The following is a 53005-nucleotide window of genomic DNA, read 5'->3' as shown; positions in this document are numbered from 1 at the left end:
GGCGTCCTTCCGTCCCACCTCTCGCCAGCTCCTCCCCCTGATCCCTTGGCTCCGAGGTGACAGGAGGACAGCAGGGCCTCCAGATTTGCCCATGAAAGGTCCGTGCCCCAGTGCCTCTGGCTCCAGGGCCTTTTTTTAGTCCTTGGGCACATTCCTGCCCCCAAAGGACCGATGGGCAGATAGTAGGAAGACAGGACCTTCTCGTACCCGCTCCCCTGCCCGGGCCTGCCTGCAGCGCCCTCACCTTGGTTATTTTTAACCTGGAGGGTCACTGGCACCTGCTGGGATGAGGGTCACCTTCTCCCACAGGCCAAATGATCCCCCGGCCTGCAGCACCCCTCTTTTCTACTCTACTCTGTCCTCACCCTGGGCTGGGGAGGGGAGCTGGAGCCCTGGGAGAGAATCTGTCCAGCGTGACTCAGCTGTCCTCCCCCCGGAAAGGGTCTGGGTGCCTCCCCGCATGGGCACCCACTTTCCTTCTGCTCCCCCGCTCCCGGAGCCTGGAGGCTGGTTAGGGGGAGGCCCCTGAGGTCTCAGCCCCAATGCTCCCGATCAGCCTCACTGTGAGGAAGGGGGTCCCCAACAATGCCCTGATTTCCCCCAGACCCACTGCCCAGGACCCTCACCCACCCTGGCCATGCTTAGTGGCAGATGCGCAGATTTGCCATGCACAAGCGACACGCACATACTCGTCACACTTAAGTGCCACAGGCAGACACGCCACATGTACGTGCACGCCACCACAAACCTCCCTACTTGCCGTGCACCCCCACCTTGCTGTCCCCCTGCTCTTTGCTGCTGGCCGGGTGGGGGTGGGGAGAGGCTGAGGTGCTAATCCTGGGGCCCAGAGGGGAGGGGGGCAACTCCCTTCCGCCTGCCCTGCGGGGCTGCCAGGGGTGCAGGTGTGGCTGAGGCTGGCTGGGGAGTCAGGCGGGCCTGGGGATTTACACCAGCTGGGCATGCTTTCTGGGGGCGGGGGCGAGCCTGCAGGCTGCTCCCCGTGCCCAGGTACTGCTGTGGGACTTGACCCTTGGGCCGGCCTCACACGCCCTTCTTGTTGGTGGCTGTCCCCGGGTGCCGTGCGCCCTGACGGCCCCGTCTCCCCCTCACACCACGCGACCTCTCAGAGACCGTGGTCAGGCCTTCCACAGGCTGTGCCTGTTGTGACTAAGTGGACACGGCGTCCGGGAGACAAAGACGGCCCTGCTCTGGCTCTCGCCTGTCCACCCCATCCACAGTCACCTCTCAATATAGCTCCTGTGGGGAGGCGGGGCCGGGGGCGCTGCTGGAGGGCGGTTTCCCATCCGACATCACCCCGGAGTCGACCCCTCCCTCCCCGTGCAGCCCCCTCCTGATGTTGCTTCTCTCATGCAGAGCACCTGGGGGGACCCGAGTCACCCAATGCACCCGCTCCCGCAGGTGCCCAGGCCAGAGCGTGACCCCAGGATCCGGGCCACCTGTCTGTGCCCGCTCCAGGTCACTCGAGGCCCCGCTAGGCCCGATGACGCCTGTAGCTCAGTGCGTCACCTCTTGGTTCCCATTGACCCCGGGGACATGATAAGGGCCTGAGGACACCAGGGGCTGGGTTAGGTCCTGGTGACAAGACCCAGCTCTGTCCTCAGGGCACCCCCAGCTCTGAGCGGCCAGGAGCTGTCTCCTAGGGCAGGAGGAGGAGGGAGGCGGCCCACATGCTCGCAGGGCTCTGCCGCACCCCCCCCCCCGCCCCTACCCATGACCTGCTCTGTCCTCCTCTTCCTCTCCTCGGCCCCCCACCTCTCCCTAGGGGGCTGGGCCGGCGTGGGGGCACCAGGGCCGCAGGGGAGGGCACTGTGAGGCTGAGCTCCCCTCTTTAGCACCAGCCTCTGCTTGCCACCGCGTCTGACTCCCCTTTCCCTCCCCAGGTCCCCTCCTGGCACCCCATCTGCACCCCTCTCGGCCTGGCCTCTGCCCACTCTGCCGCTCTCGTCTCGGCCCGGGGCCTTCCTGCTCCAGGGACCTGCCTGCCGCTCTGGACCCTTTCCTCATTGGGATTCCTGGTTTTCCTGTAAAAAGGTGACTGGGGCGTCTTCGCTGGGCCTACCGCCCCCCCACCCGGCTCACCCCCCTTTCTTCCTCTCCCACAGGGCTTGTCGCCTCCTCTCAGCGTCCAGAGCGGCCTCTCTCTGCCTTTCGGAGCGTGAACGCCTCTCCTCACCGTCCTCCCAGTCTGCCCCTCGGGAGAGGAGCGCTAGGCCCGGAGAATGGACAAGGGTGAGGAGGACGGGGTGGGGGTGGGTCTCTTTCTCGCATCTTCTCTCTGTTGGTTGTCCTGGACGCCCTCCCCATCCTCATTCCTCCCCCCAGGGTCATGCTCTTTCTCCAGGCCCCCTCTCAGGCCTTCCTGCTCCCCCTTTCCTGCTGCCTACCCTCTCTCCCAGTCTCCACACTGCCCCCCTCCTCCCTGGAGGGGTCTCCCTCTGGCTGCTGCATTGCGGGGTTTGGAGCTCAGAGGGGCAGGGGAAGTTCTGTTTAGGCTGGAACTGGGGCGTCTGCACTCCCAGAGGGAGGCTGACTCAACGGGGCTCTCATTGCTGTCCCTACCCCAACTGGGGCCCCTCGGCCCAGCCCTCCCTGGGCACCCCCGGGGGGCATCAGAGACTGGGGGTGCTTCTTCCTTCCTCGCTGCTGGGTCCTCCAGAGACCTGGCCCTGGCCTTCTCAACACCCCCCCGTTCTGCTCATGTGTGAACTGACTGCCTGACCCCCATCGCCTGCCCCCCACCACCACCCAGAAATGGCCATCATGGTGGGCCAAAGGACACTTCTTGTCCAGCAAGTCCAACCAGGGGCATCTGGAAATAGAGTTTACTGGAGGGAGGAGGAAGGAATCCAGACCTAAGGCCCTGAAAGGAGAGGAGGAGCAGAGTGGACCCATGGAAGGGGTGCCAGGGGGTGGGGTGCTGGGTCTGGAGGAACAGTGGGTGTCCTTCCAGATACCTGTCTCCGTCCAACTGCCCAGGTGGGTCACTGCTCAGGGGCCACCAATCAGCATCCCTCTGCTCTACCCCTTTCGCCTGTTGTAACGAGGGGTCCACGTTGGGGTGCAGGTCCACACAGAGGGTCTTCCATGTGCTTAGTGGGACCCTAAGGGCTTCCTGGATCCCTGTGACCCGGGATCTGCAGGAGGGTGGGAGGGCAGCTGTCTCCTGGCCGGGAGGAAGGAAGGGAGGAGGGGGCTCCAGAGCCTCACGGGGTGCCAGGGAGTCCTCCCAGCTCTGCCCTTTGAAGCGGCCCCCACTGCCCTGTGTCCCACACTCGCGTCCCCGGGCCCGAGGGCTGACAAGCAGCGAAGAAGAGTCTCGAGGCAAACTCTCAGCTTCAAGGCAAATTGCTTTATTCTGCTTCCTCCAAAGGGCGGTGCTGTCGGCTCTGGGGCCCCGGAGCTGTGTGGCCCCGCAAGGGGAGGTGGTTGAATCACTCCTCGTTTAAGCCCTTTGGGAAGGAGACAAGACCCAGGTAAGCTATGCAAGGTGGCTGCTGGGAGGGCACACACAGAAAAGGAGGTGGGAGAGATGCCCCTGAGGTGGGAAGGAGGCCCTGGGGGGGAGGGGGGCTCTTGGGGGTAAGGAGGCATGTGCCGGAGAGGGGCCTCGGGGCTTGGCAGAAGGAAGGCAGCCTCCAGCCACCAGGATGCCCTCCAGGATGTCCTTGTTAGGGCTGGTTACCGGGTGACAGAGGAGTGGGGGCCAACAGATGGGGGAAATGAGACACACGGGGTGTCCATAAATCAAGGTCCTCTAGGACTGTGGACCAGCCCACAGTGGGTTTCCCCAAACTGTTGTGAGCAGGAGCAGGACTGAGTTGTCCCCACCTTGTGGCTCATTTGTGGGGGGGGGGCGTGGAGGAGGCACTGGTGGGGAGAGGGCGATGGAGGCAGGGAGGGCCTGACACGGAGAGGCGGCTGCCAGGGGAAGCCGAGCTCGGCGGGGACCCACCTTGGTGCCAATGTCGCGGCTCTTGGCCCGCAGCTTGTTGACCTGGGACTCGGCGATGTCCGCCCGCTCCTCTGCCTCGTCCAGCTCGTGCTGCACTTTGCGGAACTTGGACAGGTTGGTGTTGGCCTGCTCCTCCTGCGGGGGTCAGGGGTGGGGGCAGACACCAGGGCGTTTCAGGTCCCGGTCTGGAAGACCAGCTCCGTCCCCCGCCGTGTCCTTCCTCTGGGCTTGGCCCCGCTGACCACTCACCGCCTCCTCGGCCTGCCGCTTGTACGCCTTGACCTTGAGCTGCAGCTTGTCCACCAGGTCCTGCAGCCGCAGCAGGTTCTTCCTGTCCTCCTCGGTCTGGGGGGGTGGGAGGGATGGTCAGGGTTAAGGGTGGGGTGGAGCGTGTCAGGGGTGAGAGGTGTGCCCTTGGAGGCATCCCCCTGCTGGTAGTCTTTACCCTGGGTAAGATTCTGCCTCAATTTTATTTATTTGTTTGTTTGTTTGTGGGTTACACCTGGCAATGCTCAAGGGTTACTTCTGGCTCTGCACTCTGGAATTATTCCTGGAGGTGCTTGGGGGACATAAGGGATGCCAGGGATTGAACCCAGGTTGGCCACATACAAGGCAAACACCCTACCCGCTGTACTATTTACTTCAGCCCCTCAATTCTATTTTTTGAGCCTCACCAAACATTTGTGAGTGCTTTATAATTTCCTTTCAATAAAGGATGAATATTTTTCATCATCTATACCAGAAAAGGGTCCAAGAAACTGATGGAGCCGGTTGAAACTGTGCATTAAATTGTACGTGTGTGTGTGTGTGTGTGTGTGTGTGTGTGTGCGCGCGAGTTATTCCAGGGTGCAGGCCCTCAGGGGACCAGGGATCCCTGGAGAATAACTGCCCTTATCCTTAGCACATGCTGGTCTGAACTCTGGGACCTCAGGCCTGAGGGCGTTGCCATGGGGAGATGACTAAGAGTTGGTTCAAGGTCGCCATGTGCTCAGATCAATGAGGGACTTTCTCCAAGGGAGACAAAAATCTAATTGGGTCTTATTCTGGGGGAAAAAAAAAACTCTAGAAAAAGAAAGTCTGCATCTCCCGGATAAACAAGAAGCTCTGAGCCCTGAGCTCTGAGTAGGACTCTGGAGTGATTGGGCGATGTGTCTGTTTTCTAGGGATCTTTGCCAGAAGGGGCTGTGTCTGTGTCACCAGGGGACACACTGAGGGTGAACTGAAGTGCCATTCATAGACCAGGAGGTCTTAGAAATTGATGTTTGTGGCCAGTGGAACTCAGGGTTGGACAGAGCTGGGCAGAAGGAAAGGGGGGCGCCCGAGAGCCACATCCCCACCCTTCTTCCTGGAAGGCACAAACAGAAAATACTTAATTTCTTCAGGCCAGCTGTCAATCACACCAGCTTTAGGTCAGGGGGTGGAAGGCCTGTCCCCAGCAGCTGCCCCGGCGCACCTGGTAGGTCAGCTCCTTGATGCGACGCTCGCTCTTCCTCATGCCCTTCACTGACTCCACGTTGCGCTTCTGCTCCGCCTCCAGCTCATTCTCCAGCTCCCGCACCCGGGCCTCCAGCTTCTGCAGCTGCTTCTTGCCGCCCTTGAGGGCGATCTGCTCGGCCTCGTCCAGCCGGTGCTGCAGGTCCTTGATGGTCTGCTCCATGTTCTTCTTCATGCGTTCCAGGTGCGCGCTGGTGTCCTGCTCCTTCTTCAGCTCCTCTGCCATCATGGCGGCCTGGCCACAGGGGACGGGAGTGAGGAACCCGGGCCACCTCTGGCCCAGCATCTCCCCCCCCACCGCCTATCTCGGTGTTAGGCCCTGTGAGGCCCTGGCACCCAGGCCACTGCAGAGTCAGCCCAGTGCCATCACAGAGGCCTGCTGGCCCCCGGGCCCTGCGCGGTGTCTTTAGGGGACGCGGGAAGCACTGGCGCCCACTCACGTCCGTGATGGCCTTCTTGGCCTTCTCCTCGGCGTTCCTGCACTCCTGCACGGCCTCCTCCACTTCCGACTGCAGCTGGCTCACGTCTGACTCCATCTTCTTCTTCTGGTTGATGAGGCTGGTGTTCTGACGGTCGGGATGGACAGAGCGTGAGCACCCTCCCCGCCCTTCCTTCCAGGGGCACCCCGGGGCTCACCCCCTCACCTGCGAGTGCAGCAGCTGCACCCTCTCGCTGGTCTCGATCAGCTCCTGCTCGGCCAGCTTCCGAGAGCGCTCCGTCTGCTCCACCACGGCCCGCAGCTCCTCCAGCTCGGCCTGCAGCAGCATGTTGCGCCGATCCACGATGGCGCTGTTCTCCTTCAGGTCGTCGTTGGCGTGGACGGCGTCGTCCAGCTGGACCTGGGTGTCCTGGGACCGGGAGCATGGGCATGAGAGGGGAGCCAGACTGGGACCCAGCAGAAAGCTGAGAAGTGCCAGGGGGTTGGGGTGGGGCGTTCTCAGGACTGTGGCCCACAGTGGGGCATGCAAAGGCCAGGAGAGGTGGGAATTTGTGATGAGATGTCAGCAGCCCACCAGCCGCCCAGAGGCACGCTCCTGCTCTGGGGAAGGGGACTCTCTGCCCCCAGGGTCTCCTCCTACCTTTAGCAAGCCCTGGAGGCTCTTGAGTTGCTTCTGGGCCTCTGCAGCTATGCGGTTGGCATGGCTGAGCTGGATCTCCATCTCGTTGAGGTCGCCCTCCATCTTCTTCTTCACCCGCAGGGCCTCGTTGCGGCTGCGCGTCTCCGCGTCCAGGGAGGTCTGCAGCGAGTCCACCATGCGCAGGTGGTTGCGCTTGGCCTGCTCCATCTCCTCGTCCTTCTCTGCCAGCTTGCGCTCGATCTCTGCCTTGATCTGGTTGAACTCCAGCTGGGCCCGCAGGATCTTGCCTTCCTCATGCTCCAGGGAGGCCTGGGAGGGGTAGGGGGGAGGGTTGGGGTGGACGGTCAGGGTGCAGGGCTCTGTCTCCTGAGTCACGGTTACAGAGTAAGTCCAAGAGCAGTCAGTGGTTTGGTCAAAGGAACAGAAGAAGGAAGAAGAAAAGCACATCTAAAAAAAAAATGTCCAAGAAAAGGGGAAGTAGGCCCTCACAGGGGAGAGCCAGCCCAGAAGACAAAGAGGAAAATGAAGGGAAAGGTGTTTCCAAGGAAACAGGCAACCAGGCACAGAATGTAAGAAAGCCCTCCTGGGAAAGCAGAGGTGGAAACAGCAGGAGAAGCAGGAAATCTTAACCTGAAGTGTAAAGTGTTATATAAGGGGGCATGAGAGGACCCCCCCACTTTCCTCTGTTCTCTCACAAATTGCTTCCCCAGGTACCTACTGTGCCAGACACTGTTCTGGGCTCAAAGAGAGAAACAGTGAAAACAAAAAGAGAAAAGGCAGATGAGAACAGGGATGCAGCCTAGAACCGAACAGACCCCCTGCCTGCATCCCGCCCTCCTCCAATACCCCCAATACCCCCCAACACACACACACACACACACACACACACACACACACACACACACACACACACACCTCAGCCTCCTCCAGCGCCGACTGCAGCTCCATCTTCTCCACCTCCAGCTGCTTGCGGACCTTCTCCAGCTCGTGCACGTTCTTGCCGCCCTCCCCCAGCTGCTCCGTCAGGTCAGAGATCTCCTCTGCGGGACACAGGGCCAGAAGCTCACAGCCCCGCCGCCCAGCGCTCTCGGGCCCCAGCCCCCCGCGCCCCGCCAGCGCCCCCCACCCTGCCTGCCCCCCGCGCACCCTGAAGGTTCTTGTTCTCCCGCTTGAAGGTCTCCAGGTGCTCCAGCGACTCCTCGTAGGCGTTCTTGAGCTTGAAGAGCTCGGTGCTGAGCGAGCGAGCCTCCTTCTGCGAGGACTCGAGCTCCGACTGCGACTCCTCGTACTTCTGCTTCCACTCGGCCAGGATCTGGGGGACACCCAGGTTCAGGTGCTGTCAGCAGGCAGGTGGCTCTGGCCCGCCCCTGCCCCCAAGACTCATGATGGGGTGTGGCCTGTGGTGGCCCCGCCCCACGCTGCTCTGACCACACCCATGCCCAACATCCGACCACTCCCACACTGCCATCTGGCCACACTAATCTAATCAAGCCCATTCTAATCATGCCCTTGCCCTGAACAAGGCCACAATCTGGCCACGCCCACATCACCATGGCCACGCCCTGTTACGACCACGCCCCTCCAGCCCACCTTGTCAAAGTTCCTCTGCTTCTTGTCCAGGGCGGCAGCGGCCGCGTTGGAGCGCTCCACATCCACCATGAGGTCCTCGATCTCATTCTGCAGCCGGTGCTTGGTCTTCTCCAGCGAGGAGCACTTGGCATTGACCGCCTCCACGGCCTCCTCTGCATCCTGCAGCCTCTGGGCCAGCTTCTTCCTGCCCGAGGAGGTTGGGGTGAAGGGGATGCCGGTGGAGAGGAAAGAGGGTGTGGATTTAGGAAAGAAGAAAGCGCAGGAATCTTCAGGAAAACGTGCCTTGAAAGCCCGGAAGCGTGGTTGGAGACGGCCCAGCAGGGTTAGGCAGGCAGAGGGTGCAAGAGCGGAAGAGCCCCAACAACAGGAGGGCCTGAGGGCGGTGGCCCCTCTCCACCTGGGCGCCTCCAGGAAGCCGATCCGGAAACACACAGGGACCTTGACAGCCCTCCCTGCTGCAGCACTGCCCCAGGCGGGAGCACTCTGCCCTCAGACAAACCTTTTGTTCGTCTTATATTCGGATGAAAAACATAACGCGAGCAAAAAGCTTCTCTGAGGGAAGACGAGGTCTGCTGGGGCAGGGGAATCCTTGATGTCAAAACCTGGGTAAGTCACATTCCGGTGCAGCCCCTGAGGCGGGCACTGCAGCTGTGAGGGGGCCTAGCAGGAAGAGGCAGCTGCAGACTCACTTGGCCTCCTCCAGCTCCTCCGTCCTCTGGATGGCGTCCGTCTCATACTTGGTCCTCCACTGGGCCACCTCGGAGTTGGCCTTGGACAGGACGCGCTGCAGCTCGGCCTTGGCCTCTGTCTCCTCCTCGTACTGCTCCCGCAGCAGGTCGCAGTCGTGGCGGGCTGACTGCACTGCGTGTGCCAGGGCGTTCTTGGCCTGTAGAGGGGCAGGAAGGGCCGGGCTCAGCTTTCTCCAGCATCCCACCCAGCCCCTGCCCATCTCTAGAACCCATTTTAACCTCCCTCGAATAATCTATCTCAGCCCTCAGCAGGCCTTGAATTGCTTTGGGACCAAGAATGCCCATTGGAGCTCTATGCCATCTGCAAAATGCTCATCGGCATCACCCTGCCCTATCCCCCGCCATGTTCCTCCCTTCAGTTGCATCTTCTTCATCATCATCATCATTATCATCATTGACCAGCTTAAGGGGATAAGAGAGGCTCAGAGAGCTTAGATGATTTGTCCCAGGTCACCGAGCTCTGAGAGGTCTGTTGGGATTTGGACCCTGGGCTGTGACCCTGGGCAGGGCACGCACTGTGATACTCTAGGGATTTGTGATGCCAGGCCCCATTTAGGGCTCCTGTGTACAAGGCTTGTGCTCCAGCCCTCCGAGCCAGCTCCCCATTCATCCTTGGATCCATGTATGTGGTTTCCATGTCCCAGTCAAGGCCACATCACACCTCCTTGATTTATTTCCTCTCGCCCACTGATTTCCTCTGATCTAAGCACTCTTACTCCCTGTTCCTTTGCTGAGACAGAGAGGGAAGCAGGAGGCAGAAAGCTGGGCTTGGGCAGAGAGATAAAGGCATAGCATAGCAGGCTGTGTGCTGGTCTGCCTTGTGGGGGCTGGGGGAATAATGACTAAAAAGCAAGCTCCTCCTTGGGACAAGAAGTGAGGGGAATGCAGGCCAGTAGGGATGCTTCTTGTCAGGGTCAAGTCTCAGCCTCACCTTCACTTCCTCCTCCAGCTGCCTCTTGAGGTCCTCCGTTTGCTGGGTGTAGGTGAGCTTGCCTCGGGTCAGCTGCGAGATCAGCGCCTCCTTCTCGTCCAGCTGCCGGGACAGCTCGCCTGGAAAGGCACACTGGCGTCTGAGAAGTGGGTCCCAGCTCTCTCCCCGACCCCGCCACCAAACCCTTCCCTCATCCCATGGGCCTATTTCTCCGACAGCTGTGTGTGCGTGGAGTGCCTGGATGTGCCTGCTGTCTGCTTGTGTGTTTCTGTAGGCTGCCGTGGCTGGGGAAACCAGGAGAGCCTGGGGTTCGGCCTGTGGAGCCCAGCCCTGGGCTCACCATTCTCAGTTTGCAGCTTGGCCCTCTGGCTGGTGAGGTCATTGACGGAACGCTGGGTCTCCTCCGCCTTGCTCCGATGCTCATTCATTTGGTCTTCCAGCGTTCGGCACATCTTCTCCATGTTAGCCTGAGACAGGAAGGAGCGTCACCATGGAGGGCATGGAAAGAGGGACATGGAAAGAGGTGCAGGAGGTATAATGGAAGGAGAAAGGAAGTGGGAAGGCAAGAGCACTATCTGCACTGTCGCACTGTCGCACTGTCATCCCATTGTTCATCGATTTGCTCGAGTGGTCACCCACCAGTAACGTCTCTATTGTGAGACTTGTTGTTACTGTTTCGGGCATGATCGAATAGCCACAGGGAGCTTGCCAGGCTCTGCCGTGTGGGAGGGATACTCTCGGTAGCTTGCCGGGCTCTCCGAGAGGGATGGAGGAATCGAACCTGGGTCAGTGCATGCAAGGCAAATGCCCTACCCGCTGTGCTAACGCTCTTGTTTGGAAGGCAGGAGAGGTGAGGAAAAACAGGGAGATGGAGAGAGGTGGGAAATCAAGCCTTTTAAGGAGAGAGGAGACTTGGACAGCAGGAAGCCCAAGGGAGGCAGGGTAATTTACAGGAGGTGATGGGGTGGGGACCGCCCACCTTGGCCTTGATGATCTGCTCCATGTTGGAGGTGACATCGTCCAGCTCCAGCTTGAACTCGCTCTTCTCCTTCTCCAGCTTCTGCTTGACGCGCTGCAGGTTGTCGATCTGCTCGCCCAGCTCGGCCACGCTGTCAGCGTGCTTCTTGCGCAGGGCGGCGGCCGTGGCCTCGTGCTGCAGCGTGGCCTCCTCCAGGTCGCGCCTCATCTTCTGGAACTCGGCCTCGCGCTTCTTGTTCATCTCGATCTGCGCGGACGTGGCGCCGCCGGCCTCTTCCAGCCGCTCGCTGATCTCCTCCAGCTCGCGGGACAGGTCGGAGCGCATCTTCTCCACCTTGGCCCTGGCGGTGCGCTCGGCCTCCAGCTCCTCCTCCAGCTCCTCGATGCGTGCCTGGGCCAGGACACCGCGGGGAGGGCTCAGACCCGCAGCCGGGCGCCCCGGGTACGGAAGAGGCCTCTCTAGCAGCGAGTGAGTTTGATTCAAGCGGCATGAAAGGATTTGGACAAGCCGGTCTGGAATGCCAGGTTAGCCTCCCTTTGAGCCAGGACATCACACCCTCCCTTTCTGGGGAGGGATGTGGTTGAGGGATGTCCTCCTCTCGAAGAGGAACAGAAAGGCCTGCGTTCTCTGGTAGGACACTCAGTTAAAAGAAGTAAAATGGGGGAGACCCATATTTGTCTGTCCCACCAGCGTCTGCTCTGGAGGAAAGAACAGCTCTGCAGAGCATCAACAGTGCAGGGCCCTAAAACGTTATTGGGCGATGGGGGAGCCCATGAAGACCCCAAGGTCAGGCGTGGACTCTCCACAGTCATGGTTAGTCTGCCGCTGAGACAGGATGTCAGGATCTGCCTCCAAGCTGGTGACCTTCTCATGGGACTTGCTGAAATCCCTGGATCACACAGCCCTCCCTAGGGGGCTACCTGGGGGAGCTGTGCTAGCTCAGCGTCTCCCTTGACTGAGACTTGGAGAGAGCCTTGATTACTGGGGAGGGCCTGGAGGAGGAGGTGCGGGAAGCTGAGCACCCGGCGCAGGCCCCGCGGCACCCACCCTGGGCAGCCGAGTCCTCACCTGCAGCTCTTTGAGCTTCTTTTGCAGCTGGCTGCCCAGGGCCTGCTCGTCCTCTATCCTTGAGTTGAGGGTGTGCAGCTCGAAATCTTTCCTGCACGGAGGAAGAAAAGAACCTGAGCCAGGAGGGCTGGTGGGGTTCCAACAGGGTCTCCAGAGATGGGAAATGGTGGTGAAACAACACGGCAGCAACATTTCTTCAGAAAAGAGCTGCCTGGGGGGGAGAGATTCCTGGAGGTGCCAGGAGCTGGCCAGAGCCTCGTGGTAGACAGACCAGCCTGGCTCTGGGGACTCCTCTCATTACTTCTTGCTTTCTCACCTATAGTATGAGGGCTTTGCACTGTAACTCTTCAAAGACTCATTTATTTTATTTAACTAATTAATTTATGTTGCTTTTTGGGTCACACCCAGCAATGCACAGGGGTCACTCCTGGCTCTGCACTCAGGAATTACCCCTGGTGGTGCTCAGGGGATCATATGGGATGCTGGGAATCAAACCCGGGTCGGCCGCGTGCAAGGCAAATGCCCTCCCCGCTGTGCTATCGCTCCAGCCCCTCAAAGGCTCCTTTAAGCTCAAGCTCTGAAGGACCTTTATTTTGGGGGGGTGGGGAGAGAGGTCACACTCGGTGATGCCCAGGGCTTTCTCCTGGCTCTGTGCTCAGGGATCACTCCTGGCGGGACTGAGGAGGACCAGGTGGTGCTGAAAATGGAAAAGGATCAGTGCCCTGGAAGGCAGCATCTTCCCTACCATACTCTTCTCTGGCCCACTGGTGATCTTTAATCCACGGATGGTGAGTAATTTTGAACAACCTTTTGGCGTTTTAGGTGGTCTTGGATCATCCGGAGAGTAGTACGGTGGGTGGGGCTCTTGCCTTGCACATTGCCACCTGGGTTTTTAATGTGAGCGTGGCAGAGACCCTCAGTGAGCACAACAAAATTGGGCATGAGCACCACAACGGAAGGAGTGCAGCCCTGACTCAGCAGCCCAGGCTGTGAGCACCACCACAGAATGAGCATGCCCCACTGCACACCACGGCCAAGTGTGTGTGCCGCCTTCGGCATGTCAATGCCATTAGCAAAGGGAAGCGAAGGGGCAAAGAGCCCCATTCAAGTCTCAACTACGTCCACAGCCTGGCCGTGACCCCATTCTGAAAAATGTTGCTGTGCAGTTTGGAAAGGGACAGAGAGGTGGCTCAAAGGGCCACAGCATTGAGGCCAGAGAGATTGGACAGTGGGTAAGGCAATTGCCTCCCATGTTGTCAACCCAGATTCCCCAGAACCCAGGTGGTCCTCTGAGCCTCTCCAGGAGTGATCCCGGAGTGCAGAGCCAGGAGGAAGCTTTGAGCACTGCTGCCTGTGGCCCCAAACAAACAAACGAACAAATAATCAAAGGGCTGAAGTGCAAGCTTTGCATGAAGGAGGTCTGGGTTTCATGCCAAGAATTGGTCTGGGAGTGACCAACGAGAACTAAATCAGAGAGTAGCTTCTGGGCATCGTCAGGTGAGACCCAAAGCCAAGGACTCAGGATAAGGAAGACTTTTTAAATTTTCTTTCAGTTATTGTGCCACACTCAGCGATGCTCGGGGGATACTCCGGACTCTGCACTGATTACTCCTGGTGGTGGCATGGGGGGACCAAATGGGATGCTGGGGACCAAACCCAGGTTGGCTACATGCAAGGCTGGTGCCCTGCCCGCTGTACTATCACTCCAGCTCCAGAATGAGGGAGCACTGGCAGTAAGAACTTGAACCACAGATTGTCAGAACAGAGAACAGCACCAATGCCTTTGCTGCTCAGGGTCAGTGCTGGCCGTTTCCCTCCCGAGAGGCTAGTGGGTGGCCCCTTGGCCTGGCCAGGCACTGCCCCTCCATGAAGACAAACGCACCACCAGAGGTTGTTTCCCACCCCAGAGGCCTGGGGCCCCTGTGCTGAGCCTTGAGGGGAAGCACGTGCTTCTTTTTTTTTTTTTTTTTGCTGTTTGGGTCACACCCGGCGATGCACAGGGGTTACTCCTGGCTCATGCACTCAGGAATTACTCCTGGTGGTGCTCAGGGGACCATATGGGATGCTGGGAATCAAACCCGGGTCGGCCGCGTGTAAGGCAGACGCCCTACCTGCTGTGCTATTGCTCCAGCCCCAGAAGCACGTGCTTCTGGGTAAGCTGTGCCCCCAGGTACCCACATCAGGCTACTGAGGCTGGACTCAGGGGAGGGACATCAGGAAGATGGTGTCTAGCAGAAGGCAAAGGGCAGGGTGCCAGATGGTGTGGGGGTGGGGCAGGAGAGGGGGGGCGAGGAGAGGAACCCGCTACTTTTTCAGCCGCTCATCCAGCTGCTGCTTGTCGTTCTCCAGGTCCATGATGCTCTCCTGGGTCAGCTTCAGGTCGCCCTCCAGCTTCCGCTTGGCTCGCTCCAGGTCCATGCGCACCTTTTTCTCCTGCTCCAGGGAGCCCTCCAGCTGGGGGCACAGGGCAAGGGGCGGTACAGGAAACATGAACGAGGTCCCTGGGCGTGCCCTCCCGCTCCCTGGGAACTCAGACATTGCAGATTGGAAGTCAGCCCCAAGGGCTCAGTCTGCAGGAAGCTGAGGGGCCAGAGGTGGGGGGCGGGTCTCAGAGGTAGGGGGGTCTCAGAGCTCCTTCTAGGACTCAGGAAGCCCTGGGTGGGGTGGTGGGTGTGGCTGAGAGGGGCTGACAGGAGAGAGGGGGTGCCTGGAGCTGGTCACTCACATCGTCCACCTGCTGCTCCAGCTTGACCTTGGACTTGGTCAGTGTGTTGACTTTGTCCTCCTCAGCCTGGAGGTCGTCCAGGGCCTGCTGGTGGGCCTCTTGCAGCGCTTTCTTCTCTTTGGTCAGTTTGGCGATGATCTCGTCCAGCCCGGCCATCTCTTCTGTCAGGTTCTTCACCTGTCGCCCAAGCACCACCCCCCTTAGGGTCAGAGGGCACCGGCCCGGGGACCCTGGGGGCCTCCGAGGCACAGACCATGCTAGAATGGGATCCTGGAGCAGCCTGGCCAGGGTCAGGTCTGTGTGGTCAGGGGGCCCTGGAGCCCGGTGTGGGGTGCTGGGGGCACCTCACCTTGTTCTCTGTCGCGTGCTTCTCCTTCTCCACCTTGGCCAGCGTCAGCTCCAGGTCATCGATGTCCCTCTTGAGCTCCGAACACTCATCCTCCAGCTTGCGCTTCTTGGCTGTGAGCTCGGCGTTCATCTCCTCCTCGTCCTCCATCCTCTCGGTCATCTCCTTCACCTTGGCCTCCAGCTGGATCTTGCTCTTGATCAGCTGGTCGCAGCGCTCCTCTGCATCCGCAAGATTGTCTTGTTCCTAAGGTAGGGTTCAGAGACGAGGCGGTTCTGTGGGGACAGCCTCCACTCTGTGGCCACACCCAGCGGAGTTCAGGGGCTACTCTGAGCTGGGTGCTCGGGGCTCGTTCCCTGTGGTACTCAGGGACCCTGCATTGCAGGGGAGGGAACCCAGGCCTCCTGCATGCAAAGTCTACAGCCGGCCCCCAGCCTCCCTCAGCCTCCACTCTTAGAGGGAAGTGCAGGGTCTCCTCAGGGGAGCAGAACCTCAGACAGTGTGGAAGGACCATCCCTAGGGCCCACGTGATTGGGTGCATTGGGAGATGGAAGCAGAGAGGGAGGAACCAGGATTCTCCTGATCTGGGCCTTTTTCTTGGGCCTCCTCCTTGCAGGGAGGGGACTCTATTTGCTGACGCTGACACTTGCCATCTTTCTGATCTAGTGAGCTGGGCAGCTTGAATCCCCATCATGGTAATTTGGAAGAGTGCAGGGTTGTCCCAAGGTCACAGAAAGAAGTGGTGACTCCCCCCAGAAAAGCCTGACCTGGAAAATGAGTTGTTTTTCTTTATCTCTCTCTTTTTTTTTTTGGCTGGAGAGATAGCACAGCGGGTAGGACGTTTGCCTTGCATGCGGCGGATCCGGGTTCAATTCCTCCACCCCTCTCAGAGAGCCCGGCAACCTTCTGAGAGTATCTCGCCCGCATGGCAGAGCCTGGCAAGCTACCCGTGGTGTATTTGATATGCCAAAAACAGTAACAACAAGTCTCACAATGGAGACGTTACTGGTGCCCGCTTGAGCAAATCAATGAGCCACGGAATGACAGTGACAGTGACTTTTTTTTCCTAGAGGAACCTCTTTGGAAGTGTGGGCCCCAGACCTTCCTATTCCTGAGGTCTGGGTCCCAGCCGAGCAGGGAGAGGGGGTGCGGTGGGGTGGGGAGGGAGGCTGGATGCTGAGCAGAGGGTGCCCAGGGCAGCCCGGAGCCTCACCGCCTGCACTTGGAGCTGGAGGTCGTTCTTCTCCTGCAGCAGGGACACCATCTTCTCCTCCAGCTCCTTCCGCCGAGCCTCGGACTTCTCCAGCGCCTCCTTGATGCGCCCGAACTCCTCCTTCATGTTGGCCATCTCCTTCTCTGTCTCGGCACTCTTCAGCAGCGGCTTGATCTTGAAGTAGAGCTTCATCCAGGGCCAGTTCTTGACGCCCATGAAGGCCCGGATGTTCCACTGGATGACCAGCAGGGCGTCCCTGCAGGGGAGCCTGGTGAAGCGGGAGCCCTCCCCGCCTGTTTTCCTGGGAATGCCCCATTCTTCCAAGCATCTGGCTCAGACCCGGACGCCCCCTTCCCCCGTCCTCCAGGTCCGTAGCAGCCAGGGCCCTTGCTTGAGCCTTTTGTCCGGCCCCCACCTCTGGAGCTCAGGGCACCTGGGAGCCCTCACCTGCGTTCTAGCAGCTTCTTGAACTCCATCCTGGAGAGCACGCCCCGCGACTGGGCCTGGATGCGGGTGATGATGCGGCCCAGCCGCTCATCCCGCATCTCCTCCAGCAGCCCCAGCAGCCCCGCCTTGAAGAACACCTGTGGATGGGGTGTGCAGGTTGGGGGGGAGTTACCAGGGGGGAGGGGGTGGCCTAGGAAAGAAGGGCAGAGAGGAAGCGGTGGGAGTGGATGCTGGGAGGGGGAGCAGTGCTGAAAGCCTTGCATGACGGGGCACAGAAACTCCGGGACGGGTCCAAGGGCATTTCGGGGGTGGGGGGGGGTGGGAGCAGGGTCGGGGGGTGGGAGCTGTCTTTTGGGCTTCCGCTTATATCCTCGCTGGACCTTGGTGTGGCCGAACTTGTACTGGTTGTGGTCAATGTCCAGTGAGCCCAGCAGCTTCTCGGCCCCTTTCCTGCTGTCGATGAACTGGCCCTCGGGGATGGCGGCGGGGTTCAGGATGCGGTACCTGCAGTGTCCAGGAGTCCCTCAGTGTCCGTGACTCTGCCCTCCCAGCCCTGCCCCAGACCCCCCGCCCCGACTCAGCCCTGCCCTGGGGCCGGCCCTGACCCACCTCTGGCGGAAGTCCCCGTAGAGGATGCGGTTGGGGAAGCCCTTCCTGCAGATGCGGATTCCCTCCAGCACGCCGTTGCAGCGGAGCTGGTGCATGACCAGGGGGTTGTCCATCACCCCTGCGCGGGACCAAGACCCCAGGGTTGTGGATTCTGTGCTTGCTGCTGCCACCCTCGGCTTATCAGAATATCTCCTTCCTTCCTTCCTTCCTTCCTTCCTTCCTTCCTTCCTTCCTTCCTTCCTTCCTTCCTTCCTTCCTTCCTTCCTTCCTTCCTTCCTTCCTTCCTTCCTCCCTCCCTCCCTCCCTCCCTCCCTCCCTCTCTCTCTCTCTCTCTCTCTCTCTTGACTGCTCGCTTGCTTTTGTCAGACATTCCCTTGGGGCTGCCTTGCCAGCGGTGCTTGCAGCCACTCATGAAAATACTCTGCCCTTTGGGGTGACACTACCAATTTGGGCTCGAACCGTGCTATTCAGGACTACTCAGGCCTTGTGGTGCTGGGGGCTGCCACACCCAGTGGTACTGATCCTTGGAGTTCTGGGGTGGAATCAGGCCTTTCTCCTGCGAGGCATCAGCTCTTTGAACTAGCTCCCAGACCTCCCAGACATTTTGTATCTGTCACTGTCACTGTATCACTGTCATCCTGTTGCTATCCATTTGCTCGAGTGGGCACCAGTAACACCTCCATTGTGAGGTTTGTTGTTACTGTTTTTTGGCATATCGAATATGCCGCGATAATAATTGGAACTTATATTCTTTGCTTTCGGGTGGCAGGGACCCCCAATGCACACTTTGTTGTGTGAGGGGGTCCCCAGTGGCAGTGTCTCCTCAGCATACTTCAGCATACAAGGGGGTCGGACTCATGACCTCACTCCTGCAAGGGGAGCACCTGCCCATAGCGCATGTATCCAGACCCATTACCCAGACTGTTCAGGACCAACAAAGGTGCTTATTGTAGATGGCATCTACCCCTCATCAAAGGCTACGGCCAGTGCAGAGTGTCCCGTTTTCTGGACAATAAATGAAGTGCACAGGGGCTGGGCCAAAGTCACTAAGCTGACAAGAGCAGAGACAGACCTTGAGCCCAGACTCACAAGTCTCTTGCTCTTTATTAGTCGAGAAGGGAATGAATATTTTGCATCTCACTAAGGGCCACAAGTGCTTGTGAGGGGCTGTCCCCTATGTGCCTTTCCTGTTACCCTGGGTAGCACATTCCAAACATCAGGGTGCCGAGGGCAAGGGAAGTCGGTGAGAGTCTCTGCAGACATAGGATAAGGCTGAGGTTTGGAAACTACCATGCTGGCGATTGAGAGATGGCTTTGAAGGCCTTGCCCCTGCTCAGGGGGCTTCCACCCAGTCAGGCTGAGTCTCAGGGCTCACCTGGAGACTTTGTCTCATTGGGGATGATGCAACGCACAAAGTGGGGGTGTGTGGAGCGCAGGTTGGTCATCAGCTTGTTCAGATTTTCCTGTGGCCCCAAAAGCCAAGAGGCCAACGTTAGAGGAAATGAAAGAGGGGAGCACGGAGGGAGAGCAGAGGGAGGGTGGAGTTTAGATAAAGAGAAGCAGCTGAGACTGGCGGAGGGGAGCAGAGAGCAGGCAGGAAGAAGAGACAAAGAGGCGAGAAGAGAGTAAGAGAGGAGGCAGCACAGGAAGGGGAAGAGAAGAGAGATGAGAAGAAAGGACCAGAAGCGCAGAAGAGCCTAGAAACAATCAGGGATGGACGACAACTCGGCGGGGCGGGGGAGGGGCAGGGGGGCGGCTCACCCGGTGCACAGCAGACACCGTCTGGAAGGAGGAGCCTTTCTTGGCCTTGCCTTTGCCCTTGTCGGCAGCTATGCAGAGAGAGGGGAGAACAGGAGCATGAGGGGGCGTGGGTGGGAGGCAGGGGCAGGGGCGAGGAACCCAGTTCCTCTCTCATCTGCACTAGCTTTGTGCCCAGAGGTGAGGGCATTCATTGTGGGCACCTCCTCAACTTCCGCCCCCAGATCCTTCCCACTGGGACGGTGAAACCTGGGGGACACCCTGACACAGAGGTGGCGAGGTCCAGCCGTTGACCAGCCCGAGAAGCAGGGAGGAAGCCTCCGGGCCTCGTGTCCGCTTACGTGCATCAGCCCCAGCATAATTGGCAAACAGGTTGCTGAGCAGCTTGAGGGAGGACTTCTGGTACAGGCCCACCACCGTCTCGTTCAGCGGGTCTTTGTTCTTCTGCAACCAGCCCAGGATGTTGTAGTCCACGGTGCCCGCGTAATGCACCAGCGAGAAGTGGGCCTCCTGCTTGCCCTTGACGTTGCGGGGCTTCTGGAAGTTGTTGGACTTGCCCAGGTGGTTGTCATACAGCTTGGCCTTGAAGGTCATGTCGGAGGCCTTGGGGAACATGCACTCCTCCTCCAGGATGGACATGATCCCCATGGGCTGGGGGCAGAGGGCGGCAGTGAGCATCTTCCCGAGGTGGGGGGTTGGGGGTGTCTAGGGGGGTCAGTGAGCATTTTCCCGAGGTGGGGGGGTATCTAGGGGTGCCAGTGAGCATGCTTCCTGTGGGAGGGGGCATTCCCTTGGGGTGTGGATGGGCTCCCCTCTGCCTGGAAAGGCACCGGCCATAGAAGACTGCACTCAGTGGGGTCCCCACACGCCCTCCAGCCTCAGGTCCATGAGATCCTCTGATCTCCCTGCCCACCTGCCCCCTTGACTGGGTGTCCCTGGGGCCACTGAGGGCAGGGAGTGGCAGGCTGGCTCCCAGAAGACTGTCCACACTCTGGCCCACCCCCTCCCAGAACAGAGCTCTGCAGACTGGGACTCGGGGTCTCTCTCTCATCACATTGCACCCCCCACCCACAAGGCCACCCTCTTTCTGTGTGGGGGAGCAGGCGGGCAGCGGGGCAGCACCTTCTCGATGAGGTCGATGCAGGCCTGCAGGTCCATGCCGAAGTCGATGAACTCCCACTCGATGCCCTCCTTCTTGTACTCCTCCTGCTCCAGCACGAACATGTGGTGGTTGAAGAACTGCTGCAGCTTCTCGTTGGTGAAGTTGATGCACAGCTGCTCGAAGCTGTTGAACTGGGGGGCAGAGGGCTCGGTCAGGGGGGCCGGGGACGTGGGCGGGGGAGGGGGACCAGACAGTGAGGGAGAACATCCCCCTAAGGGAAGCGAGGGGGCTCCCCTCGGTCTCCCTCCCTCCCTCCCTCTCTGCACTCCCGAGGCTGGCCCAGCGAGTTCTCACAATCCACCCCTCCTCGGCCTCACGCACATCGAAGATCTCGAAGCCAGCGATGTCCAGGACCCCTATGAAGTACTGGCGCGGCTGCTTGGTCTCCAGGCTGGCGTTGATGCGCGTCACCATCCAGTTGAACATCTTCTCGTACACGGACTTGGCCAGGGCGCCGATGGCGTACGACACCTTCAGGGGTCAGAGGAGCAGAGCGGTCCGGAGAGGAGCTGGGAAACTCGAACCACACCATGCCCCATGTCCCCCCAGAAGGTGACGCACCTGCTGGACATTCTGCCCCTTGGTGACGTACTCGTTGCCCACCTTCACCCGGGGGTGGCACAGCCCCTTGAGCAGGTCGGCCGAGTTCAGCCCCATGAGGTAGGCCGACTTGTCGGCCTCTGGAAGGAACGGGTGGGTAGCGGGACTGTAAGGGCCTGTGTCCTCTGCTGGGCAGCCCCTGGGGGTCCCAGCCCTGACTCCCACCTTCCGTGCCGTCGGGCTCAGCCTGCTCCTCCCGCTGCTTCTGCTTGAACTTCATGTTCCCGAAGTGCATGATGGCGCCCGTGAGCTTGTAGATGGAGTTCTTCTCCTCAGGAGTGAAGCCCAGCACGTCGAAGGCGCTCTGTGTGGGTATGAGGCACCCAGGAAGAACACATGGCAGCCCGATGAGATCCTTTATCAGGATCTTTTTATTTTTTTGGGTCACACCTGGCGATGCACAGGGGTTACTCCTGGCTCTACACTCAGGACTTACTCCTGGCGGTGCTTGGGGACCATATGGGATACAGGGAATTGAACGTGGGTTGGCCGTGTGCAAGGCAAACACCCTACCTGCTGTGCTATTACTCCAGCCCCAGGAGTCTTTCTTTCTTTCTTTCTTTCTTTCTTTCTTTCTTTCTTTCTTTCTTTCTTTCTTTCTTTCTTTCTTTCTTTCTTTCTCTCTCTCTCTCTCTCTCTCTCTCTTTCTTTCTTTCTTTCTTTCTTTCTTTCTTTCTTTCTTTCTTTCTTTCTTTCTTTCTTTCTTTCTTTCTTTCTTTCTCTTTGTTTTTTTTTGTGTGTGTGTGTTTGAGCCACAGCTGGAGATGCTCAGGAGTTACTCCTAACTCTGCACTCAGGAATTACCCCTGGTGGTGCTCAGGGGACCATATGGGATTTGAGGGATTCAACCTGAGTTATTGCTGGAGCGATAGTGCAGCGGATAGGGCATTCGCCTTGCATACAGCCAACCGGGGTTCAGTTCCACCGCCCTCTAGGAGAGCCCAGCAAGCTACTGAGAGTATCTCGCCCGCATGGCAGAGCCTGGCAAGCTACCCATGGCGTATTCAATATACCAAAACCAGTAAGTCTCACAATGGAGACGTTACTGGTGACCGTTCGAGCAAATGGATGAGCAACAGGATGACAGTGATACAGTGATACAACCTGAGTTGGTCACATGCACGGTAGGTAAATTCCCTCCCCACTGTACTATGGCTCCAGCCCCTCTGTCTTCAGCTGGAAAGACAACTGTCTCCAGAACCCCTGTGGGCTCTGGGACCCCCACACGCAGGGGAGACATCCAGAGCAATGGGGAGGTGCCTGAGCAGATGGGGGCAGGCTGTTCCCTGCTCCTACCCCTCCTCTGTACTGCTCTGTGTGACTCCAGGTGGCCCTCTCTTGTGCCCCCATCCACCTTCCCTGCATGCGCCTGCACTTGCTCTTTACCTGATGGTCAGCCCCAAGCCGCACCCTCTGCACATCGCCCCCTGCTTTCTCTCTGGTGCCTTGTCCCCCCAGTCTGTTTCTTGGTCCCTTAGGGTCACTGGACACCCTAGAGGCCGGCTCAGAACCCAGGACACATTCTGGCCCTCGGGAAGAGGTGGGGCACGTTGAGCAGGGATACCGGAAGGCGGATGCTCTGCTCCCCTTCGCCCCTCACCTCTCGATGCCCTGGGTCCTCACGCACTTACATCAGTGGCCATGAGCTCCTCGGAGTCATCAATAGAAGCCACGGTCGTCTCTCCTTGGGAGATGAACGCATAATCATAGGGGTTGTTGGTGATCAGCAGCATGTCTGGGGGCGGGGTGGGAGGAGAAGAGGTGATTAGGGGGTGATTCAAGGTCCCCTGCCCTCTCCAACCCCCACACCCAGCTCTCTTCTCTTGCTGGGCAGAGGCGGCCTGAGGAGAGCACAGGACAGGGTCAACCTGCCCCAGCCCAGGGAGCCGCACACAGGAGCAGGCCATTAACAGCCCGCCACACGCTGAGGGGACCGGGTTGCCATGGAGATTGTTGGTCGAGGCCGGGAGCTCTGACTCACCCAGCAGCTCTGGCTTTTTGTTAGACAGGATTTGGTAGAAAATGTGATAATCTCGCTCTGATTTCAGCTGGAAAATAACTCTGGATTTTTCCAGAAGATCTGTTAACAGTTGGGGAGAGGAAAGAGAAAAGAAAGGGTGGGGGTTAGGTCCAAGGAATGAAGGATGGGGGTTAGGTTCAAGGGAATGAAGGATCAATGGAGCAAGTGAAAATGGAGGGAGGCCTTGAGAGCACTGCGGGTGGGGCGTTCGCCTGGCACCTGACCGACCTGGGTTCCATCTCGGGCATCCCATATGGTCCCCTGAGCACCACCAGGAGTGATTCCTAAGTGCAGGTGTAACGTCTGAGCTTCACCAGATGTAGCCCCAAAGCAAAATCAAAACAAACAACCCCCCTCCCCCCAAACAAAGGCTAGGGAGAAGGAGAAGAAACAGAGAGAGACTCGCACAGACCCACAGAGCCCCCACTAGCTGGGGATGGAGACAGAGACCCAGAGGAGAAAAACAGTCTTTCCAAGACATCCCAGAGACACACACAGAGACGTGCAGAGACAGAGAAGGGGAAAGGCCAGAGAGAGCCGAGGAGACCAACCTAGAGAAAGCAAGACATAGAGATAGGAAGAAAGGGAAAGAGACAGAGGTGGAGACCAAGTGAGAGGGAGAGAGAGAAAGAAAGAGAGAGAGAGAGAGAGAGAGAGAGAGAGAGAGAGAGAGAGAGAGAGAGAGAGAGAGAGAGAGGCAGAGAGAGGCGGAGAGATGTGAAGAGAGGTCGAGATGGAGACAGTTTAGCACAGATTTGCTGAGGCTCTGGAAGCTTCCTGGCACTCACAGGTCTCGATATCAGCAGATGCCAACTTTCCAGTGGCCCCAAAATGGATTCGAATGAATTTGCCCTGGAGAGAGAGAGAGAGAGAGAGAGAGAGAGAGATGGAAGTTCCTGCGTGATGCCTCCTCCATCCGTCCAGCAGCCCAACTCCCCCAGCCCAAGGTCAGGGGCACTCACAAAGCGGGACGAGTTGTCGTTCCGCACGGTCTTGGCGTTGCCGAAGGCCTCCAGGGCGGGGTTGGCCTGGATGATCTGGTCCTCCAGGGTGCCCTGGGGAGGTGAGGCAGGGAGCAGGTGAGAGGCGTCCCCGCAATCTTCGGGGAGGGCCGGTGAGCATGGTGCCCTACCTTGCCTGGGTTCTGGTCCTTCTTGCTGCGGTCTCCGATGGCAGCGATGACGGCAAAGTACTGAATCACCCTCTTGGTGTTGACCGTCTTCCCTGCCCCGGATTCTCCGCTGCCGGAGGGAGTCAGGGGCTCGTGGGGCAGTGTACGGACACCGTGGGGCCAACAAGAGAAGGGGGGGTGCCAGGGCCCCTCCCCACAGCCAGCACCCTGAAGCACAGGGGCTCTCACACCTGGGGCAGAGTCCCCCGGGCAGGACACAGCAAGAGCATGCAGCCTGGGGGCAGGGGGGACTGGGTCTTGTCTGGAGTCAGTGAATCAGAGAAGGGAGGGGCATTGGTCAAGGATGGTGGGGCGGGAAAAAGGGGGCAAGTTTCTGGAGGAGGAGAGAAAATGAAGAGGCGGGAAGACTTGGTGGCTGGAGGTGAGCAGGTGATGGAGATGGGGTGGGGGGGAGGCCAGGAGGGGGCGGAGCTGGAGAGGAGCAGCAGAGGCCGAGAAGAGACGCTGATGTGAAGGTGGAGGGGAAAGAGGAACGTGGGTCTGTGCAGGGTTGGGGTCAGGGAGGTTTGTGACAGCCGCGGGCCGCCTCACTCACGTGATGAGGATGGACTGGTTTTCTCTGTCTGCGGGAGGGAACGGGCAGCAGAAGTCAGAGGCACTCTGGGTGATTTTTTTTTTTCTTTTTGGATCACACCCGGCGATGCACAGGGGTTACTCCTGGCTCATGCACTCAGAAATTATTCCTGGCAATGCTCAGGGGACCATATGGGATGCTGGGAATCGAACCCGGGTCAGCCGCATGCAAGGCAAACGCCCTATCCGATCCAGCCCCATTCTGGGTGATCTTGTGGGCCTCCTGCACCCACCCCCTGCTCCCACCCTCCCCCCAGGCCTCTCCTGGAGGCCCGAACCTCCCTTAGGAGGAGGAAGAGAGTGACCATTGTGTTTTTTGGTGCCCCCTCACTTATCTGCTCCCAACCAAACCCAGAGCTTGGGGCTGTGTGTACCCGTCAGCATGTACTGATAGGCGTTGTCCGAGATGGAGAAGATGTGGGGTGGGGCCTCACTCCTCTTCTTGCCCCGGTAGGCGGCCACCACCTCCGCATTGTACACAGGCAGCCACTTGTAGGGGTTGACGGTGACGCAGAAGAGGCCCGAGTAGGTCTGGGGTGGGGAGTGGGAAAGGAAGAGGGAGAAAGGAAGGTGACCCCGGGGTCAGAGAGCGCCTGGCAGAGAGAGGAGGGCGGGGGTGTCTCTGGGGCCAGCCAGTGGCTGCACACGGAGCCTCCTGGGGTGGACCTGGACACTGCTGGGCGCCAAGCAGGCCGGGGCCATGCGTGGGGCGCACTCACGTAGATCATCCAGGAGGCGTAGCGCTCCTTGAGGTTGAAGAGCACGGCGGGCTCGTGCAGGAAGGTCAGCATGGCCATGTCCTCGATCTTGTCGAACTTGGGCGGGTTCTGCTGCAGCACCAGCTCCTCCTTCACGGTCACCGTCTGTAGGAGCCCAGACCCCGGCCGTTGCTGCATGCTGCCCCCAGCCCCTCGGCCCTCAGTAGAGAGCTGAGCTGAGAGCAGGCAAGGGTGAGTGAGGAGGAAGGGCGGAAGGAGGGGACGGTGGGAATGAGCAGGGCTTCCTGGCGGGTGGGAACCCCCACTCTCTGGAGGGGAAGGTTGGATGAGCCTCAGGTGCAAGGGGCTTGGGTCCTGGGCCGTCTTCCCTGTCACCCCTGCCTGCCAGGGGGACATCCCAAGGGACAGATCTGCTTCCCACCTTGCCATTCTCTGTCTCGGCAGTGACTTTGCCACCTTCCCGGGACACGATCTTGGCCTTGACGAACTCCTCCTTGTCGTCAGGCACGAAGACGTCCTTCTTGAGGTCGAAGGGCCTGGTTTGGGCTTCCACCCTCTCCTTCTCCGACTTGCGCAGGAAGGGGGCCGCAGCCCCGAAAGATGACATCTCTGTGTCCGCCATTGCTGCCCCTGTGCCGGTGGAGAAGAAGGTGACCGCCTCCCACTCCCGCTCCCCCAGCCCGGCCTCTCCAGCTCAGCGGAAACTCCACAGCCCAGCACCACGCCAGCTGGTCCCCTGTTCAGCAAACTTGTCCTGGAATCTAAGAACGGCAAACGGGGGGAGGGGGGAACGAAACGGGACTAATTTTTTTTTTTTTTTTGCTTGTTGTGTTTGGGCCACACCCGGTGATGCTCAGGGATTACTCCTTGCTCTGTGCTCAGGAATCACTCCTGGCGGGGCTCAGGGGACTGTATGAGATCTCGAGGATTGAGCCCAGGTCAGCACGTGCAAGATGAACACCTACCCGCTGTACTGTTGCTCCGGACTCTGAAAGGGGCTAATTTTTGTTCCCCTTGGGGCTACCCTGGAGCAGGGAGATGTTTCCCAGGCCTCTCCTAGGATTGGAGGCTGCTGTCTCTCCCCTACCCCCCACCCCCAATCCCTCCCCAACCCGTTCCCAGGTCAGCAGAGCTGCTCCTAGAGTCAGGCAGAGTGGACGCCATAGCCAGGCTTCTCCTTCGGGCCCCCGGGCTCATCATCAGCATTCCCCACCTTGGCTTCTCAAAGGCGCGTCCATAAGCAGAAAGTGCTCATGTCTTGGGGAGCCTGGGAGGGGCAGGGCTGACTGAGGGCCGCCTCTCGGCTCGCACCCACTGGCCCAGTCTGACAGCACCTGCAGAAGCAGCCGGCAGCTGCTCCATCCTGGCCTTCCTCGCACTCCAAGCGTTTTCTTCCTCCCTGCCTCTCCCAGCAAGTTGTCACTCATCCTGGTGTCAACTCAAGTCACAGGCCTGGTCCTCCTCATTCTTACTGTCCCCACCCAGTGACCTTCACAGAGGCACCCAGGACCCGCTGCTGGGCCCCCGGTGGTCAGGGCTTCACAATCTGCAGAGTACATTCCCTCCGTCCTCACCCCATTCTACAGATGACAAGAACCCAGCTGAGAGGGCTGGCGGAGCCAAGGAGACCAGGAAAGGTGGAGGCCGGGGAGACCGGGCCAGGGAATGCTGATGATGGGGGCCCGGGGGCCCGAAGGAGAGGCCTGGCTATGGCGTCCACTCTGCCTGACTCTGAGGAGCAGCTTTGCTGACCTAGGAACGGGTCAGGGAGGGACTGGGGGGTGGAGGGAAGGGGAGAGACAGCAGCCTCCAATCCTAGGGGAGGCCCAGGAAACATTTCCCTGCTCCCAAGGGGAACAAAAATCAGTCTCCCTTTCAGGGTCTAGAGCAAAGTACAGCGGGTAGGTGTTCGTCTTGCACATGCTGACCTGGGTTCAATCCCCGAGATCTCATACAGATCCCTGAGCCCCTGCAGGAGTGATTCTTGAGCACAGAGCCCAGAACCCCAGTCTGCGACTTCAAAGTCAGCTGCCCACCCTCCTCTCCTGGCCTCCTTGCCATGGCCACTCTTGGGGGACACTCTCAGGGCTTCCTCTCACAGATAGCCATCACCCTGAAGCTCCCCTGCACCCCGTCTTCTGATGAGCATGTGTGCTTGCCGCTCCAAACACGCCTCACACTGAAATGCTTCCTGCCTCCCCCACCCACAGACACCCCCCCACCCACACACACATTCACAGTGAGCCATCATGCCCTGGCCATGGTCACACGCGTCCCAGCACAAACGGGCTGGCACCACTGGCCTCCATCAGATTCTAAGCCATTGTGTGGCCGTGGGCTGCAGTGAGGGCACTCGCCCCTGGCTCCTCAGCAACCCAAGGTGCACACAGCACGCCTGTAAAAGTACACACGGCTGCACCGCCCTTCGCTGCCTTTCTCTGCCCCGTTTTCCCCTGTGTCTCGCACTTGCCCCAGTGGTAAAGATATATCTCTCACCGGGCCCTTCTGTCCCAGAGGCAGTGAGAGACATACCCTCCCTCAAAGACACTCAGATCTGAGTGTACAGGCGTGGATGCCTGCATGTATGCACGCATGCACACATACATATACACCTCTAAGGACATAGATATGTCCCCCACACCCGTAGCTCACACCCCACTCGCCGTGGGTCATATACACATGATGTCCTGCACATGGGCTCTCGAAACCCAGCCTGAACCTCTGAGCGGAACCCTTCGGGGAGCTTCTGTTCCCAGAGGAATTGGGGTCCCCCTTACTCCAGATGAAGGCCACCAGCTCTGCTCCCCTACCTGAGATCTGCAAGGAAAGGTCGTGCAGGCGAGAGCTGGGGAGCTGGCCTGGTCAGGGACTGTATATATGGGGCAGCAGGAGCCCCCACCCCCACCTGCACCCGGTCCCTAGCCGGATTTAGAAAGGGCTGCTGTCACTAAAAGCATTTCCCCCCAGGCTCCCCCCTCCTAAACAGTGCTCCCCTCCTCCTCCCGTGAGGAAACAATCAGAGTGGTCTCATTGTCATGGCACGGCGGGGGCGGGGCAGGTCTGGGTTCCCAGGGGACCGCCCAGACACCTCCCAGGCCAGGCCCCACATTCCAGCGCAGCAGGAGCAGGGCCTGGCCGTGACCACCGATCCTTGACTGCCCACTGGGACCGCAGGCCATTCCCTGGTCGGCTAATGCTATGGTCTTTGGCCCCTGCTGTGAGAGCTGGCCTGCCCCAACTCAGGGCTGCCCTGCTCCTGGGCCTGTGCCCTGCACCCCACGGAGAGATGGGAGCTCCAGCCTGAGCGCCGCCCCCCCCACCTCCCGAGTCCCCTCGGGAGAGCTGGGTAGGGGGCTGCCTTGCCAGGTGGCAGCAGCAAGGAGCAGGAAGCTTAGAGAGGGGGTCTCTGGCCGGGCCCCGATTCTCCTCGACCAGCAGGACACTCTGTTGAGGTGACTGACTCAGAGCCAGACAGGCCGCGGTGGGGAGGCCTGAGCTGTCACTCTGCAGAGAAGAGAAGCACCTTGTCAGGGGTGAAGGGCTGGGAAGCTCAGCCACGCCTGCAGCTGGCAACTAGGACCCCTCACTGGCCCCCGCGGGTTCTGTGGGACCTGGTGAGGTGTGTCTGGCCTGGAGGTGGGACAGCCAGCTCCTTGCCTGCAGGGGGAAGCTGGAGGTAGGGGGAGGGGGGACAGGTTGAGGGAGGGGGGCTCTGAGCACAGTAGTTCACGGCCCCCCCTACCAGTGTCAGGGAGCCAAAAACCTCAGCGGTTCCATGTCCAGGCAACGGCTGAGGGTTTTGGCTAGAAATCGCCCCCCCTCCAGCACCTCTTTCCAGCAGACCAATTAATCCATCTGATTAGCTATTATTGGGGGGGAAGGCATGCCAGGGGGATGGGTGCCGAGTAGGGGCACAGCAGGGAACGGCTGGTCCAAAAGGAGTCTCAGAGAAGGCAGCTGAGGCACAGACTGAGGAGCACAGACGTGGGCCATTGGAAGGGGGGTGCCACAACTCCGGGGCACGGGACAGGGTGGGGGCAGGCCAGGGACCATGCACTAACACCACTGTGCGAGGGACTGCGGGCCTGGTCCTGCAGGTGGCAGGCCATGGGAGGCCCAAAAGCCCTAGGCTGCCTCCAGCTCTGGCTTCCGGGAGCAGTGGACAGCTAAGGCACACAGGGAGGGCTGGGACAGGGCGGGGACCTCTCATGGCCGAGGGCCCAGGCCCCTGCCTGTGACTGCAGGACTCCTTTCTGTGGTTCACGAATCAGCTTCGCTTTCTGGTCCTGAGTGTGAGCCTCTGTCACCGGCACCCCGCTGGGCACCTGCCTCCTGTCTCTGGGCTCTGGGCTTCGTGTGCCCAGGCTGAGACAGATCAGAGGCTCTGGAGCCCCTCAAGACCCCCTTCATTTCTCCAGCTCCTTCGGACCCCTTCTCTCCTCTCTTCTGGGTCTGAAGACAGAGTGGATTTAGGCCAAGGGCGTGGCTCAGTGGCAAGGCACTATCCGGCATGCGGCAAGCCACCGCAAAGGGAACAAGAGAGCTTTATAGGCCGAGTGGCAGAGCTGCTTCCACCGGCCAATAAGGATCCCGTGCGTGTCCAGCACGGGCCGGGCACTGCTCTCCTCAAATCGGGATCCATAGTCACCAGACTGAAGACCCCCCTCTGCCCCGGGCAGCTCTAGCAACAGTTGGGACAAGTGATCGTCTCGGGGTTAAGGCGCTGGCCTTGCACACGATCAAGCCTGGTTCCATCCCCAGCACCATATATGGTCCCGCCAGGAATGATCCCAGAGCACAGAGCCAGGAGTAAGCCCTGAGTACCACCCGGGGTGGGTGTGACCCCAAACCCCAAATCAAAAAGAACGCAGTTGGCTGAAGTGAAATCCAGCCCCGAGCCTGCAGCTGGGGTCTTAGCTCACATGCTCATTCCTGGGGGGCGGGGAGCGGGGGTGAGGGTGGGGGTCAGAGGATGAGGGGTCTGGGCCCCAGTGTGGGGTGGGGCTGGGCAGCGCACGGGGGCTATGGAGTGATAGCAGACAAGCGGAGGTAGGCAGACAAGGCGCTATAAATAAAGAGGGATGGGGCAAGGCCAAATAAGGCCTGAGTGGAGGGCAGAAGGGGGGGTCCCCGCCCCAGAAGGGGGCTTGCTCTGTCTGCGCTCTGTCACCACCCGATCAAGTGTCAGCCTAGACAAGGGCCACTTGCTGTGAGCATGCCAGAGAAAAAAGTTGCTAAAATTACCACTGAGAGTCGGAGGGAGGGTGCTGGGGGTGGTGGGGGGGAGTTAGAGCCCTTGGTGGAAGGCGGAGGTCAGGCTGGAGGTCCCAGCTGAAAGGGATAGGAGCAGGTGTCAGGCCGAGAGAGGCCTGCACACAGGGAGGGGTCCTGCCCCGGAGCACACTCTGGGTCTCCCACCTGCCCACTCCCTGGAAGTCCTGACCGGGGGGAGCCCGACCCCAGCTCTCAGGAGGCGGGGGCTGGACTTTGTGCCCCTTTCAGGCATCTCAGCTGCTCTTTCTAATCATCTTTGTCTTCCTGAGGGCTCCAGGAGGGCCTGTGTGTCTCCATTCTCCAGCCCGTTCCTGCTCCAGCTTCTCTGCTCGCCGAGAACAGTGACACCAGAGGAGGGGAGGCTGGGCAGGCAAGGGTCGGCCCCTTGACATTCGGGGGTCCTGGGAAAGTGGATCACACCTTCAGGGAGCTTTTATTTAATTTATTTAATTAACTTATAATTATATTTTTCTTTTTCTTTCTTTTTGGGTCACACCTGGCGATGCACAGGGGTTACTCCTGGCTCTGCACTCAGGAATTACTCCTGGCGGTGCTCAGGGGACCATATGGGATGCCGGGAATCAAACCTGGGTTGGTCGCAGGCAAGGCAAAAGCCCTACTCGCTGTACTCTCGCTCCAGTCCATCAGGGAGCTTTTAGAGGGGGCACAGCTGACCAAAGGGAGGCTTCCGGGGGGTACGGTCAGTCTGGGCCTGGGACTGGAGGCCTGGGAGAGGGCGCCTGAGTTTGCATGGGGCAAGGGCCCACCCAGTTGCAGGCAGGGCAGCCCTCATGGAGGGGCGTCCTGGGTGCCAGGCACTCAGGCACGAGGGGCGGGTGGGGCTGGCTCTGGGCCTGGGGGCCTCCTGAGCTCCGGGAGCAGCAGTGCTGTGACCGTCCCTTCCGGCTGCTGGCTGTCCCAGACCCAGAGGTCAGCGGCCACCTCCTCAGATTGTCCTGGGCTCGGTCCACCCCGCCCAGAGGCCAGAGACACAGCATCGCCAGCTGTTGCCCACGGGCCTGGCCCCAGGACAGGCCACTGTGCTGAGCTGAGGTGACCGAGAGTCTCCTGGGCTAAGTGGAGACATCAGTAAGGACTCCTGGCCGAGGGCTTGGAGACACAGGGGAGGCCGATCATGGCACTGAAGCCAACTCCGGCTCCAGATAAGTACTGCGGGTTGGGTGCTGGGCCGGTTCTGCAGAGAGTTCCAGAACCCTGCCAGGAGTAAGCCCTGAGCAACACCAGGTGTGGCCCCAAAGCAAAACCAAAACAAAGCAACCCCAGCAACCCCACAAAGTCCCAAACCCAATCGGAGCCCATTGTCAGTGGAGTTTTCGTATCTGGAATGGAATCTTCCAGCTCCGGGTGGGCCTGGGGTTGGGGTGCAGAGAGGAGGGGCGGTGAGCCGAGGTGGTGGCCACATTCCTTCCGCTGGAGTCTGTGTTACTCCGACGCCCCGGCAGACTTGGACTGTGGAGGGGCTAGAGACCTCAGGAGAACTGCCGAGTTCTCTAGGGCACCCCAGAAAGTCCGCCCCTGGCTCCATATTTACCTGGACCCTGCCCATGCTCTCTCTGTGTTGACCCTGCTCCTGCTTATAGCCACCCCGGCGGGCCACGTCCCGTGGGCCAGGTCCTGTGGGCAGTGTCCCTTGGGTCGTGTTTCATGGTCTGTCTTCTGGGCCTGTGGGCCAGGTGCTGTGGCTGCAGGCCTTGGTCAGCGCCGAAGATGAAGAGATGGTTTCAAAGAATGGTTGGAATTGCTCGGAGGAGTCCAGAGCCAAGGTCATCAGCTGCTCCTTTCCCCAGGGGACAAGAGGGTCTGTACCTGGTGTTTTTTTTTTTTTGTCTGGTGTTTCCCCCAAAGGATTCTGGAAAATCCAGGGGGTGACAGTAGCCTCAGGGCTAAGCTGGAAGACACTTCCTATTTGTTTCCCTAACGGAGGTAGATTTCCAGGGCCTGGAGTGTGGGTACGAGGGTAGGGCATTTGCCTTGCTAGTGGCCAACCTGGGTTTGATCCCCAGCATCCTGTATGGTTCCCTGAGCCCTGCCAGGAGTGACCCCTGAGTGCAGAGTCAGGAGTCAGCCCTGAGCACCAGCAGGTGTGGTCCAAAAGAAAAAAAATAGATTTTTGTTTCCTAGTGTCCTCTTTTATTTCGTGACGTAGTGTTTTGTAGTTTTCTTTGTGTAGGTCCTTCACCTCTTTGGTTAAGCTGATTCCAAGGTACTTGATTTTCTGAGGCACTATTGTGAACGGGATTTTTCTTTTTAAAAGTCTCTTTCTTCTCTTTTATTATGTGTATATAGGAAAGCCATGGACTTTTGGGTATTGATTGTGTAACCTGCCACTTTACTATACAAACCTATTGTTACTAGGAGCTTAAAAAAAAGAAAAGAAAAAAGAAAAGAAAAAGAAAAGTGTCTACCATAAGGCCGGCAAGGGGGAGGGAGGGAAACTGGGGACACTGGTGGAGAAAAGTGGACACTGGCAGAGGGTTGGTGCTCGAACATTGTCTGACTAAAATTCAATCATGAACAACTCTATGTCCTATGGTGATTCAATAGATTTTTTACAAAGGAGAAAAAATATAAATTAAAAAAAAAGGAGGAAAAATAAAAGACTTCCAGGGAGAGATACTGAGTGTTTTGAGTGTTTTTTTTTTAGTTTAGTTTTTTTTTTTTCTGAAAAAGAGGCAGGCAAAAAAAAAGAAAATAGAACCTCTACTTTACTCAGATACCCCACTTCTTTAAGCAGGACCCCTGGCACTAAATCACCTTTCTCCCCACCCACCATTAATACAGCTGAGTGCACATGATAGGCCTTCATACACAGACATGTATCAGCACATGTGTGTACAGTAAGCATGCACACAAACACATGTACACATGTGCACAGCGAGCACACACATACAGGTCCATGTGTGTACAAGCACAACGCCTGTCTCCCCGAGCACACTTCCACGCCACGCTCCGGCAGCCCGTCTAGGGACAGAGCCCTGGGGTCTGACGATCCTGACTGGGGCCTCCTTCCCCTTGGCCAGCCTGACTCACGGTTCCTTGCTGTGTGCTCAGCCCTGGAGGGGGCGGGGGTGCTAGGACGGTCCCTGGCCTCCGTTTTTCACAGGGAAATCTCTGGAAACCAAGGGAGGCTCTGGGCTTCACTTTGGGGACTGCCTCGGAAACAATCCAAGTTTTTGCTCTGTCAGAGGCAAGAAGCATCAGAGGAGGTGGGGCAGAGCGTGTTTGCTTTGCACGCAGCCGACCTGGGTTCAAACCCCGGCATCCCATATGGTCCCCCGAGCACTGCCAGGAGTAGTTCCTGAGTGCATGGGCCAGGTCCCTGCAGGCAGGACCAGCTCTGGAGCCGGGCTCATACACTGCGCTTCCTTTAATGCTCACCCTTGCCCTTCTGCTTGTCCTGGCGGTTGATTCAGGATTCCCAGAGGCTGAATCAGGGGCAGGTGAGAAGAGGTTCGAGATGCCCCCCATGCCCGCCCCTATCCAGGGGTTCACTTTTCTTGTTCTTGGGTGACTTGTAGACACCTGAGGAATGGACAGGAGCCTGGGCCCCTGAGGCTCTGGGAGGCCTCCCTGGGGGTCCCTCCCTGGGTCCAGACACGCACATCTCCCTCTGGTGCAGAGCCCGGGGTGACCACACTCTCAGCCTCGGTGGGGCGAGGGCCTCCTGCATCCCTGCATCCCTGCTCTGAGGATCCTGAGTCAGCTCCCCAGAGAGAGCCCTGTCCCCGAGGCTGGGCCCCTGGGCTGTTGTTTGTGTTTTGTCTTTTTGGGTCACACCCGCAATGCTCAGGGGTTACTCCTGGCTCTGCACTCAGGAATCATCCCTGGCGGTGCTTGGGGGACTGTATGGGATGCCGGGGAATCAAACCCAGGTTGGCTGCATGCAAGCCAAATGCTCTACCCACTGGACTATCCCTCCTGACCCTGCCTCATGTTTTAGTGAAGATGGTGCCTGGTTAGAGTTGCAGGTAGCCACCCTCTCCCCTCTCGCCACCAGTCTTGTCACCTGCGCAGGCCTCCTGCTGGACGAAAGGTGGCAGCTGAGCCTGTGGTGGCCTGTGGCTGGGGTGCGAGCCTGGGGGAGTACAGAGTCCCAGGGCCCAAAATGCCGCATGGACATGAACTTTGACGGGGGCCACGGCTATACACACGGCGCAGACAGAGGGCCACCGAGCTCTGGCTCAGTGGGACCAGCTGCCTGTGTGCACGGTGACCTTGGGGTTGTGGCTCAGACCAGCGACTGATCATGGGTCGGGCTCCTGGACATCCCAGGATCAGAGCTCAGCACCGCTGGGCGTGGCTGCCCACCCCGACCCCATCCCTAAGAGAATCTGAAGTGTTCCCCACAGGAAGCGTGAAAGGGAAGCAGGGCAATGGCTTTTGTTGGGAGTGGGGCCGAGCCAGGCACAGGTTCTGGGGGAGCCGGGGGGAGGGGGGGAGAGAGAGGGTGGCCCAGGGGATGTGGCAGGGGGTAGGCAGCCCGAAGGACAGTGAGAGCCCAAGGTCAGCGCTGGAGTGACTTGGCCAGATCCCAGGAAGGGAGGCAGAGCTGGGGAACTATGGATATGGGTGTCTGGGGGATGGTGACCTTGCCCCAAGGTCAAGGTCTGGGGGCTCTCTGCGGCTCCTCTCAGTGCCTTGCTTAGAGCAGCGCCCAGGCTGACCGCGTGAGGCAGAGCAGGAGGCCCTTGTGTGCTACCAGTTTCCTCAGAATAGCTGCGCTGCCGGGCTCAGCTTGAGCCTCCTGGGGTTTTGGGTCCAGGGCTCGTTCGCAGCCAGGACGGTTCCCAGTAGCGAGGGCTGGAGCCATCGGCCCACCTCGGCTTCTGTATCTTGCGCTGGTGCCGCTCAGGCCTGCGGAGGGCGGGGTGAGGGGGACACAGCAAGCCAACGGATGGCGTGGGGAGTGGTTGGAACCCGGGCCCCAAGCTTAGGAGAGGGGAGATGAGGACCAGGAACTGACCCTGGGAACTGAATCTGACACCTGAAGCCGAGGACAGTGAGGCGCCTGGGAGGAGGGGGGGGCCAGGAGACCCCGGGGAGGTGGAAGTGGGGGAGATGGAGGAGTGGGCCGCACTGGAGAGGGTGGGGGCAGGGAGGTGTGGAGCCAGTGGTCTCAGATTTTAGTGTGTGGAGAGAGGAGCAAGGCAGAGACGAGGCCCAGACGCAGGAAGACAGGGGAGCGGGGAGAGGGCCGAGGAGGGGGTGCACAACAGACAAAGAGAAAGAAATGGGGAGAGCCAGTGAACCACCCCTGCCGGATGGGGCTGAGGGCAGGGGAGGGGCTGGGACTCTGGGGAGAGCCTGGGAGGGAGACTGTGGAAGGCCATTCCGGGAGATAACAATGCACTTCAAATCCCTCCCTAATCTCGCCTATTATTAGCCCCAGTCCTGTCAGAGCAGAGGCCCCCGTCCCGGCCTCTGTCCTTCCCCCATGCCCTTGACTAGGATTACACAGACGTGCCTGCGTGGTCATTTGCCCACCAGGGTCCTTCGGGCAGTGTCACTGGAGATGGGCGGGAGAGGGGAGGTGGCAGGAAGGAGACAGGAAGGTCAGTGGGTGCCCTCCCTGGGGCCAGTGGGCCTGATCTGGACACCCACAGGAGAACAGGGACGGCTCAGGAGCCCCCATCTTCAGGGGCTTTCAAATTGCTGGACAGCTCAGCTCGAGCCCCTGTCCATCAGGCCCCCAGGGCGGCTGTGGGCGCTATGACTGACCACTGGAGGCACGCGAGAGCATGGTCCTGGGGGCAGAGCAGGAGGGGAGAGGACAGTGAGGGGGCGAGCGGGACAGGGATCCCCATGGACTGGGTCTTTGAGCAACAAATGGTGGGCACTGTGGAGGAGAGAGGGCGAGACGGGGAGGAAGGGCCTTGGCCCAACCCTGGGGCCGGGCCGTGCGGGCGCAGACGAGGCGAGGCGGGAGCAGACCAGCACTTGCTGCTGCTGAAAACTGCTGTTTCTTTCCTGCCCCGTTGGTCGCCTCAGGCCTTGCCCTGGCCCTCTCTCTAGTCTCCCAAAACGCTGTTTATTGTTGGGATGTTTTAAATGGCCAAAAGTTGCGATGTGTATTTTTATCTTGAGCTCCCCCAACTCTGGCAAATCTAAATCACATAAATAGGTGATGAATAATGTACCAAAGAGGGTGGACAGCTGCATGTTGTGAGAACTGGTCCCGTGAGGTTCCAATTGTTCCTGCAGGACCAGGGGTGTGACGAGGACCCTGGATCTTATTCAGACACGGGGTGGACGGAGCCAATTTGCTTAGTTCCTCTCCTCCCCTGTCTCTCTTCTTGCCTCTCCTTCCCTCTCTTCCCCTCTCCTCTCTCCTCCCCACCTCCCTTCTCCTCTCCACACCTCCTCTCTTCCCCATACCTCCCCTCCCCTCACCCCCCCTCTCCCCTCCCTCTTCTTTTCTTTCCACTTCTTACCTTTTCTTTCTCTCCTTTCAATCCCTTTCCCCTCCATCTTCCCACTTTGTTTTTCCTGACCTTGTCTTTTCCTCTTTCTAAGTGTTTCTCCTTCCCTCTTCCCACCCTTCTTTTGCTTCCTTCTTCCCAGATCATAAAAAGTAAAGTTCATTACTAAAAAAAAATGCAAGCAATATCATCTATAAAGGAAAAGAAAGAAACTCCTCCTGGGGGCTGGAGTGATAGCATAGCGGGTAGGGCGTTTGCCTCATACGTGGCTGACCCAGGTTCGATTCCCAGCATCCCATATGGTCCCCCCCGAGCACCGCCAGGAGTAATTCCTGAGTGCAGAACCAGGAGTAACCCCTGTGCATCTCCGGGTGTGATCCAAAAAGAAAAACAAAAACTAAAAATCTCCTCCAGGGGCTGAAGTGATAGCACAGCAGGTAGGGCGTTTGCCTTGCATGCAGCCGACCTGGGTTCAATTCCCAGCAACCCATATGGTCCCCTGAGCACCGCCAGGGGTAATTCCTGAGTACAGAGCCAGGAGTGACCCTTGTGCATCATAGGGTATGAACCCCCCAAAAAAGAAAAAACAAACAAACAAACAAAAACTCCTCCAGCTATTCATAGTTGTATTCCACAAAAATAACTATGAGTAATATATGGTTGGAGTGTGTCAGTCCAGACCCCAGTGGGTGGGTGGAGGGGTCTGGGCCAGACCAGGCTGTGCTCTGAGGATGAGTGCATCCTCAGAGATCCTCAGAGATCCTCAGAGATCACTCAGAGATCACTCAGAGATCACTCAGGGGACCATATGCAGTGCCAGAGGTTGAACTGGGTCAGCCGAGTGTAAGGCAAGCACCCTACCCTGCTGTGGTGTCTCTCTAACCCTTTTATGAGTAAGTATATATTGGGATAGTTATTCAAACTGGGATATGCAAAAATGAAATATTTGTAGTTTTTAGAGTCGTGGATGATTCCAAGGGTACCTCTGAAGTAACTTGCACTTTGTATAATTGTCGAAGCCAAACAGTAATCTGTTCTCAGAAATGAATTGAAGCAATTTTAAAAATGAATCAGCATATGCGAGTATTATGACTGAAACCTCCAGGCTTTCTCAGAGTTGGGATGGCCTACCTCCCCCCACTTCCCAATACTCATGGAAGCACGGGCAGTCACCCCATGAACCAACTCCAGCACCACCCTGTAAGCTCTACTACGAGCCTTGCTTCAGAGACCTATAAATAAATCTTGAAAGATATCAAAAGACACAGTTAGTCTCGAACCCGCACATGGCTGAACAGGCAGGGGTAAATCAGAGGGGGCGGTTTGGTCTGGGGTCCGCTCAAGCAGAGCCCCCAGTAGCTGCTTGCTTCCACAATCCAAAATCACCACCATGCCCTCAGCCTGACTCCACCATCTCAGGATGGATGTCACCAAGATATAATCTGCTGAAAATTCGGGTATGCGGGTTTTGTGACTAAAATATCCAGACTTTCACACCCCAAAGCTGCCACCCAGTTGAAAAGCTACTCCAGTCTTGCCGTCCCAATAAAAATACAGAATGCCCTGAACAAACACCATGACCTCTTGGCACCTGTGTTGCAAACCATAGTGCATGAAAGGAAAAGGAGAGAGAGAGCAAGAAGGAAAGTGCCTCCCATAGACGGAGGCTGGGGTGGGGGTGGGGATTTGGGGGATGGTGGTGGGGAAATGGGGGGCATTGTTGGTGGGAAATGTACACTGGTGGAGGGATGGGTGCTGGATCATTGTATGACTGAAACCCAATTGTGAATAGTCTTGCAATTGTCTATCTCACAAATATCCAATTAAAAAAAATTTTTTTAAAGTAATGTAGAGTTCATGCCCAATTCAATCAGCTTAATCAAAGGCTGGATAAATAGCAGCATTCCCTACATTTAAAAAATAATGAATCAGCAGGGGTCAGAGTGATAGTACAGCAGGTAGGGCATTTGCCTTGCACATGGCTGGCCCAGGTTCAATCCCCGGCATTCTATAAGGTTGCCCAAGAACCGCCAGGAGAAATTCCTGAGTGCAGAACCAGGAGTAACCCCTGAGCATCGCTGGGTATGACCCAAAAGGCAAAAGCAAAAAAAAAAAAAGGCAGCAATCAAGGAAGGATAAGAAAGAGGCTGATAAGAAACATCACTTTCTGCCTCTGCTCTTCCTTGCACCTGGACATCTCCTCCCAGCAGAAGGGGTCCTTAGACACCCCCTGGGACAGTTGTGAGAAGGAGCATGGGGGAAAGAATGCTCATTTAGGAAAGAATCCTAATTAAACTGAGACATAATGTCTGTCTATGCAGAGAATGGGGACTTAAAAAAATATTTTTAACACCATGATTTGCAACGCTGTTCACAATACAGTTGTTTCGGGCACACAGTATTCCAACACCAACCTCACTACCTGTGAGACCTTCCCTCCACCAGTGAGTGTCCCCAAGTTTGCCTCCCCACTGCCACCTTAGCAGGCACATGACAAATTCCCTTCATATAGTTTGCTACAACAAAATGGCAAATACAATTACTGGAAAAATAGATCGATAAGGAACAATTTGTGATGATTTATTGTTATTCTTCACAATGGTGTTCCTAAAGTCATTGTCTGAGGATTTACTGAGCTGGTTGGTGCTGATTGAGTCTTCTGTGTTATTGATTTTGTTTTCTGAGCGTGGTGGGCTTCTACACAACTTTCCCATCAAGCTTGCTGTGCTCCTACTGGGCTGTAAGTATTGTGTATTGCTCAGAGGCATGTGGCCGTGAGCCAGGAGCTGTGAAACTGGACCTGTTTAAATGGCAGTGGTGGCTGGTGACCTACCTGGAGGGGAGGGGAATCTGCCCACCCCCATTCTGAAAAGGCCAGAGATCTTAGCTGGGAAATGAGTCTATCTGTTCGGTGGACTGGCAGTTTGGTGGCTTTTTCAGGGGACTTTTTTTCCCCTTTATATTGACATAATGATATTTGATCATTTATTTCACAGGATGAATTTTGAGTTGTCACATTTTCACACTCATTGTATCTAGTCTTTTCTATTTGTTTGTTTGCTTTTTGGGTCACACCCGGTGATATACAGGGGTTACTCCTGGCTTATGCACTCAGGAATTACTCCTGAATTACTCCTGGTGGTGCTCGGGGGAACATATGGGATGCTGGGAATCGAACCCAGGTCGGCCACATGCAAGACAAACACCCTCCCCGCTGTACTATCGCTCCAGCCCCTATTTGTTTGTTTTGACCTCTATAACTTACCCTTCGGGTCACAGTGTTTGTACCCTTTGCTATAGAAATACTCAAACGGCCTTCAGCCAGAAGAACTGCGTGCAAAGTTCTCTAGGCAGGGGCAGTATCTCTCTGGGCAGGGCTACAGCATATGCCGGGCCCCTGGTTTGATACCCAGCATCACGTGGCTTCCCGAGCACACTGGGCATAGCTCTGGCAGCCCCCCTAAGCACTGGAGAGACTCATCCCCACCCCCAAAAACTTGTTCTGACCAAGATCCTAATAGAGTGGATGACTGATGTGGCCCAGGATACACGGACAGCTAGCATCCTGCAGACAGCTGGATTCACGAGGTGCGAGCAGGCTCCCTGAAGCCTCTGCAATGTGCTGCCCCCACCCTCACCTTGCTCTGCACTGCTGCTCCGTGGCTGGCCCCCCTCTCCCTCCTGCAGAGCCCCAGACTGGATCAGCACTAGCCTCTGGTTTCTACCACATCTAGAAATCCTCCTTATCCTCCTGCACAATCAGAGGGAACAAGGCAGGATGGGAGAAAATGGAAAAAAAGGGCAACTGTTATGGACGCTGGCAGAGCAAGAGCAGTAGGACAAGGGCCTGCAGTGTGAAGTTATTCAGGCCGGCGAGCAGGAGGGGCGTGTGGGGAGAAGCCAGGAGGGAGAAGGGTTGGGAGGAGGAGAGGAAGGGCTGGGCTCCATCCCGATGCAGGTGCTGCCAGCCCACTCCGCCTCAGAGCCCAAGGTCCAGGGCAAGAGACTAAGTGTGTCCCGGCCCCAAGCCCTGTGCCCTTGCTCTCCCCCTCTTATCTTTCCCCACTTCCGGGTCAGCTCTCTCTAACCAGGCTCGGGCCCCAGGCATGAGGCTATAAAGAGCTTCTGTGGTGACCCTACTGAGAGCTCCACTTGGAGCAGTTGTGCCCTTGTTCAAGACACTCAGCTCCTACCTTGACCTTAAGCCTCGAGCCCCAGCCTGTGCCCCACTCAGGGAGCCGGCTCTGGTCTTGTTCCCATGGCTCGGTGTCCTCTCTTGGTAACCCTCTTATTTTTCTTTCTTCCATTTACTTCTTAGGAGTTAGATTTTCCCCCTCAAACTCTGGATTGATCTTTTTGGTGGACTATTTCCTGCAAACTGAGGGAGACAGAGTATCTTAAAGACAAAACTAGAGGGTTTTTTTTTGTTGTTTGTTTGTTTGTTTTTAAAGTTTTTTGTTCTTTGTTTAGGGTACACACTTGGATGCTAGGGCTTACTCTGCACTCAGGAGTTATGCCTGGCAGACGTGGGGGACCATATTGGATGCCAGAGATCAAACCAGCGTTGGCCGTGTGCAAGGCAAATGCCCTACCCACTGTGTCCCAGCCCTTCAGAGTACAGGCTTTGGAACCAGGAAGACCTAGTTTTGAATCTCAGCATTAAATCTCAGTTTCACTCGGTAAAAGATGAACCATGATGTCTGACCTAAGGATTAGGAATATGGTTTTAAAAACATTGGCATGACTTTTGAACAGTGGTGTGTAGGTTCCTTGGAAAATTAAAAACAGGGGCTAGGGAGGTATCTTGAAGGACTGGAGTCCATGCTTTGTAAGTGGAAGGTGCTGGTTCCATCTGTCCTCAGCATCACATGGTCCTCCGAGCACCGGTGGGAGCAACCTCAGAGCTCTGAGCACATTTGGGTGTAGTCCCCAACCCAAACAAATAAAAAATTAAAAATAGGATCGTATGATCCTACAATCCTGTTCTGGGTACAGATCCAAAGGACATGAGACCAGTATCTCAAGGAGATACCTGCGCCGCCCCGTGTTTTTGCAGTGTGATTCATGACATAGAAACAACATACATGGCTGTTGACAGATAAATGGATAAAGAAAATGTGGTCTGTAGTTTTAGTTTTATACAATGGAAGTTTTTTTCTGAAAGGGTGCAGGAAAGCTTGTCACTCACAACAACATGCATAAACAGGGAGAACATTAATCACACTAGTTGGAATATTTCAGTCACAGAGAGACAAATACCGCATGTTCTCACGTATCTGTAGGCGGGAGCCTGAGCAGAATAGAATAGACGCAGAATAGAATAGAGCAGTGGCTTCCAGGAGTCGCAGGTGAGGAACACATTGTCCAAGGGCGGAGGATTTCAGGGAGCATGGAGAATCAGTTCTGGTGACCACGCGTGGCACGATGACTACATCGTCGTGTGTCATTTCACAAAGTGACAGCCAACAACGGGCCACATACCCGGCAAAGGCCCCAGCTGGCAGTATCACAGGTGCAGGAGGCTGTGTCATCGCGCTCTGTGTCATCACACCCTCCTAAGCTCACACAATGACAGTCATCCAGCAGACATTTCTCGGAATGTGTCCCGGCTTGGGGCGGGAGGGGGTGAGGTGGTGGTTAGCCACAGCAGAGGGGCTCAGGGGCTAGTCCTTCCTCTTTGTTTAGCATTAAACCTCAGTTTAGTGATTAGACCTCCCCAGTAGTGCTTGGGGGTCCATATGTGGTTTCTGGGATCCAACCAGGGTCAGCTGATAGTTTCTAACATGGTTTCCAATAAGCGGTGACAGCTAGTAAGTCTGGAGCGATAGCACAGCAGGTAAGGCGTTTGCCTTGCATGCAGCCGACCTGGGTTCGATTCCCAGCATCCCAGATGGCCCCCTGAGCACCACCAGGAGTAATTCCTGAGAGCAAAGTCAGGAGTAACCCCTGTGCATTGCCAGGTGGGACCAAAAAAGAAAGAAAAATAAATAATATGGTTTCCAATAAACAGTGACTGCTAGTAAGTGATGTCTATTACTACCACTTGCTAGGTTGGCTTTCTGGATTGTTCCGGTGTCCTGCTCAATACCTTCCCCATTCTGGCTGCTTCCTGCGACTTACTTTCTTTATCTGGTGACAGGCTGGTCAGGTCTTCCTTCCCGCATCTGTGATGACAAAGTTCCCCAGTATTTTCTCTGTCTCAGTAGGTCCTATCTGATGATTCCTACTCCGGCCACTGAATCTAGCTAGAGTCAGTGGGCGAAGAGCATGCCCAGGAATGAACATCCATTCTACCAACACAGACTGTGCCCTGATTTTGAGGCAGGCATCGTCCTGACTTTAGAACCTCAAAGATGACTAAGGAAGGGCAGAAAAGCAGATAGGGAGGGACAGTATAGAGTGACAGCCACTCTGATGGAAGAAGCACCAGGTACTACAATACAAATCCCACAGCATAAAGCAAAGACTTCCTACCCTGGAGCTTCCCTAGATGAAAAGACTTTTGAGGCAATCCCTGAGTTAGCACAGGTCAAGCAAAGAAGGACCGGGCCAGAGTGATAGTACATTGGGTAGGGCATTTGCCTTGCACACGCCGACCCAGGTTTGATCCTCCACATCCCATTTGATTCCCGGACCACCACCAGGAGTAATTCCTGAGTGCAGAGCCAGGAGTAACCCCTGAGCATTACTGGGCGTGACCCAAGAAAAAGAGGAAGAAGGAGCTTTAGGAGTTGGAGGGTGGCTCAGCGCAGTAGAGCCCCTCTGCTGCTGCTCTCACTGGGTGGGCTCCAGCGGGTCTGTGCTCCCTGAGGCTGCAGGTGATTTCTGGACACACTGCAGCCAGTGCGAGCAAGCACTGAGACAAAAGGAATGTGGGACCCCTGGGGAGCAGCACAGCTGAAGGTGTGACTCCCGTCACACCAAACAAAACCAAACAAAAACAAAAACCAGGGGCTAGAGTGATAGCACAGCGGGAAGGGCGTTTGCCTTGCATGAGGCTGACCTGGGTTCAAATCCCAGCATCCCATATGGTCCCCCGAGCACCACCAGGAGTAATTCCTCAGTGCAGAGCCAGGAGTTAAGTCCTGTGCATCGCCAGGTGTGACCCAAAAAGCTAAAAAAAAACACAAAAAACAAAACAAAACAAAAACTCAGGGCCTCACGAACCCAATTAAGGGGATTTGAATGTTAAGCCTACAACTGTAAGTCAGGGAAGGGAACACTAGGACAATGGGGGAGCAAGTGCCAGCACAGAGGCAGGCTGGGGAGTGGAGGGAAACTGGGACATTGGTGGAGGGTGGTGGGCATTAGTGAAGGAACTGGTGTTGGCGCAATATATGCCTGATACTGATCATAAGGACTGGAGCAATAGTACAGTGGGTACGGTGTTTGCCTTGCATGTGGCCGACCCGAGTTTGATTCTTCCGCCCCTCTCGGAGAGCCCGGCAAGCTACCGAGAGTATCCCACCCACACGGCAGAGCCTGGCAAGGTACCCGTGGCATATTCGATATGCCAAAAACAGTAACAAATCTCACAATGGAGACGTTACTGGTGCCCGCTCAAGCAAATTGTTAAACAACAGGATGACAGTGCTACAGTGCTACCGATCATAAGTATCTTTATAACTTTGCAATTCACGATGATTCAAAAAACTAAAACTAAACAAAAACAAAAACCAGACCTACAGATACTCAGCAGTGCTTATGCGTTTTAAAAAGAGGAAGTGATGGGGCTGGAGCAATAGCACAGCGGGTAGGGCGTTTGCCTTGCACGCGGCTGACCCGGGTTCATAATCCCAGCATCCCATATGGTCCCCTGAGCACCACCAGGGGAGATTCCTGAGTGCATGAGCCAGGAGTGACCCCTGTGCATTGCTGGGTGTGACCCAAAAAGGAAAAAAAAAAGAGGAAGTGATGTTATCTCATTTTATACACGGGTAGGATAATCAGTCATTCTTGGGCAAAGTGATATTTATTTTGATCCATTTGGATGGGAGACCCTAGATTTGAGGTTGTAGGTAGATAACGGGGAAAAAAAAAGCGCCTGCTTAATAAAGATTAGAGATGAGAAGGGAAAGGGACTCGTGAGTTAAAAAAGCCAATAATTAAAAAAAAAACAAAACAGGTGCTGGAGAGATAGCCCAGCAGGTAGGGTGTTTGCCTTGCACGCAGTCGACCCGGGTTCGATTCCCAGCATCCCATATGGTCCCCTGAGCACCGCCAAGAGTATTTCCTGAGTGCAGAGCCAGGAGTAACCCCTCAGCATCACCAAGTGTGACCCAAAAGCAAAAGCAAAAAAAAAGAAGCCAATAATCTTTCTAATATTTAGTGGGTTTCACCTTGAAAGCATCCTCCCCCCTCCCTTCTCATCTCTCTCTCTCTCTCTCTCTCTCTCTCTCTCTCTGTGTCTCTCTCTGTCTCTCTCTCTCTGTTTTGGGGCCATACCTGGTGGGGCTCAGGGTTTACTCCTGGCTCTGTGCTCAGGGCTTACTCCTGATGGTTTCAGGGGATCAGACGGGTCCTTCCTGAAGCACTATCGCTCCACCCCTCTCCATTTCATCTCTCTTTAAAATCACCAGGCATGTCTCTTCTCACGCCTGCTTAATTCCAGCAGCACCTTAACGAGTCTTCAGCTGCTCGTTTCACCGAATGGCAGTTATTTCCCATTTCTGGGGCACCACTTCTAGTAGATCTGTCATTCACAGAAGCTTCCAAGGCGCTGTGTTGTCTCTGGGACAAAGCCGAACCGCTCCTGGCTGGCATTTAAAGACGCTTCATAAACTAGCCCCAGATGGTCCTGCCTCATCCCCTCACAGATTCCACCTCAAGTCATCAATCTCCTCACAGCCGCCACAGCCATGGCCGCTCCTCCAGGCTCTGCTCAGGGACGCTTTGACAAAAATCCTTCCCAACTCAGTGGGGCTGCTCCAGGCACATTCACACTAACCAAGCTTTGGTTACTACTCGTACTCTGAAAGTACAAGAATGACACCCCACATCCCCTATCCCATCACTTGTATCACTTGTCATCCCATTGCTCACTGACTTGCTCGAGTGGGTGCCAGTAACATCTCCATTCATCCCTGTTGCATGCTAGTGTAGCCCAATGGTGTCTGCTCGCTCCAGGAACATAAAGAGCACCAAACCATTCGTTCAGGGCTTTGACAAAGAAGTTTGACCATCTCGTAGGTGGGCACCAGGTGTTCTTTTGACATCTCGTGGAATCCAGTTGGTAACAGCTCTAGTCCAGAGATCATCTCATCTCCAAATCACATTACGTGTCCAGCCCGTCTGATTTTGGACACCTTGGCAAATGAGACAGCGTCCCTGATTCTCAATTGCCGATGGAGATCGGAACTCCAGATTCCTTCCCTACCCCATCACCCTCCACTATCTCATTTCTCCACTTCTTCCCACGGGATGCGTGTGTTTATTTGTCATATAAATATATTTAACATAGTCCTGTTAAAGCAGTTCTTCAGAGACAGGGAAATTATACAAATTAGAAAATTGGGTTTTCATAAAGAAAGGGAGAACACCAGAGAATAAATATATTAGGATTCAACAACAGAAAGAGAACTTGGAAATGTCAAAATATTTGGCGATTAAACAATACACTTGTACACAGTACAGATTAAAGAACAAGTCTCAAGAGAAAGGATATTTCTGATTAAATGAAAATAAAAATGCAACTCATTAAAACTTGTGGGCTGTAGAATCTATAGATATTCAGCAATAACGATGGGCTAGTAAGATAGTGTCCTGGGTAAGGTATGTGTCTTCCACACAGCTGAACTAGATTTGATCCCTGGCACCCTATATGATCTCCTGAGTCCCCACCAGAAGTGGTCCCGAGTGCAGAGCCAGGAGTAAGTAAGCCCTGATCACCAGTGGATGTGGTCCCCGAACAAACAAACAAACAAACAAACAGCAATAACTGATATTGGAACTGTAGAGAAAAAAAGGCACATTACATAATTTACTGCAAACCACAATAGCAATTTGCAATAATAAAGCAATGTGTGTGTGGCGGGCGTGGGGGGTCCTGTTTTTATGAGATATTTTAAGATAAATAAGACAGACAATTGAAATATCTTCAACAAATGCATAATTTAATAAAAGTTTCCCCTCAAGTCAAAAAAAAAAAAGAATTGAAGAAATTGGTCTTCTGTAATTAAAAATCCAAAATTAAAGCCTGCGGGAATAGAGAAGGGACCATTATGACAATGATGATTGGAAGACATCGCCCTGGATGGGAGATGTGTGCTGAAAGTGGGTAAGGAATCAAACATGGTGGCCTCTCAATAGCTGTATTGCAAACCAAAATGCCCAAAAGTAAAGAGAGAGACAGAGAAGAAAAGTGCCTGCCATAGAGGTAGCTAAGGGAAGGGGGGTGGCCGGAGGGATACAGGGGATATTGGCGGTGAGAAATAAACACTGTTGCAACATTGTATGACTGAAACCCAATCACAAAAGCTTTGTAAGTGTATCTTATGGTGATTCAATTAAAAAAAAATTTAATTTTAAAGTCCAAAACTGGAAGAACAGGAGCTGGAGGATAGCATGACAGGTAGAGTGTTTGCCTTGCACTCGGCTGACCCAGGTTCGATTCCCAGCATCCCACATAGTCCCCTGAGCACAGCCAGGAGTAATTCTTGAATACAGATCCAGGAGTAATCTCTGTGCATCATCGCCGGGTGTGACCCAAAAAGAAAAAAAAACATAAAAACTAGAAGAACAATTTTTTTAAATGAGCATTTAAATATTTTGTTTTATTTTATGGTTTAAAATCATGTTTGGGGGGCTGGAGTGAAAGCACGGCGGGTAGGGCATTTGCCTTGCAAGCAGCCGACCCGGGTTCGATTCCCATCATCCCATATGGTCCCCGAGCACCGCCAGGAGTAATTCCTGAGTGCATGAGCCAGAAGTAACCCCTGTGCATCACCGGTGTAACCCAAAAAGAAAAAAAAATTAAAAGTCTTATGTTTGGTCTTTATCTACTTTTAGCACATATCTCCCATCCCAAGAGATCCCTTGAACCATCACTGACTTAGTGATCCCTTCTCTATCCCAGCTATCTTAAAGAAAGAAATTTTATTTATTTATTTATTTATTTATTTATTTTTGCTTTTTGGGTCACACCCAGCGATGCTCAGGGGTTACTCCCGGCCATGCATTCAGGAATTACTCCTGGCAGTGCTTGGGGGACCATATGGGATGCCGGGGATCGAACCCGGGTCGGCCACGTGCAAGGCAAACGCCCTACCCGCTGTGCTATCGCTCCGGCCCAAAGAAAGAAATTTTAATCTGACCTTATAACTTCACCCCGCTATAAAATGGTTTAGATTTTTACATTACAAAAGACTCTGAGGGCCAGACAGTGGGTGGGCATTTGCCTTGCATGCAGCTGAGCCAGGTTCAATCCCTGGCACCCCATACAGTCCCCCAGAAACTCGCCAGGAGTGACTCCTGAATGCGGAGTAAGATCTGAGCATCACCAGGTCTGGCCCCAAAACCCAAATAAAATAAAATATTTTGTTTTGGTTTCACATTTGGTGGTGCTTGAAAGCTACACAGGGCTTGGTACTCACCAGTTACTCCTGACAGAGTTCAGGGGACCTTGTGGTACCCAGGATTGAGCCTGGGTCCAGACATTTCTAACAGTATTAAAATTCAAGTGATTTGAAAATTCAGAATTGCAAGTACTTCTCTAGCATTTTAGATGAATCATGCACTATCAAAGATACTGTTCATTTCACACTTTGGACTTTTGCATGAATCTACAAAGAAATGTTGTCAGTTTGTACCATTCCCCCGCCCCCACTGCAAATCTAACTTACTGCAGAGAAGACTTTCTGATAGTATGAAAAAGAGCTTCTAGTAGTAGTAGTAATAATAATAATAATAATAATAATAATGAGGCGCTTCACCACGTCTGGTAGTTATGAATTTGCTGGAGTTTGTGGTTGCTGCTGTGGGGTCCTCGCCCAGTGATGCTGGCAGAAGGCAGTATGCAGGGCGCTCGAGTCACATCCTCGGCCCTAAGCCTACATTGATCCAAATCGTATTTATTTTTTAATTTGAAACATTTCGGAGACATACAGTGGTACTAGTTGGCTACTCCCGACTCTGTGGTCAAGGTCACTCTGGGCAGTATCTGGGAGACCACGTGGTGCACGAGATGGAGCCCAGGCCTCCGGCTTGCAAAGCACACGCTAGCTCCCATGCCCAGAAATGATTGGAATCTTGAAACAGTAGACTGATCTTTCTCTTGCTCCATCAGAAACACATGTCTAGAAAATCTGCCTCTAGTTATCTGAAGCAGATTCTGTGAGAACCGCCACAGACAGGGGCCGGAGAGATAGACAACAAGGGCCAGAAAATAGTACCACGGGCAGGGCAGCCTACCCAGGTTTGATCTCTGGTACCCCATATGGTCCCCTGAGCCCTTCTAGGAGTGATCCCAACCACTATCAGGAGGTGTGCCAAAAACCAAAATGAAAGAGAGAGAGAGAGAGAGAGACAGACAGACAGACAGACAGACAGACAGACAGAGTGAGTTAGCACAATAGGCTGAGGGCATGCTTTGATCCTAAGAACACTTTCAGAAGCAACCCCCAAGCACTGAGCCAAGAAAAACCCCTGAGTACCACCTGGTATGACCCCCAAATCAAAACCAAAACAAAAATGTGTGTTGTGGATATAGTAGTTAAAATTCATTATTTGAATTAGAATATTTATCCTGATTCATAAACTAGACAAAGATATCACTAGAAAACTAAAATATAGGGGGCCAGAGGGATAACACACTGGTAAGGCATTTGCCTTGCATGTGGCTGACCCAGGTTCAATCCTGGCATCCCATATGGTCCCCCGAGCACTGTCAGGAGTAGTTCCTGAGTTCGGAGCTAGGAGTAACCCCTGGGCATTGCCAGGTGTGCTCCCCCCCAAAGAAAACTAAAATATAGAACAATATCATGAATAAACATAAACATTCCCCCAACAAAATACTAGCAACTGAATTCAGAAACATATTAAAAGATTTTAGAACCAAAGATATTATAGAGGAGTTAAGGTGCCTGCTTGCATGTGGTCAATGTTGGTACAATCCCCACTACCACATATGGCACTTAACACTGCCAGGAGTGATCCCATTAAATGTGGAACAGAAAAGGAAAAAAAAACTATGCAATGCATGCATTTTACCTGCTATACTGTCTCTCTGCCTCTCTTGTACATTTTCTTTATGAAATGTCTATTCAAATCAGTAATCCACTTTGAAATTGGATTACTTTTTATTATTAGCTATTAGTTTAATATATTCTTTATACAAGTCCCCTATCAGATATATAATTTGAAAATGTTTTCTCCCATTCTATGGTTGTCTTCTAACTTAACTTTGAGTGACAATTAATCAATCTCCTACAGATTCTTTTGTAAAAGGAATTGTGTTCTTCAGTTTTGAATTGTACATTGCTAGCATATGGGACACCAAAATCAAACCAAAAAGGAATATATTTAATAATGCAAAACTGGTTTACCTGAAAAAATCAATAAATATAATATGCTCTAGCAACAGAATCAAGGACAAAAACTCATGAGAATATCTCAATAGAACCAGGTTTTTTGTTTCTTGGTTCTGAGTCACACTGAGAAATGCTCAGGGGTTACTCTTGGCTCTGCACTCAGGAATCACTCCTGGAAGTGCTCAGGGGATCACAGGGGATTCTGGTGATCAAACTCAGGTCAAAAGCATGCAAGGCAAGCACCCACTGTACTATCTCTCTCTCCCCTAGTACCCGGTTTTGACAAAACCCAACACCCTTTCATGATAAAAAAAAAAAACCACTCAACACACTAGAAATAGAAAGGTGATTAAGGGCATTTACTGAAACTCCACAGCTAACACCATACCGTCAAGTGTCGTTTCCATAGCTAACAGCAATTCTATATCACTTAATGACAGGGAGACATTCTAAAAATTACACTGCCAGTTTCATTCTTTTATGCTTATATAAGCCTACATGGAGATAGTTTCGACACACCCAGGCAATGATATATAGGCAATTCACAGGGTCCACCAGTGTATTCTGTGCATTATTGATAGAAAAATTAATATGCAGCAGATGACTACACTTAATGCTGAAAGACTTCAAGCTTTCCTTCTAAGATCAGGAACAGGATTCCATTTGTACTGTTTCTATTCAACATTGTACTGAGTGAGAGCAATTAGGCAAGAAAATAAAATGAAGAATAACTGGAAGTAAAATAGAGGACATCTGAAAGGAAAACATGAAACTATATTTGCAAATGATGTGACCTAATATATAGAAAAGTCCAAGAAATTCACTGAAACATTAGAATAGATAAACCAAATCAGGTTGCAGGTCATAGATTGATGTACAAAAATCAGTTGTTTCTGCATATGCTAGCATTGTACAATTCAAAAATTGAAAGACATATGGCAGGTAAAATGTGTGCAATGCACACAGTTGACCTGGGTTCAATCCCCTGCACCCCATGTGGGCTCCAGAGCACTGCCAGGAGTGATCCTTGAGCACAGAGCCAGGAGTCAGCCCTAAGCCCAACCAGAAGCAAAACCAAAATAAAAGAAAATACAAAGTTGACTCGCATATATCAGAAAGACGTTCAACATCATTAGCCATTAGGGAAATTGAGAGATTACTTCATGCTCATTGGGGAGGCTATCATTTAAAAAAAGAAAGATTGTAGGGACCAGGAATAGAGCTCAAAAGGGTCGAACCCCTGCCTGGCATGTGAAGGTCCTAGTTTGGTCACTGAGAGTAGCCCTGGGATCTCCAAGCACTGCCTGGTGTGATCCTGGAGGTCTCTAGCTTAGCGGTCCCCCCCACCTCCCCCGCCCCAGCACCTTCAGGCCCCCACCAGCAGGCTGACTACCCTCAGGGTATCTCCCCCTCCCTAGTCTAGCGCGTGTAAGGATGGCTCCTACTGGAATAAAACCAAACCAAACCAATCCATCACAACCGTTGGTAGGCATCTATTTGGAGACCATGTGGCAGTTCCTGGAAAGATTAAAGTTACCTGTGACCCAGCAAGTTCTTCCCAGGTATGCACCCAAGAGAAAGGTAAATGCACGTGCATACAAAAACTATGCACGAAACGTTCCATAGCCACTTTATTCCTGACAACTCCAAAGCAGAGACAGCCCAAGTGTTCACCGACTGATGCAGGAATAAATCAAACATGGCATTGTCATGGGTGAAACCTCATTCACTAGAAGGAACGATACATATGCCCCAGCATGGACGAACCTTAAACACATTGTGCAAGGGAAAGCCTCCCTCTAAGAAAAATAAAGATGAGTGATTGCTTAGAGATGAAGGTAGGGATGCGGGGTGGGGGGAGAGGGAGAGGCGGAAGGGGATTAACTGATAAGGGACACACTTATCTTTAGGGAGTAATAAAGCCATTCTAAAAACTGGTACTATCGGGGCCGGTGCCATAGTATAGCGTGTAGGGCGCTGTTCTCACACGCAGTTGACCGGGGTTCGACCCCGGCCATCCCATATGGTCCCCAAGCCCCCGCCAGAAGTAATTCCTGAGTGCACAGCCACGAGTAACCCGAGCACCTCCAGGTGTGGCCCCCAAAACCCACTAAACAAAAATTGATCATCTCTGCAACGCAAGACCACCTAATTCTAGTCTTGAAGCGGGTGAATCTTCTGGTACGTGTATTGAGTCTCGTTCAAACTGTGCCCCCACCCCCCAACCCCCTCCCCCCCACCAAGTCGCTCAGTGTCTGTGCACAGATGCTGTGCCTGCTAGTTGAACGGAACCGTTACAGAGGGAACGAGCACCCGGCAGCAGCACCAGCCGCGGAGTCCGGGAGCAGCAGGAGTGCGCGGGGGTGTTTGAGACACGGGGGCGGGGGGAAGGGAGGGGAGTAAGGAGCCACGTCGCGCTGCAACCCTGCGGGGCGGCGGGCAGTCCCCCAGGCTCCGCGGCTCCCTGGCGAGTCACACCAGCCCCTTCTCGTCCCCTAACGTGCAGCGCCAGGACACGTCCAGGGCGTCGGCGCAGCG

The 53005-nt window shown here is 55.5% G+C and overlaps 1 protein-coding gene across 1 annotated transcript; it reads right to left on the bottom strand.

Moving 5' to 3' along the window:
• Positions 1-3354: 3354 nt before the first annotated feature.
• On the bottom strand, positions 3355-25849 carry LOC101558332 (myosin-7). Its single transcript, XM_055131473.1, has 38 exons — positions 25649-25849; positions 25228-25371; positions 24883-25039; positions 24471-24498; positions 23876-23984; positions 23706-23798; positions 23532-23595; positions 22705-22803; positions 22355-22458; positions 20889-21027; positions 20685-20803; positions 20445-20594; positions 20084-20254; positions 19303-19612; positions 18965-19032; positions 18579-18666; positions 17204-17321; positions 16975-17098; positions 16595-16731; positions 16148-16403; positions 14938-15180; positions 14589-14765; positions 14172-14317; positions 11864-11954; positions 10796-11185; positions 10157-10283; positions 9817-9935; positions 8826-9022; positions 8137-8320; positions 7693-7858; positions 7462-7586; positions 6547-6855; positions 6112-6315; positions 5908-6033; positions 5427-5702; positions 4223-4318; positions 3974-4108; positions 3355-3470 (listed from the first exon to the last, which is right to left on the bottom strand). Exons 1-38 carry the CDS (start codon positions 25847-25849, stop codon positions 3453-3455), a joined length of 5808 nt encoding a protein of 1935 aa, XP_054987448.1. The 3' UTR covers positions 3355-3452.
• Between the last annotated feature and the right edge of the window lie 27156 nt (positions 25850-53005).

The sequence above is a fragment of the Sorex araneus genome, chromosome 3 (assembly GCF_027595985.1).
Source record: "Sorex araneus isolate mSorAra2 chromosome 3, mSorAra2.pri, whole genome shotgun sequence".
Classification (NCBI taxonomy): Eukaryota; Metazoa; Chordata; class Mammalia; order Eulipotyphla; family Soricidae; genus Sorex; species Sorex araneus.
The sequence above is the reverse complement of the archived record's forward strand: the minus strand, read 5'-3'. Positions and strand labels throughout refer to the sequence as shown.

Excerpts from the sequence above, each read along its gene's own strand:
- LOC101558332 (XM_055131473.1), bottom strand. The coding sequence starts at position 25,849 with ATGGCGGACACAGAGATGTCATCTTTCGGGGCTGCGGCCCCCTTCCTG. Across the intron at positions 16,404-16,594 it reads AAGAAGCTGCTAGAACGCAG|GGACGCCCTGCTGGTCATCC; the intron begins GTGAGGGCTCCC and ends GCTCCCCTGCAG. Across the intron at positions 14,318-14,588 it reads TGGAGCAGCAGGTGGACGAT|CTGGAGGGCTCCCTGGAGCA; the intron begins GTGAGTGACCAG and ends CTGTGCCCCCAG.